This window comes from Aulonocara sp. 'chitande type north' Nkhata Bay, linkage group LG15 (genome assembly GCF_057382095.1).
Source record: "Aulonocara sp. 'chitande type north' Nkhata Bay isolate Kocher_YH1m ecotype deep benthic linkage group LG15, A_spYH_male_GT1.1, whole genome shotgun sequence".
In the NCBI taxonomy this organism is placed as follows: Eukaryota; Metazoa; Chordata; class Actinopteri; order Cichliformes; family Cichlidae; genus Aulonocara; species Aulonocara sp. 'chitande type north' Nkhata Bay.
In genome coordinates, this window is record NC_141358.1 from 3,882,891 (window position 1) to 3,954,979 (window position 72,089).

A 72,089-nucleotide genomic window follows, 5' to 3' on the forward strand; every position below is an offset into this window, starting at 1 on the left:
AAGCACTGTAGGTTAGCTCCTCCTACCGTGCTGAAACAAAATCACTCTTTTCAGATGTGTGCAGCACCTTGTGTACAAAGTATAAAATCTACAATCACGAGGGAAACTTTTACCATCTGTTAATGAAGGCGGATGGAGCTCGCCTTTAAATTAGTGCAACTTTTATGTCTGCCTTTAATGAGTCATACGCCATGTGTGCCAATGTCATATGTAAGCTTGGGTCTTTCCCGTGGTGCATGCCTTCCCTTCTTCCAGTGCTAATGTGCTAATCTGCTGTTTAGTCCAACCAGATGGATTTCTCCCCCCTACGTTGGGGGGAGATGGTGGAGACAGAGGGGAGGAAGGAGGGTGCAGAGGAAGTTACCTGCAGAGATCTCCACTCATTAAAAATCCCTCCGCCTAAATTACACACCCCACATTTAAGCCCCTACCTTGCCTGTCTCCCTGTCTTCCAGTCCTTTTCCCAGGATCACCAAGAAAAGAAAACAGTTACTAGGCAATGACAGCTGTAGGCAACCAAACTCTGCATCTCTATCTGCCCTCCACATTCTTTTCCTTCACAGCTCAACTTCCTCACAATTATTCGTTCACATCCATCTAGAGCTAATGTCTGACAGCTAGCTCGAATAGAGTCGTCATACTTTGGCATCCACATCACAGGCCTGTTGGCATATGCACTGACTTCACATAAAACTAACACATTCCTTGCTGTTGATGAAAATAAAATAAGAGCTGGAGATGAAAGTTAGCAAGATCTGAGCGTTCGATTGATTTACGTTTAGAAACATAGTATGTAAAGAAATGGAAAACACGCATGGAGGCCAATCAGAGAGACCACACATGCTCTATTTACCAGAGGTGTGGACTCGAGTCACATGACTTGGACTCGAGTCAGACTCGAGTCATTAATTTTATGACTTTAGACTTGACTTGAAAAAATGTTCTAAGACTTGTGACTTGACTTGGACTTTTACACCAATGACCTGGGACTTGAATTGGACTTGAACCGGTTTACTTGAAAAGACTTGATATTTTACCCCAAATATAAAATTTAACATGCATATTATATAGAGATTGAAAATGTGACGTCATTCACGGGTAGAACCGCAAAGGATTCTGGGAATTCGTGGCAAGCGGTACTAGCGCACGCAGGCTTTCAATTGAAATCTGTTACACAGCGATAAAAAGAAACACAAAAATGTCAAGAAGCTGTTGTATTATTAACTGCAATAGCCGGTCGCATGACAGCCACGGGAAGCCGACGGGTAAAGAGATCGGTTGTTATCGGATTACGTCGTTGAAGAGAAATTGTTCGAGCCATGTTTCCGAAGTAACAAAGAGGCGACGGATGGCCTGGATTGCAGCCATTCAAAGACCAAATATAACGTCCCAGAACACTCCAGCTCACAGGTTAGTCTGCTCCAAGCATTTACACGAAGGTCAGTGTTTTTTAGTAGTTAATACGTCATTTTCATAACATAATTGGTGATATAGGTTACAAGCAAGTCTGGCGCTGAACAGAAATTGTCGCGCTATGCTCCTTTGTTTATTGTGCATAAATAGTGAATTGTCCTGACACAATATTGCGTTTCGCTTCTGTTATTATGGTACACTGACAAAAACATATACTTTTATTCACAGGATAAAACAGGTTTTTTGTATCACTAATTGCCCAGTACGATTACAGCATACAATATTATTGTCACTGCTACATTTCTGTGATGGGTACCAGAAATTATTTCCACTACTAATTAATTACCGTTGAGCTCAAAGGTCCTATTAATAAACGGTTAACGAATGTGTATTTATGACGACGATTTGTGAGACTGGTAAACTTATGATACGTACGATGGTCTTTCGTTCTACACGGTGCATTTCAAGGTCCTGTACCCATCCGTCGGTAAACTGTACCTGGGCTTGTTGCAGTGACCTGAAGTTACTAAACTTCATGAGTGTATGCACTCACTCCAAGAACCGTATAATTATAAATATGCATATAAATATGCTACAATGAGATAGCTGACTTCATCTAACTAGCAAATGTTGTCCAGGCTACGTTGGTGATACAGTTTTTTTTAATGTGTATGATATTTTTGTCATGCGATTTTAAAGCCGGTCCTACAACCGCATCCAAGAATAACATGCAGCGTATCTCAGAACTGTCGGTGAAAATTATTCTTGGAGCTAGGTTTAATTGAGCTGCATTTTAAAGAGGTGCAATTTCACAATTTGTGTATATTTTCTAAGTTCACTATTTTGTCATGTGTTGAGAAAAACACAGATTTTAAAATTACATGGTCTAATATTTACATTTAGCATAACTGCAACATTATTTTTTCGTTTGTTTTTTTTAAAGACACGAAAGGACTTGAAATTCAAAGTTTCAGACTTGTGACTTGACTCGGACTTTTACACCAGTGACTTGAGACTCGACTCTGACTTGCCTGACATTACTTGAGACTTGACTTGAGACTTGAGGATAAAGACTTGAGACTTACTTGAGACTTGCAAAACAATGACTTGGTCCCACCTCTGCTATTTACCACATGCATGCATGCACATGCTAACAGCTCTATTTCCTATGCCCTCTGAATGTCTATCAAGTTCAGACCATCATGCATGAGTGCATTCAACAAGAACGGGGAGGTGTAGGGGCACGGGCATGATGAGAGATGATGGAGGGATAGGTGGAGGAAGGGTTAAAATCTTCCTGGTGGCGACAAATAAATGAAGTCTGTTTAAAACCCGATTAAAATCCTTGTGCTTTATTGTTCTCCTTTTAAGTGGTCTGTTGACAAAAGTCAAGTAAAAAAAAGAGAAGAGGCATAAGACGAGAGCAGCCCAACTCTGTGAGTCAGCGCTGATACCGACGAGACAGTTTAACAACGGAAAAAGGGAAGTCCGCAACGCTTGCTGAGAATTCCTGCATATTATGAGAGAAAGGGACAGTGAGAGATGTGAAGTCGCTGAAAGCCTTCATATCAAATGTTGAACTCGTTGAACATGTGACCAGAGTCAGACACACACACACACACACACACACACACACACACACACACACACAGGGGCTTCATCTTTCATCGCAAGACAATGATCTCTTTTCCTGGACTGTCTACACACTCACACACTCAAAACCAAAACCGCAGGACTAAAAATGGGTCCTTGTCATAGTCCATTAGGAGTAAATTTGCTGTGTCCACAGAGTTGTTTCTCTCTTTCCCATTTCAGCCCCTTTCTCTGTGTTTTGATTGCTCGCTGGATTTGGTCCTCTCACCACCTCGTCGTATTTAGAAGGATTTAGCTGCCACCATCAGCCACACGGCGGTCTGATCGACAGATAACATCAGCCGATGGTTTCCAAATGAGCAAGTGAGCGCACCCCGATCCATTTTCCTCCGGTTTGTCTTGATACGTAGAGAGGTGCATTTATTGGTTTTCATTCCAACGTGTCGTCTTCTCTTTCCTTGGCTTTCTGCTGCTCTCTTTAAGGCTCGAAACCTACACTAGAAGCTAAAATTGAGCAAAAAGGTCCAGTCACAATAACACCAGCTACAGAGCAGAGTCCTGAGTAAGTTTTCAAAAGAAAAAGAGAAATAAAGCTATACTCAATCACTTGTACAGTGTTCTGAGTTTTCTTTGGATCCTTCAGATATCCTTCAGATGTGTACTAAATGTTATTTCACCAATTTAGTTTTCAATATTTTCCAGTTTTAGTGATGGGTATAAGTCGAGCTCCAACCAAGGCTGAAAAATAAAGCCAGCACAACATTTTCTCTGTCTACTACTAGACTATGTTGAAAATGCCCAAATTTACTTAAGCCGGGCAGAAATAATGGATTTGATCTCTGCAGAGAATTCCCACTTTCATTATGGGCTGTTTGGGGGAATCTTTTTTAAACTCACCTGATTAAGTGTTATCAATTAAGGCATTTTCAGGGGTGTGGGCTGCTCTGATTCTGACAGCTGGATCCCAAAACAGGCGGTTTACCTGCTAGATTTCTGTTAAGGCTTCATCTCTCGCCTCTCTCTGGTTGTGGACTTTTTAATGCAATAATCTAGGATTTGTTGCACTAGCAGCGTGCTCCTGTTTTAGTCATTGAAGCTCTGCTGTTTCTCTGCTTGCTAAAGTTAGCTGATAACTTAGCATTTGGCTATCTTGTCCAAAACAAGATGGCGACAGGCCATAATAGCAAATCCACAGCTTCAGCAGGGATTCACAAAGAAAACTTCATCATGCTATATTTACTGGCATAAGACATTTACCCACAAGATGTCTTTTGGTGTCTGGGGGATGATATTAGTGATGTGTCACTCCTGACTCCTGACAGTGTTACTGTTTGAAGTGCCATATTTGAACCCAAACCACAATCTCTTCCTGAACTTAACCAAGTAGTTTTTAGTGTCTAAACCTAAACAGCCAGTGAAAAAAGCAAATTAAAGAGTGCATGAAAAAGTGCAAAACACAAAGGTCTCAACAGGACACAAACCACAGTTTCCTGGCTGACAAACCTGCGACTTATGCCACCACCGCCACCCCCTGTAACATCATAATGCTGGCCGTAGATTACGGGACCATTATGTCTTGGCACTCAGCATAGCCAAGCATCGAGGCAACAATGCCAAATGAGAACTTGTGTGTAACAAGGCGACGCACTTGACAAAACAGCACTGTGTAACAATCTGAAGGAATTGGTCACAAGCAAATCTGCAGATTTAATATTGTTATTGGATCTTTTTGGTTTACTCTGGATTGCAGCATTTTTTATGTCATATCCGGCTATTTCTAAGTAACCGTTTCACATCTGGAGAAATCTGCTTCTTTGTTTTCTTGCTGAATCACATGAGAATATCATGCCTCTATCAATATGAAACTACTGGAGTAGAAAGCAGCAGCCCTGGCCCTCACTTCAAAGGTTAAAGTAATCTTGTACTAATGAGTGTTTACTCCTAAGTGTCATGTAAAGCTAAGCTAACATCGCTTACAGGTAAAAGAAACTTTGTACACCAAGGCAGACTGCTACATTATCATCGCTGACATGTGACAAACGTATTGTGGGTTTTTCTCTGAAGCAGTGTGTGAGGAGAGCATAGGCCATGCACACTCCTGCACCAAGGTCAGAGATAGTTGCTCTTAACATTTCACTTAACAATACACTTATTTGTTTTATCGTTGCAGTGGTGCATATTATTTTTCTCTCATTGTTAACTGTTACCAAACAACATCTCCACTCTTCCAGTATATTTAGCACAAAGTGCAGCTATTCAGACAAAGCTGAAAACACTGTTATTCTCACTCATCACCATCTCATACAACAGTGGAGTTGCCGAGCAACTCACAGGGGAAAACATCACGACTGGTCTCCGTTGCTAAGTTTTAAGTCGACTGCTTCATAGAGTTAAGGTTTCCAAACATTTTCAAATCAGGCCCACATTTTAAAAATGTGTTTCTTGCCTGCTTGGCCAAGGCTGATGAAATCACATTAAAACTCAGCACTAAAAAGGCATTTAAGGCTGTAAACTACAGTTAAGAGTCCAAGCTGTAAGTCACAGGTCAGACCATGGCCCCAGCTTCAAAAGAGAAGTCAATGTGATGCGCTACGTTGACAGAAAAAAAGCCCAGACCAGCCTTCAGTCTGTCTATTTGTGCGTTGGTCTCTTCAAATTATCTTTGGGTGCAAAGGATTGTGGGTAGCTGCTGACAGCATGGCCACTAGTGTCCTACAGAATATTCATTTTCAGTTCAGTTAAATTCATTTTTATTTATATGGTGCCAAATCACAATAACAGTCGCCTCAAGGCGCCTTACATTGTAAGGACCCCGCTCTGAGCAAGCAGTTGGTGACGGTGGGAAAGAAAAACTCCCTTTTAACAGGATGAAACCTCCAGCAGAACCAGGCTGCCACGACCAGTTGGGGGTGAGAGGAGGAAGAAAGGATAAAAAAATGTTTATATTGAAAAACAATAAAATTGCAGAGAAGAGCACAAAGATAAATAGGTGAAACTGAACACTGGCGAAAAAGATGGGAAAATTTAGTGTATTACAGACATGGGGGTAGAAGGGGATATAAATGAAAAGGCAGGGGGAAGACAGTATAAAGAGCAGGGATAAAATATCATTATGTTGTTAAAGGCTGCGCTTGCCAGTAATAAGATGCCCAGATACTCCGAGGCTCCAACATTTGTGTTGTACTTTGTCCCAGGACTGTAAACATTCATTCATCAATGTGCAGCCCAAGAGGCCGCCTGTCATAATTACCTGCCCCACTCGGAGCCCATTATGAAAGGGAAACAAACTGTCACATACACCAGTAACTGTTCCTGTGACCTCTAGTAATACAGGGTGTTGTTAATAAACCTATAAATGCTGTTTACATAGCCAAGTTAGAAGACATGGACAGTGATACTCCCTGACAGTAATGCCTGCTGTTCGTCTGTCTAACCAAAACACTTTTTCTTGGCTCGCTGATGGAAGGAACTTTCTGAATCTGAGCCTTCATAGTACCACACGGTCAGGACACATTTAGGCTACGAATCTGTGATGTAGATTCTTTTTGAGCAGCAGCTTTGGGATTCTTTGGTAGAAGATGTGCGTATGCATGTGTGTTTGTACTTGTCACACAGGCGCTGCTGGCCTTTCCATCAAATATACAAGCAAAATAGATTCGGTCTCTTTATAGGTCTTAAGATCTCTCCATCATGAAAACAGTGTTCCCTCATTTATCGAGGGAGTTGCGTTCTAAAAATAACCAGCGATAGGTGAAATCCGCAAAGTAACCAACTTTATTTTTTACAATTTTATAGATGTTTTAAGGCTGTAAAACCCCCCACTACACACTGTAAACACTTTTCTCAGACAGGCATGAACATTTTCACACTTTTCTCTCTTGTTTAAAAGCTCTCAAATGTCAAACCTTCGTAGAAAAATAAGTCCAGTATTATAGAATGAAACCAAAGACACCCGCAGGAGCCGGTGCAAAACGTTTCGTCGAAAGTGTTGAGCTTGTTGGGGAGAAAACTTACAAACATACAGTACAGCACTTCAGAGTCACACTGCTAATGATTGAAGATTTATGTAAATATGACAAGCTGAACGCATTCTGTACTGTACAGGAGACACGGCACAAGATTGATTGACAATGGTCTACAACCAATCAGGACACAGAACACAATGCGCTAAAAAAAACATGCAAAATTGCACAAAAAAAATCGGTGAAACAGCGCGGCTGCGAAAGGTGAACCGCGTTATAGCGAGGGACCACTGCATAGCATTATATATTTCATAGACACTTGAAGTTTACTTACAAATTTAAATGTCAGTGCTTACTCTTTTGTTGTTTTTATGTTTTGAAACAGAAAATTCTGAGAGTGGAGATTTCCAGTATTAGAAATGTGGCACCTTGTATTTAGAGTATGAAGTATACACTCACCTTTACTGGGCAGTAACTGCCCAGTTTGCTATTATCAAACAGCAGAAACAAAATATATTTTGGCATGCAGACATGGTTAAAATGACCTGCTGAAGTTCAAAATAAGCATCAGAATGGAGAAGAATGGTTGTTGGTGCCAGATGGACACCAACTGCTCAACTACTGATATTTTCTTGAGTTTATTTCTAGAGTTTCTTTTCAGTGAGCGGCAGTTGTCGCCTTGCTAATGTCAGAGTACAGAGTAGAATAACCAGGCTACTTCAAACTGTTAGGAAGGCAGCAGTAACTCAATCAATCATGACAATCAACATATACAGAAGAGCATCTCAAAATGTACAAGAAGATGAACACCGGTGCTGCTCCTGTCGGCTAAGAACAGGAAACCGAGGCTACAATTCACACGGGCTCACCAAAAACGGACAACAAAAGATTGAAAAGATGTTGCATGGTCTGATGAGTCTCAATAGTGGAGTCAGAATTTGGTGCTGACCACATTAAAGCATGGATTCATCCTGTCTTCTGCCAATGATTCAAGCTGCTAGTGGTGTGACTGTGTGGGGAATATTTTCTTGGCAATTTGGAGCCGTTAGTTTCAGTTGAGCACAGTTTAAACACCACAGCTTGACTGAGTATCGTTGCTGGCCATGCCTGTTCCTTTATGATCACAGTGTACTCAAACTTTTACGGCTCCTTCTACCAGGATAATGCATCATGTCAAAAACCTCAAATCATCTTGAACCTGACAACCAACTGCCCTCAAATGGCCTCCACAGTCACTGAATCTCAATCCAACAGACCACCTTTGGCATTTAGTGGAAACGGGAAATGTGCATTGCAGACATGCAGCTGACAAATCTCAACTTTGTTGTTATTTATCACTGCAAAAAAAAAAAGTTCAGATTTTATTCACCCCACATGGAGGTTAAAAGCCAATATCGAGTACAGGGTACAGGTAAGTGAACACTCTCACTTAACTACCCAGGTTTGCCAGATCACATAAAAATAACCCGTCCAATGATCCATTATCTCATCTCTGTCAAATTAAACAACACACAAACAAACATCATGGTAGCGTGATGTCAGCAGGTGTGGTCAGTGCCATCCAGCTGCATCCTACTTGGCGGGTCATGAGCAACATCCTCACTGCCTCATTAACAAATCATAAAATCCTCACGTGGGCATGTGTGGCTTATGTGTTTGTGTTTGTTGTGTAAGTGTGTGGGTGCGAGACAATGTTCAGAGGGTTAGTTCATGTGAAAGATGAAAGACGAAGCTCAAACTGAGTCAAAATGTCGAGCTTTCTGGGGTAATTAAAGGGCTTCGGGCTGTTGGAGTCTCAGATGGTGTGTGAGAAGAATTATATCCACCACTCACAACCTTCTGTGCTGTATAAATGATAAATGGGTCACAGATTCACAGATGGGCTACTAAACAGCTGACTGATAAAGCAGAACATTGAGTAATGACGAAGGGCCGAATGGATGAACGCCAAAACAAAGCTCAGTCCTGTTCTCTGCTCTGTTTCATAAAACTACACAAGTAGGAATGTAATAATAATATTCCAGTCTATAAACATCAGTCTAAACCATATTCCTTGTAAATTCTTCAGCTTTAATATCATTTTTCTGTCGGTATATGTGAGCCATTTATTTGCCGCCTTCCCCATCCACAGTCTGTTAGCAGCAGTCAACATCTTTGGAGTTTATTTGGAGCCACAACGACACGTGGCAGTTTTGTAGGGATGAAAAATATCCCCCAGCACTTAATATACGTTGCAACCCTATAGATGTGAATTCAGAAACTTTATGTGACACACACTCTTACATGTGTGTGTGTTTGCACGACTAGGCTATAATATGTTTGGTGGGAGCAGGATGCCAGGCAGTGCCCTTTAAAGGCTCTAATGTGGCGGTGGTTTCATGGTGGTTGGCACAGATCAGCAGGAAGAGGGCAAAGAGAGGGGTATTTAAAAAAAGAGGTAGAGAGGGGAGAAGAGGGATCTGGTTTAAAGAAAAAGAGCTATAGTTACACAGGCACACCGCAGGCATCAAACTGTTGTGAAGATATGAATTCCCACTCTTTCTCCGCGTACTCGCTGCATCCCTCTATTTTCTCCATCCATCCCTCACTCTGGGTCAGCGGCCCATTCACAGTGCGGTCCTGGGGTGATCAGAGTGGACCCTGCCCTCTCTCACTCTGCTTTCATTCTCTCTCCATCTTTCATCCCATCTTTTCTTTTTGCAGCGGGGTGGGTGGGGGGGGGGGGGGGGGGGTGCAAACAAAACAGTCATACTTCCCCTAAACTCATCTTTTATTAATCAGACCTCAGCAGTGTGTCAGGGGGAAGAGTGACGCACATGGGTTTGTGAGTTTAAAACGTGCTCCGTGAACACACACTCAAACACACACACACATACACACAAGAACATGCAACTGACCACTGACAAATGCCTCGGGGTGTTTCATATTTCCTCTGCTGCAAAACAGACCATCACAAAAAAACACCAGAGCTCTTTTTGTGTCTGAGTATGTGTCAAAGAGAGAGACGGAGAGAGAAGGAAAAAGAAATTAGTGAGACAGATGACTTGAAAGCACCGCACGACCACCTCCCTTCTGTCATTCATAAAGCCTCCTTCACTCTCTTCCCTTTTTTCGATCTCCCTTAAACACACAAGCGCGCACACACAAGCACACACACACAAGCTCACGGGCAGAGCGGATATTCTGGGTGGTGTTATTCCAGGTGTGGAGTCGTTGAGGTCTCCATGCTGTGACCCTGTTATCCTGGGAAGAGGGAGCGTATTAGACGCATGCAGGGAGAGGAAGAGACTCTATATCAAAAACACATTTCTCCCCGAGGCTGTGTCACTGCAGACACACGGCTACGAACCCAGCACATACTGTATATAAAAGCATACGTTTCTATGTACTCATGCGTGAAGGTGAATGCTTTGCATGGCCAAAATCTACTGTCGGATATTATTGGTCACTATCAGTAAAAGGTCCTGCGGTACATGAAGTGACAGGTACAGTCACAAACTAAAGCCCTCTGTCAACAAGCCAAATAAACAAACAAACAAAGGGCTTTAACTTGTGACATTTGATAAAGTTTGCATATTTTAAAAATGCTCTTCAGTTCAGTTTGTAGTGGAGATGTACATCTTCTGAGAAGTGTTCAAAAGGAAAAAATTAACAATAAAATATCTGCCCCTCTTTTTTAGAATTCAATCCAGTTTTTACTGTTTTTCTTTTATCGTGCATTTACTGGGATGCAAACAAGGATAAAGCTGATACTATTTTTGTTTGCATCACTTTTCACTCTATGCATTATGGGTAGCGTATACACACAGCCTCAACTGACTGAGACTCACTCTGCGCCTGGAAAAAACAGAAAACAGATTTTTCTTACACCAAACAAAAGTAAGCAGCGAAATGTATTAACCTGCAGCTGACAACCAAGAAATTGCTTCTGTTGTTTCATATTGAGCAAAAATGGATGTTAGAGACATTTATGTGTGTGTGTGTGTGTGTGTGTGTGGGGGGGGGGGGGGGGGGGGTGTTATTAAACTGATGTGGATAAAAGTTCCTTAGACCTTTTGATGTCTTGAATTTCCTTTAGAAATTGTTCTTTCTCTCTCCAGCTAAAATTGTGTAATTCAAAGCCTCAGAAATGCTTAAAAATAGTAAGCACCAGGCACCAGGCGAAAAACACCGAAAACACTGAAACACTTATTCATAACAAGGTAATAAAATCCCGTATATACATATATATGCTTTCTGTGCGCTATAATGGAGACATTCCTTAAATACAGTAATAAAACAGCGTTCCTTACATTTGCGCTAAATGCTAGTTAGTGCTGGCCTGAGCGCCGAGCGCAGGCGGGGAGGAGAGGCAGGCTTAACGGACGCCTTCGCTGCCAATCCTCAATTTTAACGACTTTGCTCTTTGATTAAAAAAAATGCTTAAATGGTTCCAGTTGAGCCAGAGAAAGAGAAAAGAAATAAAACTCCAACATCTAAGAGATGAAAATAACCGTTGTTCTCCAGTTTTAAGAGGCACGTGTGCTGGGTTTGGCCTGAGACGCTAGTTACGAGCTGCAGATGTTTGTATGGTTTTTTATGATTGTTGTTATTTTCAAATTGCGGTGTTTCTATGATGAGCTTTGCATTCGTTAGCAGAGTGTGTGTTGATGTGTGTGAGTGCGTGAGTGAGAAAGGAGCTTCCAAAAAAGAAAACCCGAGTATTTTGAGTTTAATTAACCATAGTTCTAATCTGTGTGCTTTTTAGCAGCTTATTATGCAATCTGATCGCAGGAAGCTGTAGTGGTGATTGCACACGATGATAGACTATCTATATATGCACACACACATACATAAAGTTATATATTTCAAAATTATGTAACAGGAAACAAGTAGGGTAATCAAACCACTACATACAATCATTCCTTCTTATGATCTCATGCACACCCATACAAACACACACACGCACACACACACCGCTCAGATGTTCACGTGGTTTTGCGGGTTACAAGAGGAGAAAAGTTTTCACCTCTTCTTCGCTGGATGAAGAAAAACCATAAAAACAGCACCTGCTCGCTTGTTCTCTCTCCATCCCAACTGCGCCTCCCACCCTCCCCCTCCTCCGTCTGTCTGTCTTTGAAGGGAGCAAAAAAAAAGAAGCCAGTGAGGTAATGAGACGAGCTGTTTGGCCGCTTTCTAACGGCATTAAAAACATTACATTTGCATCTTAAAATTGATTGGACAGGTAAGGGTTTGGCGTCTTCCTCGAGGCCGCAAGATGGGGTCAACAAAACCTGCCAAGTTCAAATATCTTCAAGCGGTAGGGCATTAATCACTGCACATGAAGGCTATGAGGTGATGAAACGCAGATCACTGGTGCATCGCTGTGGAATCGGACCAGGTTGTCTTTTGGATACGAGAGATCTGCTTGTTTAACAGTGTGTTCAGTGCCAGAAAATGAACTGTTTACTTCCACAAATTATGACTATGCTTTGTAATTAACAGACCTTAGATCAGCCCGAGAAACATGTATAACTGCGTCTCCTGCTGACTTGGATAAATACGACTGGAGCCAATCCTGTGGAGCTGTTGACCTCTGTTGACCTCCCTTGAGCTCAGAGACAATTACTTACAGCACCGCTACATAAAGCGCTCAACAGACAATCAGGAAGGACCGTTTTTATTGTTAAACTCCTTCGTTTAGCTTCCACAGTTTAAAGTATAAACCCAAGATGCAAAAGGCTAACATCCCTAAAGTAAAAAAACAAAACAAAAACAAAACCCTGTCCCTAATCTTGAGAAGTAATGACACATCAAATGTGCTCTCATTGGATAAATCACTCACTGACGCTCTTTTATAAAGCGGTGATCCCTGGTATGACATTCCTCAAACAAACTTAGCTGATAATAAGATCAAAATATCCCTCTTATCTGTCTCTCTGAAATGCATGTTCACAACGTGGTTTAAACGCCACAACACCATCAATTTGTCTAACGGCATCATAATGGCACCAACAGAATAGTTTTAAGGCTTTGTCCTCTGCCCGTTCCAGCCTATCATGAGGCTGCAGTCTTCTGTTCTCAATCCATCGAGACAGTATTTACCATCATCAGCTAGAAATGATGACAAAAGCTAGCAATGAGTCGTAATTCATCTAAAGAAGGGCAAACCAGGTCAGCAAACCACCTGTGAGTGTCAGCTTGTGTCTAAAAAATACGCATGAAGAGGTTTAAACGGGTAGATGTCCTTCAGGATTTGATGTAAATTACTTTAAATTTGTTCATCATGGACAGACTTCAGACTAGTTGCAAGTTTAGTTACAATTTTTTATCGTTGTTCCAGTTTTGCTTCCTCTCACCTCCCTACTCTAAACACTCCTTTTTTTCTTAATTACAATAGTAAATTCTTATGTTGAACCCTCTTCTTTTGTTTTATCTGTAGACAGTGAGATAATTATACCAAATAAGTTTCAGTTTGATAGCATGAAAACAATAATGTGATGTGTGTAGCAGCAGCCTAGTAAGCTGAGCAAAGCATTTTTTATCTCTGAATAAGAGGATGACTCCCGCTGCTTCGGGCTGTAACTCAGAGGTGCACAGAGCCATCTGTCTCTCTCTCTTTCTGTCTTTGTGTGTCTGTTGCGCTTGTGCAAATGAGACAAGCTATTGCAGCCAGAGCAGGAGTTCAACTATAATAGCATCCGAGGCGCACAGAGGCCTGAATAAACGGCGTCGAGACCAGAACCGGCTCGTAAAAAGAAAATCAATAAATGTCATAGATCCGTCAACTTCTATCAAGTGTGTCAGTAAATACCACATTTTGAATGGAAGGTTAACTTTATGAAAGAACGCGGGGGTCACTTCACTTGGATGACGAGTGATTCTGGGCCAGCATAAGCAGGATACGCTCGGAGGGGCCCCGGTCGTTTACTTTGCAGTGTTGCTTCAACTGCAGATAGGCACGGAGTTCAAGTCATGGCTGTTCTTAGTGGAGCCATGCAGAGGATCCAGCAGTTCTCGGACTAGGGTCTGCCTCCCCAGGACATGCCGGATGTGTAGCAGGGACCCTCGATTCTGGAGGGAAACAGATGGCTGAAGATGAATGTTGCACTTCTCCCCGTATAACTACATCCATCTTTGTGTACACCACTGCATCTGTGTGATGTCTGTCGTTTTGCTCAGATCAGCTGTAGCACTAAAACCCATGTCCTCTGGAAAGATCAGTGTGACACATTACAAAACTGTGGAAAGCTATCACTCCCGAAGCTTATAAAACGCACTGCGTTACCGCTGCCTTGTACGGAGGTCTCTCCCCACACGCACACAGAAAGAAACTCACACACCTTCCCTGCTCTCATGCCACTTCCGCCATAAAATGCCTGGCAGTGTTCCACGTGCCCATTAGCAGGCGCTAAATAACTGTTAACAATGTATTACCCAGACTCCCCTGTTCAGGCACTTCTACCCTTCCACGGGTCCCTTCAAAGCTCACAGGTAATTATGTCAAAGGTTTTTAATAAACAGCTGAGGCTACTTGGTGCAGCGGGTTACGCCCACCTTCAAAGTGGCAAAATCTGTCCTTTAGATAAAGTTACAAATGCGCAGGGCTCTGATTGGCTGAAGTCTTCTCAAAGTCGTTAAAAGCCATCAGGTAACCCCGCACCTGCATGTGACCGGGTAATTAAGGATAATGCTTTAAACTTGACTAAAGGATATAGTCAATCACAAGTGGACTGAATATTAAGTCCATTAAACCGAAATGCTGTTAAGTATTAGTATTTTTGTTTATTTCCCAAATTAATTACCTTCGTCCAATATCTCACAAACTGGAGACTAAAGGGAAGGATAATAAATCAAAGCAACAGCTTGAGCCTATTATAGCGGCACCGACAGCGTTTCACGTATGGAGGCGAAGCCTGCCGCTATAACCTGTGATTTATATTAAAAAAAAAAAAATATATATATATATATATATATATATATTTTTTTTTTTTTTTTTTTTTTTTAAAGCTACATTAGAAAATGGCCACACGTTAATATGTGCTGATGCTTAAAGCTTACACCCTGTTTAAAAAATGTTTTTATTTTATTCATTTTATTTTATTTCATTTTGAACAGTTTATCCTATCAGCCTCGGGAAATGAAAAACTGAAACACTTAACAAAACTAGCAGGGCAACCTGCCAAACTTAGTTAAAACAGCGTAAATAATACATTGTTTATTTATTTAATCTTGTAGCCTGACTTATATGCAAAACGCAGTAATGTTAAATGAAGTGTGGAGCTGCCGGATAGAAAGGGGAAAATAAAAATGAATAAATACATTAAAAAAAATGTTTTTAAAAAAACCGTCGAATAAAAACAAAAAGGTCACTAAAATGTGCAGAAAAATTTCTGTGGGAAGATATTATTATGAAGAATATCACACAAGCATCAGATAATATAAAAAAAATAATTTCATAAATAAATATCGCATGACTTACCAATGTTTTTGTATTACAGTGTAAATACACTGTTGCGACGAAACACAGTATGATAACAAAGTTACGATAATGTGATAATAATAGTTACAGTGCTCTGGAAGCAACGACATCAGTTTCACGAAACAGCTGTTTCAAAAATCAACAATACCAATCGAAATATTCTTATTATTCTTATTCTTATTATTGTTGTTATTGTTATTATTATTAAATAGTATGTATTTCATGAAAACGATGGGAAAATAATGTGCACTCTGTTAACGATCAGCCAGCCAATTAGAATGTTAGTTTCTTCTAAAAAAAACAAAAAAACATTTAACTTACAAATAAAATCTCAAATACATAAATAAGGCAGTCTTTATGAAAAAAAATCCAATTCATACAGAACCTTTGTTCACGAGTGAAGATTTTCAAAACAAACTTAAACCGGTTTAAATTACTACTTAAACAATGTTGAGATTACGATTGTGAACACATTCCTGTTAAACTGGAAAAAAAGAGGGAAATCCGTTTGGTGTTGTTACTAAATTCTGCCCCTTTTTTCTTCTTTTTTTCCTGTCTTTTTTTGTTTTGTTTTTGTTTTAAGTACATCTGTTTACATGCGTTTTTATTGGTTCCGAGGCTGGTAAGGGAGCAAAAATATTCGCTTTAAAGTTTTTTTTTGACAGTGTCAGGTTAAGTCGGGAGGCCTGGCATCGACTACAATCTAAATTTTGTTTTAAACAAATGTTAGCCTCTGTAAATGTGACGGAATTATAAATAACCTACCACATTTAAATAAAAAAAACACCAAGAGGAAGAGAAAGAGGCAGATTTTGATCTGATATAGCAAAAGTATATAGACAAGGAATTTCTCCTAATGTCCAGATATTTACATTAAATTTGCGCCAACAAACGGCGGATACGTGACCAACAAGCCAGCAGAGGCCCGATGTTCACGCTGATTTTGGTGAAGGAGCCGAGGAGGTAAGCTGGAGGCTTAAATACTGTTGTGAATAATGGCATTTTGTACTTTCTAACTCCGACAACAGCTCAATAAATACACCAACAAATGAACAGGTTCATTAGTTTGGCACATTTTATGCAAACGGCAGCACGCGCGGTGCATATTACTCTTGGAATAAATGGCGTGTTTAGGTCTGAAAAAGAACATCAAGAACTAAAGAAACCTGTACACACACACACACACACACACACACACACACACACGTAGGCTCAGTGCTTTGTTTATTTATAGCCAGCTTCTCCCCTCCATATCTCACCGCCACACCAACGCGCATTCCCGGCGTGACCGCGCTCGTTAACACGGCCTTGAAAATGCGCACGATTATTTCCACGCCTGCAGTAAGAGCGAGTCAAACTCATCCATGTATTTTATCCAGCTGGTTGCATTCACTCATTTCCCCCTGTATTTCAAACATATTCCCAAATATTTCATTTAGCTACTGTTAGACTCGGGTTCAGTTTGAGACGGAAATATTACCTCGTGATTTACGTTTTTCATAAGAAAACAGCAAAAGCGCCGATTAGATCATGATCGTTATAATGACATTATCATATCTGTTATTACGTTATCGACTAAGAGACTAATACTTATTGTATTAGCCTTTAAATAGTCTATAGATTCAGGGTTAAGTGTGCAGCTATCATACGGTTGTTTTTAGTGCAGCAGTTGCCTAGTTTCTCTTTTTACAGTTGCATATTTGAGTAGAAAAGAAAAAATCGAAATGTAACTAAAGTTAATGGCACTGTTGCCATGACATTTATGCCAAAATACACGTGAAATGGTACACAACAAAGCTCTTGTGTTCAGTAGACATAGTTGGGATTTTTTAAAAGACTTGTTAAATACATAAAAATAGTATTTTACACAACAAAATTTAATTCCATACTCGTATTATGATCATGGATATTTTGAGGTAAATAATCAGTATAAGATTCAGTCTGTATGATAGTTCTGTCAGGACTTTTTTATTTGGGGGAGGGGGGTCCAGTCGTGCAGGAGCTACTAATGGCCAGATATGCAAAGCATGTTGGGCCGGTGTGTCAAAATGCGCGCAATGCCCCGGAGAGACGCTCCTAGCTCTCCTTGGCCTGAAGACATGATTCATTCACCAGCTCTACTTTTACCACATAAGGCGGCACGAGCGGCCCCCACAGCGGGCGGGACCAAAGGAAAAGTTCCGGGGGGTTGTGATTACTCATGATTGGTTGCTCTGCTCTGTGACTGACAGGTCCCTCTCCCCGACTCTCCTCTAAGCTCGGTTGTTGACACTCTCCAAAACTCCGCAAGGCACCTACGGATAACGGAGACACAATTACAGCTCGCCCCAGGCCCTTCTGTCTCGTCAGCTGCTCCGTGCAAGCACGGAGAAACTACCCTGCCCTTGGCGCGGGATTGCCAGCGTGGATCACCTTTTTTTTGCGACTTCCTCGGTTTTGAACTTTTCTTGCTCCCGGCCTGCAAGCTCGTGAGCGATCTCCTTCGTCTTCTTCCTCTGTCCCGAGACGCGGAGAAATGGCAGAGAAGCGCAGGTCCCCGTGCGCGCTGAGCGTCAAGGCGCATGCATTCTCAGTAGAAGCGTTGATCGGCGCGGAAAAACGCCGCAGGACGAGCGGGGAGGAGGTCGTGTCCCCCGGCTTCGAGGACGAAACAGATGTGTCTGATGTAACCGGGAGTCCGGGACTACGGGCGGACAGAGGGTGTACCGGCGACCGGGGCAGTGAAGTTGAATGTGGAAGTGGCGGATCCCGTAAGTTATAATAATAATAATAATAATAATAATAATAATAATAATAATAATAATAGGTGTCTGACATGTCAGCATTATAAAATTATGACTTGACGCTCATACTCCATCATTATAGGATGCATTTGTTTAAGCTGGTTAATTACTGTGCAGCTGCTGCCCGCGCACATTTGTTATTCTGTTATTATATCAGAAGACCAAAATCCTGATCCTTGTTTATGTATTCATGAGCATTTTCCCCTTGCCTGCATAATAATTCATGTTCTCTTCTTCTCGTCACCGACTAGAATTCGGTCATAAGCATAAAAAAGATGACGTTTATAAAGTAAAACAATAATAGGCTTCCTTCGGGGCCGCACGGTGAGACTGTGATACATCACTGCTCTGGTCTAGTAAATATGAGCGGTGTGAGTGTGACTAATGTGAGAGGCTTTATGAGTTGTGTTGCAATCATAAACACGCCAATTAGCAGCGTATAAAGGCCGGGAAACTGCCACGGAAAGGATACTAAGAGGTCTGCAGACGAAATAAACCGACTGGCCCGGACAAATTAGGATTTAAACCCGCTGTAAGTTCACAATGCATTTGGCTGAGGAGTCTCTGTGTTAGTTTGCCTCGTTAGGCCCATGTCTAATGTCCATAAATTTCTACCACTTGGGGAGGCCTGTGCTGAATAGCACAAATAACAACAGCGGCGAGACGCATAAACACCGCTGTTAGTGCTTCCTCTGAACATATCCTCAGTATTAAAACAAGTTTCAACTCAAGCACTGGCGTGAAAATCGTTGAACATTTTTAAGGTCAGTACTGAGTGCGAGACGGTGTTTAAGCATGCAGATATTTCTACTTTCTCATAGTTTTCATTTTTTAAAGGCTATCTATCAATAGCGTGACATTAAATCGTAGAGACAGAAATAACTGCCAGAGGTTTAAAAATATTTACTTCGCTCTTGCTCTTCTGAAATAATTGTGTTGTAAATTAAAGTAAGGCTTTCAACGTATTTCCTTTGTTCTGCTGAGACGTTACCGTGTGACGTTACCGCGCTTTAACCCCGTTCAGATTTATTTTTCTTTTGTTTTAATGAGTCACACAACAAGAGTGAAATGCAACACCTCGTGAACAACGCTTGGCTTGTGATGGAATGTTACAATTAACACGTGCCAATCTCAATTCATCTCGGTGTAGCAGAGAGCGACGACGCGCTGCTGGAGAGCCCGCACCCAGCAGCTCTGTGCACGGCGCCGGTAACCGGGACCGGAGAGGAGACCCGCGTGGACCTGCAGGGATCAGACCTGTGGAAAAGGTTCCACGAGATTGGCACGGAGATGATCATCACCAAGGCCGGACGGTGAGACAGGGATTCGCGTGAATGCGTAACTTTATGGGTGACTGAAGAAAAGAAGAAATGAGAAACTCGAGGAGAGAAAAAAAATGTTAAAGATGAAAACAATATCAAACATATAAGAAGAAATACGACGCACGATTCGTAGAAATTAGATGAGCAAGGCAGTGAACCAGATGATAATTTGAAAAGTGAGCAAAATTGCTATTAAAATAATTATTTAGAGAGTTAATTTGTCTAACCAAGCCAAACAAAACTCTATTGCATTGATTCTTTAATTAAGCTATTATTAATGCATTTTTTGTGATGGTGAATAATATATTATTCACCAGTTAAAAAATGACAGTGTTGCAAAAGAATGATTTTGGTTTTCCTGGCAGCCGGATGTTCCCCGCTATGCGTGTGAAGATTACGGGTTTGGATCCACATCAGCAGTATTACATCGCCATGGATATAATCCCCGTGGACAATAAACGATATAGGTAAGACCCACAAAAAGCTCCACCACAGGCCCGTGCACACTTACTCCAAAGCTCGTAAATCGTAAAGATGCTGCTTCTTAAACTTTGAGATCCTGCTGTCAGAATTTTTAAAAGCTATTTTTCAAATCTCGTAATGAAGGAAAAAGTAAAAACAGAATAGAGTGCCAGCGAATCTGAGTACACTGGGATATTTGAAACACCATTTTATTTTTGACTTGTCAAAGCAATCCCTGTCGAAATATAAAACAAAGTCACATGACACAAGTCCTGCGACATCACGTGAGGGACTGTGGTCGGCGCCAAAAAAACAAATTAAATGTGAACTAAAAGAACATATTCAGCTTTATTTTAACAAAAATGTGGACTTTTTGAGTTAATAATATGTAATAATGTCAATTATGGCATGTACACCATCTCATTAAATTTATAATTCTGTACAAAATATTTTAAAAAGTAATTTTTAAATAATGTTTACTTTTTGAAAAAATGAGGGCATAATCTTGGTGTTCATTTGCTGACTGAACTTTTCAGATAAAGAATGCGCTAAAAGGTAGATTAAGTGTGGCAGTGATGTAATTCGCTAATCCCACGTAAGTTTTAACCACAGACTTTTTATTGATTTGTGATGGGATGTCGAATTGAATTGTTTTAATCCTTAAAACGTTATATTCAAGTGTTTTGATGAATCACTGGGCACGATAATGAACTGGTTGGATATATTCAGTGCCAAAAGTTAAAGGATGAATTTATGCACTGATAAAAAACAAAACTCTAGAAAATACTTGTAAAAAATACATATTGTTTAAACATGTTGGATCAACGTAACACCTTTATCAATAGCAGGACTATGGAGCCCAAGGCAATTTGTTGACGTAATAATCTGTTAAACTATAATAACACATCAAAATAGGCTAATGCATAATGTTAAGCAAACATGCTGGATGTTAACAAAAACAATTGTTAACATGATTATTTTAAATGTGCTGTTAGGATTTAAAGGTCTCGCTAATACTAAGCAATAAAACACGTCATTCGTAAAATAGTTCAATAGTTTTGTGTCATCCAGCCCTGAAAAAACAAATTCATTTCCATTTTGTCCGGAAAAAAGCACAATATAAGGAATTTGGGCAAATCACACGACGCATTCCCAATGACAGAAAAGCGATTTCGAGGCGAAAAAAACGAATCGCGAAAAATGTCCCCAAAAGAATGAAAGCTGTACCCCACAGCGCTGTAGCTTAAAGATACACTCTCACACGCGTGTACTGTATAAATGGCAACAGCACAGCAATTTTCTTTAGCATGTAGTCCTGATTTAGACTCCATACACTGTGTTCTTGGTACAACCCAGGATTTTTCAATTGTGCAACCTCAGCTTTGCCTCCACAAATGGTGCTTGGCACCGGTGTTTTGTCACGGCGGTTTTGTCGTCCCTTTTGGAGAGGACCGTTTGGATACCTAACCTCTCCACCCTGGAAGGTCAAACCAGCAAAAGTCGTTACAAAGCAGAAGAAAACGGCGTGTTATTGCAGCGGTATCCGTGCAGCCAAGTCTTTGCGTGATATAAACCGCGTGGGTGTCATTTCAAAGGTTCAAAATTCAGTTTATAGGATACCACGTTTTAAAGTGAATGACATGCCGGATAGCACGTTACTGGTCCATCTGCCTATAGAACATATAACAAATGCATTATGTAAACTTTGGTGCGCATTGGCGCACTTCAGAACGTCCGGTGTCAAAGCGCCGTGGATCAAACAGAAGGAAAATACTGTTTGTTTAAAAAGAGCATTAATCCTGTAGTGGAGTCCAACCTGTGGCCTGGAGGGGAGAGTCCAGTCCGGCCCTAAAGTCATAAAGAGTAAAATATGAACTTAGTTTTTAGTGTTAAAGTTTTATGCTTTTATAAATTCACTCCCTTGTAAGAAAACATTTTATTCTTTATTACTGTATATTTATTCATCAGTTACTGAAGTATCGAGTCTACCTTTTGATTTGTAAATGATACCTTCATTCAGACAGAAACCGTGCTCACTCACTGTCTTGTGTGTGAATTGTGTAGGTACGTGTATCACAGCTCCAAGTGGATGGTAGCGGGGAATGCCGACTCCCCTGTGCCTCCCAGAGTATACATCCATCCGGACTCCCCGGCCTCAGGAGAGACGTGGATGCGTCAGGTGATCAGCTTCGACAAACTCAAACTGACCAACAACGAGCTGGATGACCAAGGACATGTATGTAGCAGCACATCACACTTGTGTGACACATTTGTAATGTGGCTCTGTTGTATGAAACGATTTACTACTATTGTAGCAAATAATATGACTGCATATTATTTACAATCAAAACATTCAATTTCACAATGAGCTATTATATAAAATGTAAATTTCTAATCTAATATTAAAAAGTCTCATCTCATATGAAATAGTAAAAGTCTCATAGTTTCCTAGTCTGAGTTGAACATGACTTAATGTTCTGTGCATTTTCATGTTTTATTTAATTTTCTTTCTTTATTTTTACAGTGTAGGTCTGTAGAGCTTGTGCACCCACAAGCGTACATGTACATTTTCCCCAGCCATGCTTTATGAAACACATAAAATAGCAGTTACATAATCCAAGCCTCAATCAATGTGTTTCCCTCCCCCGGTTCAGATCATTCTGCACTCCATGCACAAATACCAGCCGCGGGTCCATGTAATCCGTAAGGAGTGTGGAGAAGAGTTATCCCCAGTGAGGACCATCCCCGCAGGGGAAGGCACGCGCACCTTTTCGTTCCCGGAGACCGTGTTTACCACTGTCACGGCGTATCAGAACCAACAGGTAGCTCAGCTGAACTCCTAGAGACCCATAAACTAAATATAACAAAATACTCACAGTCGCCAAGAAAGTCACATTTCCAGTGTGTGCTGCTACAATGTGCTGTGAATTTGAAAACACATGATGTAATTTTGGATGTTGTGGTTGTTAAGTAGATGTTAGAAGTTTAATATACGTTCGTGCAGCTCATCATGCAGTGTAAAGATAAGCTATTTTAATTCCTAGTAAGTAAGTAAGTAAAATGTATTTATATGGCACTTTTTAAGCCGATAGTCTATTTAAAGTGCTTTACAGAGATATTAAAAAAACATCACACATGTTCTATGTTTTGCATTTAAAGGCAGATTCATCTCTGTCAGCAGGCGTGTATGTCTATGCATGTACATGCTCTACAAAATAAACAGAATAAAGTCCTCTGGAAACTCCTCTGCAGGCTGTTAAAGCAGTTTACCAAATAAAGGCTTATGTGACGGGCTGTTAAGAAATAATAGTGATATTCGCTTACGTTGTCACACATAGCTTAAGATTGTTATATTTTCTGTTTTCAGTGAGGAAAGCTGCAGCTTTTCTGTGTTTTTGCACATGTTTGCTCCATGTGAGCTTTGAAGTAGGACGTTAGCTGAGGTTTGCTGGCCTGCAGTGCATGATGGCTGAAGTCAGAACATGGTGGTGATGTCTATAAAAGTCCTTTTGGATGAGGGTCACAGAGCTGGGCCTTAAACACCACCCACAGTCTGAACAGGCTCAGACATTAACTCCATGCATGTATGCATGCATGAACCCACACAAAGTCACATAAATGTGCAAAGAAACATACAAGTACGCATGCTCACAAATGAATTTATTTATAGACCTGATTGAAAGATTTCCGAGAAAGAAAACATTTTGGCTGGAACTGGTATTATATAGCGTAGTGCGTTATCTTTGATTTCATAATAACAACGTTTCAGGAAATAATTAGAGTCTTATTTTGCTTTTTCAGATTACAAGGCTGAAAATTGACAGAAACCCATTTGCCAAAGGCTTCAGAGACTCTGGCAGAAACCGGTGAGTTCATTTTAACCGCAGAGATTTGCACATTATCTGGTGCATTAGGGGTAGTGAGCGATGCATGACTGCTTCATATTTTGGCTTGCATGTGGTTTTTGTCACTGCTATTTTAGTCTGATTTTATGGGGAGTAAAGCTATGTATTTATTTATTTTTATTTTTTCCTAATGGAAAATGTGCTACAGCCTCCCATTAAATTTTGTCCTGAAGGGCAAAAAAAAAAGGAAAAAGAAATGGACTAAGCTGAAAAAAGACGTGGCACGTAGCTATGGTTAGAGTGGTGATTCGTTTTCGTTCAAATGTGCTAACTTTAAAGGCAAATTAATTCCTGCAATTGCACTGTTACAGGCACATGCTGTAACTTTGTCTGCGAGCCTAAATGGAGCGTCAGATTCCAGCCAGCCTCGGGAACATAAACATCAACAGCAAAATAATAAAAGTCAAGAGTGTCCCGAAGAAAATCTGTATAAACACATTTCTAAACATATATAAACACAGCATTAAAACAACACAGCAGTAAAACTCTAGCAAACTCTAGAGTAACAGCCACTCCCCTGAGGCCTCGTAGAAATCATTAGAGAGGAGAGCCGGAGGAAGGGAAGCAGAGGGAATGTGCGAGAGGGAGGAAGGTAGAGAACGGCAAACTGGATAACCCAGGCACCTTGACAGCTGACCCTATAAAAGTTAAACTCAGGAAGGCTGAAAAAAAAACCCTCCTCTTAAATATTACAGGAAGAGTTAAGCAGTTTGCTAAATAAACTTCTGCTCTGATAGGCTGCTTTGGAGCACACAGAACCGCTCCGGGCAGCTTGTCTAAATTATCACCGTGGCTACAACCCCGCGGGGGGGAAGACTTTTATCCTCACGCTAACGAGGGGTAACAGAGCACTCGCATTACCCACCCGCCACAGCAACCCTCCGCCCCACCTAGAGGAGCATGGAGGCTCAGATTTGGGGTGGGGGCGGAGGAGGAAGAAGGAGAGTCCCACCTCATAAATCGTTGCTGCGGCTTCCTGCTCCTTCGTCCTGATTCGCCCGTAAAAGCCGTGTGAAAGCAATTACACACAAGCACCCAACCAGCAGCAGCCAATCGAAGCCTGGCGTTTATGCCCCTCATTACCTGCGGTCTCCATGGAGATGGCAAGGAGGGCCCCACAGGCGACTAAGATGGCCGCCAGGTGGTTGGGCGAAATGCACGATTTAGTGAGGCGTGCTGAGTTAGAGCGAGAAAGAGAGGTTCCCACTGCATCAGACATTAGAAGGTTGGGAGAGCTCACGGTGAAGTGTTAATGTGTGCATTTGTGTGTGTTTGCAGGATGGGTTTGGAGGCTTTGGTTGAGTCTTATGCATTCTGGCGTCCATCCCTGCGAACACTCACATTTGAGGACATCCCTGGCATGACCAAGCAAGGTAAAGTTCAACAACAGGAAGCTTCTGGATGGTGAACATAAGATATCCAACCTAAAGACAAAATCTTTGTTTGTGATGGGCGTCCTTATTCACACCATGAAAGTGTTTATCAGTCACTCACAGAGTACTGGTTGGTCATAACTACAGGTTGCCATGGCTGTAAACATTTATCCTGCTCTTATTTTGTAGGAGTCCCAGGAACTCATGCAGCGGTTGGAGCATCGCCTCACCTGCTCTCCACATCCCCGTGCTCATCTCCTTTCCAAGTTTGCCCTCTCAGCCCACCGGACTACACCTGTAGCCGGCCGGCACACCCCCTCCACCGTTACAGTAACGCCCCAGAGCCATTCCCCCCACCCAGAGGTCCATCTGCGTATGAAGCCGAAGGATTCTGCTCCCTGCCTCTCCCTGCCTCTCAGCTCGGCTATCTCTCCAACCCCACCTCACAGGGCTATGCCGGCCTTCGCCTCCACACGCCGCCCTACAGCCTGTATGGTTACACATTTCCCTCTTCGCCGCGCCTCGCTGCCAGTCCTGATAAAATGGCCGCCACAGCCAATCATCAGAGTGCCTTCCTTGGCTCGTCGCCCAGTGGGACTTTAACGGACAGTCTGGGTGTGCTCGGCGGAGGACAGCAAGGCTTCTTGTTCGATTCTCGGACTTTGGGACTGGCAGGGAGCCAGTCGGGAGGCGGGGCCTCGCAGGTCACTGCTCACATGGGCTGACTTTGACTCTGGGTTGTCACAAACACACAGTGACACCCTGGATTGGGTGTGTGCTGCTTTTGTTCCCGAACACTCTCTGAGTTAACGATCAAGCATCACGCTGAAGACAGAAAGAAGTGACAGAGCAGGCTTTTTTTGCCTCTGTGAATATATGAGCTTGTTAAAGCTTTACCTGAAGGAAATAATTTTTACTTTTGTTTTCACGCACGATTTCTATGACATGTCTGTGGACCTGCAGTGGTCACTAAAGAAGCAGCAGTGGTGGTTAAGGAGTCCAGACGAATGAACACACTGACTGAATTTGGACTGGGCTCAGACTGTTGTGGCCCAGAGAATCAAAGCAAGCACTTCATCCTCTGCCCTGAAACAGTAACTATGATACTCATACAGTGCTGCCTTTGTCTCTATCATTGCCTACAGTGGGTGGGACTACTAAACACCATCAAAGTTTTTCTCATTACATGCACGATTGTTCCTTCGATCACTATGCACTAATGGCAGGGCCTGTTCACCACTCAAAAACACTTTTTACACACAACACTCGGGGTCGGACGTATAATTACTTAATGACGTCATAGCCACAACAGACCATAGGAGTTCTCCTGGTGGCAGTCGTGGTCTAATGGTAAAACTGTAGAGAGGAGTGGATAATGAAAAGATTTAAGGCTTAAATGTATTTTTTCATGTCTGACAGAGAAGCAACAGTACATGACTCTGTATATATAAGGGGGGAGGTGGGCGGGAGGAGATTTCTGTATATAAAGGGCCGTGCAACCCTTCGCACTTAAAAACCCCGATGCACCTGCTTCTGCTCTTAAGACTGGGTCAGGTATGGGACACCCTACCCTGAACTTGACTGAAAAGCTTTTCTTTGCAAATGCGCTATAACAACAAGCCCTTTGGCCTGAGGACATTAACATGTTCTGTGACCTTTTTGAGCCAAATAAAATATATGTATACGTGTCACGATGTTTGAATGTAATCAATAACTTACTAATTTAACTGATTTCACGTGGTTTTGTAATGAAATTCAATGCATGTTCGTGTGGGCACGACAATTTCTTTACACTTTTTTTTAAATCAAAGCAATCACAATACAATATTTCCTCAAGAAAATACGCCTAGTTGTATTTGAGTATAACTGCAGGTGTGTGTGTGTGTGTGTGTGTGTGTGTGTGTGTGTGTGTGTGTGTGAGACAAAGTAGCCGTTTTTTTCACAGAAAAATGAAAAACATCCCAGAACAAAAGAGAGAAAGCGCAACTCTCAAACACCATCGTCACGATCACCACTCATTTCAACTCCAAGTCTGCAGAAGTGACGAGTCTTACGACAGAGGGTGTGCTATGAATGTGGATGTGGGTGTAAGGATGTGGATATGTGTGTCCCTGTGCACACTTGCGTGTGCGTGCATGTGCGTGTGGTGGTGGTGGTGGTGGTGGGGGGGCAACAGGTGGTTGAGTTGTCAGCGAGTGTGTGACCTCACAGTCTCAAAGTTCATGTGGATCCCAGAGAATTGACGCCCCCATCCTCTCCCCCCCACACACACACACACATATATGCACACACAAAGTTATGTGTGTATGAAAGCACAAGCCAAAATTTTGAGTCTTTATGTACTCTAACACCCGGAAAAGTAGAGTTCCCAAGAAAGCCAGATAAAGCAGGGTTTCTTGTGAGAAGACAACTACATCTACAGCTATCTTAAGCTCATCTTAATACTGAGAGGCTCTGTCCACACTAAAGCTACACAAACATCAGAAACTGTAGCAGCTGCCCCAAAATGGGAAACTTGCATCGTAAGACATAACTACACAATGAAATTATTTGCACTGGCTCCTAGAATAGAGAGCAAACACACAGACAGGAAACACTGATCAATGGAGGAGGGAGAAACATTCAGAATGCAGTCAAGGTACAATATAAATTTGGTGGTATTTGTAACTACAAAGTCCAATAATGTATTACATACTGTCTGAGCTCGCAGCAAATCACAGTAACAATCATGTGGCCAACAACTACAACAGCCTCTTTAGTAGCTAGCTGTGATAGATAGAAGGTAATCTGCCCATTTAAAACTGATTTACTCGGCCCCATTTCTCCCCTTTCAAAGTTTGCTGACTCCCTCTTGATGTTGCCCATTTCCTCCTCAGCTCCTCATCAGTTGTCTCCTGTCACTCTGAAGGTGAGAGGTGCTGACGAGAGGAGCACATGTGAAGGGAGAGCAAGAGGATGGCGGGGGGGGAGCTTATTTTAGAACTCAGGAATGATTGGCTTGTTGTGTCTGAGCGGCAGGAGCTGGAACTCTGCCTGTTATATTCGCACCGCACACAGATATTTAAACACAATGCTGCCTAAACCTCCTTCTTTCTGAAAACAGCTTTAGTAGACTTCTGATCTCAGGTGCAATGGTAAAATACATTTAAAGCTAAAATACACCGAATCACAGAGGCACACTTCAGCCTGGCGTCAGTGCTCCAGTGATTCTCAGCTGAGGTGGGGACATTAACACTTGTGTAAGACCAGGTGCCGACGTGACAGATCTTTGATGCTATCTGCCTGAGGGAAGAGAACAGGAGGGGAGGACAGAGGAGGATGAAGGGAACAGTGTGTTTGTGTGTTTAAGACCTGTATGTGTCTCTTTAGCATGAGACTTTCAGGGAATCCTGATATAAATCTATTCAAAGTCTAATCAGAAATTAAACATGCACAAAAAAACAAATATGCTCCATGAGATTCACTGTTATTACAAAGTAGCATTTCCCAAATGGTAGTCAGGTGCTCTGAGTAACATGTCAGTGGATCTCATGGCAATGGTAGAAAGGCCAGTAGGTCACATCTGGTGACGAAGAACACTGTCAGCACAGTGTAGGAGTATCCACACATCAAACAGACTGATGCTGAGACAAGAGGACCAAGACAGGATCTAAAGAAGATTACATCTGTAACACCATCACAGGAGGAAATATTTTACTCCGATCTCATCGTCCCAGATCCTGCATTCTTAGCATATTTCATGCTATGACCATGACTTACAATGTCCTGAACACAGAGGTGCCAATATAAAAAAAAAAAAAACAAACAAACACAACGAAATAGGCCAAAGGAAAAATGCAGGATTGGTCCCTTGACGACCATGAATACCTGTACACCTTGTCAGCTAAAACCAAAAGTTTGTTTAAACTAAAGCGCAATGAAATCTATAACCACAGCTTATCTTTCCTCACATGTTTATTCGGCACACGTCGTAACCAAATGTGCTGGAAATCACTCGAAAACTTCTCACAGTCAGTGTCACCAATCAAAATTCAGAAAAATCTAAAAAACTAAAAATATAATATTTGCCACATTTTTATTATTTAAATGTTTTTAAAAGGGTAAATGTAACAAAAATTTGTAAAGAATTACAACTTGATAAGTGGATTTCAATTTCAATTACTGACTTAAAAAAAAAATTAAGAGTTACACAAACGGTGTTCATGAGAAAAACAAAAATTTGCCTCATTTGTAATTTACAAATAGATCAGATAACTTCCAGCTGAGTCTCAAATGCATGATTATATCTACAATATGAGGTAGATGAGGACTGAGTCACATTTAACTCTATGTACATGAGACTTATTGGGCTGGGATTTTGATGCATTTTACAATTAAAATGCATCAGTTTACAATGAACAATTATGACCTTTAATTTGTAACCATTTTTTACTACATCCATCATTTTCATTCAGTTTTTGCTTAAAATGTTATTGTGCTGACAATGTAGCGTTCTCAAAGTATCACAAAAAGTATCAAGTAAGTATCAAGTAAGTATTCAACTATCAAGTGTGACACACTTGGCATCGCAGGGTTAATAAAAATCACTATTTATCTTCTTTACTTGCAATATCTGTTATTATTTGAGTACACTACTTTGTCTTCCTGTTAACATTAACTACACATGAATATACACTAGCACTGCTGCCAAAGCAGCTCACCATGACAATGAGTAATGAGAGACATCAGGCTTCTTTCTAAAGGCTGTGCGTTCATGCCAGCTCAGGCAAATGCAACTTGGATGAGAGAGTAGAAAAAGAGCTGATGCTGGATGGAAAGATTAGTGCTGTATGTTGTTGTGATGATACTAAACAGGTAAACTGGCTGTCAACCATTTCATTTGATGCACTACTGCAAATCAAAATATATTTACATACACTTTCTGTGACTGCACTAAAGCAACTATTTGCTGTGATGAACCCAACACAGATTTAATACTCCCTTCAAATAGTCTCTTTGCAACCCACTGCACTGAGGTACAATTGGCTCACTCCTTACATGACTCATTCTGACCCCACTGGAAATCCTGACTTGTGATTGAAGCTTGACACAACTTTCATGTGAAGCATTGTTACTGGTTATAAGAGCTGGGTCCCACACAGTCCAGAGACCAAACAAAGTGTTTATGGTCATCGACATATTTGACTTTGTCCTCTGTATGATTAATAATGAGTTCTGACACCTCAGTATATATCAATGGCTTGATGACCATTAGAACAGGTTTTTGTAAGGGTAGCTGCAGAGGCAGAGACCACCCTCACTAACTTCTGATGCAAACACAGATATTTTTTTCTATAAGCAGACCTGAAATATGTTGGAAACCACTCAGGTCAGAAAAAAGCATCACAGGTTACTCCTAGTAGGCTTTCAAGGAGAAAGGGTTAAAGTTCCAGTAACATTCTACATTTGGGGCATCTGAGGGAAGATTTCCAGAAACTCTGGAAGCTAATATAACACTAACATTATTGTCATCTGCGACCTGCTTTAACAGATTTAGCTCCCAGTGCTTTTGTTCTGCTCCCTAAACGCCCTTAGGTTGTTGTTTCTATCATGTAGAAGAACAAAACCTACAGACGTCTGCATTTGAAGGGTCGAGTCCTGCATGGGACCACGTTTTTGCACTCTCCTTTTACTATTATTTTTGTCCTCACCTCCTCTGTTAGTGTTAGATACATGCAAAAGTATTTGCTTAGGTTTAAGGGGGAAAGAAAAACTCATGGTTTGGGTTCAAACAGACTATTTCACGATGTTAAACACAAGTTTAAAGGCAAACTTCTTCCATCTGCAGCAAGTTTCTCCTGTGTTACCCAGTTATGTGTCCTTAGTTACCATGGATATACGTCCCACAGTAGTGATGACAGTTCACTTCTGTCTGCAGTGCAATTAAAATGCATTTTACATGTCACAGATCACCAGTACCCTTCAAAATCAAACACGTACTTTGGTGCAAGGACAAGTTCACTTGGGATCTTGAACCAGCTGAGAAAGAGTAAAAGGTGTTTTTATTTTATGTATCTTTTAACATGTTGGATAAAGTAAGTGGCTTCTATTAAATATGAACAATAGCATTTAAGAAAACGAGAATAATTCTATTAAGTAGGGAAAACTGCAATGCCTTAAAAATGTTTTCCATGTACGGTTTAATGTTTGTGGTATCAGTGAGCAAACCCGTTTACCATATTTCTCCTCTATACTCGTTTCATTGCTTCCCTCAGGGAATTGGCTGCCCGGTGCATTCAACACAGAAGTCAGTATTTGCATAGAGGGCAGTTATGTGGTTTTAGCATTCTGTGTGATTGAAGTGCGCATTAGCATATGGGCCGACAACGTGACCACGTGGTCGAGCGTGCTCAGAGGGGAGTTGCGGCCTGCTGTACGTGACCAAGCATATAAACCGTGGAGTCCACAGGTGAGGTCATTTTAGGCAGTGACAGCAAAGTTCCCCTTGAGCACAGAACAAGGTTTGGCAAATATGCTTGCAACGGTCCGAGGCAAAAAGGAGGTCTGTTTGTATCTGATGAACAGCATATTAGAATTACAAATGGCGGTTTGTGTAGGAAAAAAGAAAAAGCCTTGAGTGTCTTGAATGCAAAAGGAACCTTATAGGTTTCCCAGGAGGAAATGTTCTAATGAGATTAAAACATCTGTCAACACTTGAGAGCTGGATTTTAGCTAAAGATGCCAGCTGACAATTCACGATCTCACATCTTATATGCATCGTGTGCTACGGTGTCTCAAATTAAAGCGCCAAAGATTCACCAGGATGAAGGAAGAGGACAAATACTTGGACAAAGAGGTTCTTCCACCGCTGCCGCTGTTCCAGGAAGTGCACCTGTGCTCCGGGCGCTTCAGGGGAGGGGGGGTAACTGTGCTGATGATGTTGCAGGCTCAGCTTAGCTACGCCTGTGTGACCTGTTAATGGCCCCGTGGGTATTTGATGACAGTTGACTTTTAGACGTTTGGGCTCAGGGTGTCCTTTACAGCTATTAATTCTTTGTCATCAAATCTGCTCAAGCTAAGCTGATTTATAGCAAGCTCCACCGGGAAGTTTCTCAGTGCACCCCTATAGACACCCCATGAACTCTGATCTATGAGAGAGGTGTTGAGAAATAATTATGACACCATATTTTCCTGTAATCTTTCCATGTTAATAAAGAAGGCACAAACAACTCTCACTCCCCCCTCTAGTTCTACAGTGATAGAAACATGCAAAACACATTCATGGGAATACACATGTAGACTTCATAGTGCGTAACGCTTCGTGCTTGTGTGAGACATTGAGAAGGTCTGACAGACTGAGTGTCCAGCCAAAAGGAAAGGAGAGTCACTGCAATGCCTTGTAAATGTCTATCAGTTATTTAAGCATGTGATCTGTAGCTCGGTCCCTCCTGAGTCCTCTAGCCAACACATAACCGAACGCAGGACAGTTATTCACAGCTGCCTTAGCGGACAGTTTTAAAGGCTAAGGACTTTTTGGGAACTTAAATTAGCACTGGATGTAAGCACTTGTTAAACAGAGTATCACAGAAACATATCTATCTATCCATCCATCCACTGTGACAAAATCCAAAACCAACAATTAAACAGGAACTGTAACTTCTGAACCTTAAAATAGATCACAATGGCATTTCTAATCTAATAGCTAAGATGCAAATCCCAGAACATAACCTTCCCTTTAATCATGCTATGAAGTTTCTTGTGGATGTGTGATCTGCGGTGTAAGAAACAAAGGTATTGTATTGATAAAAATCATAACCAACATACGCAGAAGAGCATCTCTGAATGCAAAACACATCCAACCTTGCAGAATTTGGGCTACAGCCGCAGAACACCACACCAAGTGCCACTCATGTCAATTCACAACATAAAACGGAGGCTACGATTTACAGACTCACCAAAAATGGACAACACAAAAATTGAAAATGTTGCCGGGTCAGATGAGTTTCAGTTTCTGCTGTACAATTCAGATGGGAGGGTCAGAATTCGGTGTAAACAACATCACAGCATAGATCTATCCTGCCTTAAATCAACAGCTCAGGGTGCTGGTGGAGCTGTAAATCACGTGGGGGATATTTTCTTGGCACGCTTTAGTTCCCTTAATACCAAGTAAGCATAATTTAAACCCACAGCTTACCAGAATATTGTTGCTGGTAATTTCCATCCCTTTATGAAAACAGTGTACCCATCTTCTGGAGTAGAACACACCATCTCAAACTTGTTTCTTGAACCTGACAAGGAGTTCACTGTACTCAAGTGGCCTCCACAGTCACCAGATCTCAATCCAACAGAGCACCTCTGGGATGTGGTGGAATGTGAGATTGGTATCATGGATGTGCAGCCAACAAATCTGGTCCAACTGTGTGACACCATGATGTAAATGTGGACCAAAATCTCGGAGGAAAGTTTCCATCACCTTGTTGAATCTGTGCCATAAAGAATTAAATCATTTCTGAAAGCAAAGGAGGAATGTCTGTCTGAAAATACTTTTGACTCGTGCACTTGTGCAGCATCGTCAGTTTGAGAAAATCAGTTGGCTACAGCTTGTCGAGATACGGCTTTAACGGTGACAAAGCAGGGCGAGCAATGAAACAAAGCATTTCTGCACACCACAGATAACAAATGATGATAATGATAAGAAAAAAAAGCCTTTCATGCCTAATCTTCCCCTTTTGGCATTCTAGACATTATACTGAAATACTGTTTTTAATTTGATTATAAAGTATTGGACTTCAGGACCACCAGTTTACAGCAGATATCTTTGGAGGTGATAGACATATATGTGTGTGTGTGTGTGTGTGTGTGTGTGTGTGTGTGTGTGTGTGTGTGTGTGTGTGTGTGTGTGTGTGTGTGTGTGTGTTTGCATACTGTCACGTCCTTCCTGGGCCCCAGTTCAGACATTCTGCTGCTAATAAAGAGGGTGCATGTGAGAGTCTGAGTGTGGGTGTGTGTGCGGGTTTGTAGATGTAGCCCTTGCCTGACCGTGGCCCTGTCCAAGTCTTAGCATGCTCATTTATAGCCAAGCAGTCCATCAATCTTAATAGAGGAGAGAAGTGCAAAGAGCCGATGAAACGCCAGACATGATCACTATTCTCTCAATGGGGGCAAGGAGAGAAGGAGGAACACGGGGAGGGAGCCATGCGAAGAGATGACAGGGGAGATGGAGGTGGCAGGGCGAAAGAGCACTGAGGGAGTGAAACTGAGGAGGGAGGGAGTAAGTAAGAGGGATGGGGTGAGAAATAGAGAGGTCACAACTTGTTTATTCCTGTTGGTGATAATAATGATCTGATCTGGTGTCTTCCATCCGTGTCTCTCGTGCTCCTGCCACTGCAGACACACACAAAGTGCTGAAGAGTCAAGGTTTCAGTTGCATTACAACACACTGATACTTTCTGTTTATATTTCTTGTTCATATTTCTTATTTTGGTAATCAATTTTCATGTAAAGGTGGACTAACACATGCTGCTTTGCCAGCATAGTTGGAGAGGTCACATGCTGGGCATCAGATCACACTGTGCTCTGAGTCCTGGTCCTGGAATGGGGCGGTGTGTGTGTGTGTGTGTGTGTGTGTGTGTGTGTGTGTGTGTGTGTGTGTGTGTGTGTCAGTGGGGGCAGGAGCACTGCTGAGGGGTGGGGAATGGCAAGAGGATATTTGGCAATGTGCTGCGAGCCTGTGCTGACACAGTACACTGCATCTTCATGCAACAACGGAGCGATCACTGCTAGTTTCAAGACAGATTCAGAAAGGCATAATTTACAGTTCATAACGTGCCCCTAGTTGAAGAGAATTTTGCTTTTCCTTTAATAATCACCTGAAAACAGATATGGGTACGTCACAGCAAAATGGTGAGTTTTTAAATGGACTGACAATGAGGTGGAGTTGTTGCTGCAATTAACACAAAAGTACAGACTGATATTAATCTTTAATAGGGCTGTCAAATTAAGAGCAAACAAAACAACTGCTGTATAATGCCCTAATTAATTGGTCACATGACTAAAATGTGTCATTGCTTCCGAAAGTCTACACTGTGACGCAAAAACGACGTTTTCAAATGTATCCGCTTTGGAGAACGTTTTCAAAAAGCTCTGTTTTCCTTGACCATAAACGCGGTCTCAGTGTGGACAGAGAGAAAAAGATCAGTGTGGACATGGCCTAAATGTGGCAATTAGCCATAAAATGGGTGTCAAAAACATTAATAAATCAGCCTTCATGCCCGATTTAAATATTCTCCTCCCTATAGTTTGCACCTTCAGAAAAGAACTAGAAAAATCTTGGCGTCTCACCTCCTACATGCAAAACTGTCACTGTCTCACTGTAATTATTACCAGCACTTTTATTACCCCAAACCCAGTTACCGTTAGTAAATCTGGCCCTATATGTAACAGAATGCCTTAAACCTGATTCACAAATGTGATTCTAAAAAGAAATTTGATCATATAAAAGTTTATAAGAAAATGACTTCACTGCTCCTCTGATTTATGACATTTTCCTGATGAGTTTTTAGTCTGAGTTGCTAGGTTTAGACCGTCTTTACAGTCCAGTGTCTCAGTTTGATAAATGTTAAACTCCAGGGTGTAAAACAGTAGTCCACATACCAATGGGCGACATCATGGTGTCTCTAGTTTCCTCTTTTATACAGTTTATGTAGTTACTGAGCTTTAGATGAGCCAGTAAATACATTTTATTACTTTTGGACACATTTTAAGTTTTATATTTAACTAGTTTACACATATTTTTGCAATCCACAAACCCAATAGACCCAAATAAAGCCATTGTTTGGCACAAGTTTAAAAAATAGTGCCTGATTTGTCTTATTGTTGGATGAGATGTGTTAACTCTCTGGACTACTTGGCAAGATAAGTCAAGCTCACATCAAAGCAGTTCAAATATTTAAAACCCTATTCATGTCTTGTATATTTTGCCTTCAGGTCTGAAAGCCAGGACCACAGAGGGCAGTGCAGTGAGGTAAACCTGGGAACGCCTGTAACAGCTGTGAGAAACCATCAGATCTGCCATTCCTCACACTTCAACAGCCAACAAGAGAGCGATTTATGGCGGCTTGAGAGTGAGAAAAAGAGCCGGGGAGGGAAAAATAGGACAGACAGGAGAGAAGGAGACATAAACAGAGAGAAAAACTGAGAAAGAAAGAAATAAACACAGAAGGAATATGAGGGGTTGAAAGGAAATGTGATAAAGCAAAACAAAATGACAGAGAAATAGATAAATAGGCGGAAAACAAGGAGCAGGAGGGACAGAACGAGACAGAGAGCAAGACGGTTGACGAGGAAAGCAAAAAAGAGACATGGTCTCCCCTAGATCCACTAAAGACACAAAAATGTCAGGTTGTTACATAGACGAAGTGTGCACACAGACATCGAATCTCTGAAACACACACCGGCCTTTTACAGTAAGTAATCAGACAAGCAGGACAGCTGAGCAGATAGCCGCACAGTTCTGCAGCTGACAGACACGACAGCCCCCCTAATGACAGGCTTAGATGCTCCGGTACATCTGTTTCTTCAGTGTGCTTTGAGGACACTGATTAAAAGTGACTTACTGTCTTTTACAGCAAGGCCAAAGTTCAGGTAAACTACAGAATCATGTTGAAATGGCACTAAACAGTGCACGTGTAGATGACTTTGCACCGTCCAGGTGAGAAACACCCCCAAAGCGATCCAAACTGCTGCCCCAAGACATGAAAGATCTCCCTCAGCTGCTCCCCTCCAACATCTAACATCCACCTATTTCCTGCTGTCACTTTCTCGAGTTCTTTGTGCTCGTCTGCGGTGGGTTGGCGGCGCGAACACTTCGTTTATTTGGTCTTTTAATACAAGCTGACCCCTGTCCCCTGATGTGTGTGCATGTGTACGGGAGCGCATGTGGGTCCAGAGAGCACTCTCCCATGACAGCTACGTCAACGACCCAGAGACGGTGTCGAAAGAAGACCACACCACACGGGGAGAAAGAACACATCAACTCAACTTTAGCACATATACGCTCATATATCCGACGCAGCAGCGCGGCACATAGAAGAATATGTGTGTGTTTATGTGTGTTTTAGTCTTGAGGAAATCTTCGGCATGTGTTAGACGAATCCCCGGGGTTCACGGTCGACTCTGATTGGCCGGTAGGTTTGCTGTGTTTGTTTCCACAGCGACAGAGCTGTCACTGCCTCCTGCCACCCAGGTAGAGCTGTCGATCAGCCTGGCTCTCAGCCAACCACAGGCAGGCCTCACCGCAACCAATAAAAACTCCCAACCTTTATTTAACAATTATTATGAAGCAATTTTGTTAGTACTGAGTTAAATAAGAATACAAACCTGTATACTTTTATTCTAAATTATTGAAATGTCAACAGAACTTCTGCTTTATGGGTAAACAACACAGGATCTAGAAGGTAAGTACAAAAAAAAGAAATGCTTAACATTATGGGGAATGAAAAGAATTGTATAATGTGACATTTATGTGCCACAGGAAGCTTTTTTATATACTGGGACAACATTTTGGGTTATTTTGCTTCAGTCACGTCTTCTTTCAGACCCAAGGAAAGAAAATGTCCAAAATAAACATTTAAGTGTTAATTTTCTTTCTTATTTTGTCTATCAGAAAAATGTTACATTATTTAAATATAGAAAATATTTAAAATAGTACAAGGCATGTTCAAAAAAAGTCCCACTTTAAGTCGTTAATGGTGAAGTTTCATGATGGTATCAAAAATTAACATTTAATTTTTTTTTAATTAAAAAAATGACTGAATTTTTGTATAAATTAGCTTTCTAGTTTTAGTCCATCAGTATGCTGAAGGTTTGCTTACACATCCTTTGGAGTTATAGAACATTTTCTTTGTTAATAAAACTGCATTTTGGGGGTCATTACACACATTTAATGTTAGCCATACATCCTAAAATAAATCACCCTAATCCAACCATAACACAACAACCCCCAATGACAACAATATTCTTCAAATATTAAAAGCGATCTGTAAAAATCTTCACTCATGAGGCAATAAATGAAACGTGGCTTCACGATGTAGTTTGGGGCCTATTTTTACATTAACATCATTTGCAAATTTAACGCCAACACAATGTCTTTCTTTAAAATATTGTGTGATGACTGGATATGGAATATAAAAACTATGATGCTACTGTGTGCGGCCCAACAGCCGATCAATCCTCTTTTCAATTTTTCAAGTTTTATCAGACAGTTATGTTTTAAGAAAACCATTCATGGCTTCATCTAAACAATTTCCAGTTTTATATATTCACAAAACTAGATGATGAAAGCTGTTTTTCATTAAATTCAAATCAATTTTATTTATACATCGTCAAATCCCTGCAGCATCTGCACTTTTTGTATTATTGTAAGGTAAAGACCCTACAATGATACATGTGCGGGTGAGCAGCGTGGCATTACTTTAAAAATCTCATATCATTTAATTTAATATGAAGCTTGATTTCTGTTAAGTTTTAAGTCCAAACCATCTAAAAGATCTCATCCTCCCACACACGGCTGACAGCTACATGCAACGTGTTGGCCTGATGCAGACAACTGTAAGCCTGTCAACATAGGATAAAGTCTCTGTAAATGAATTAAACTGAACTAGTGACCTAAGGATGTCGTCTATGATGGCGCTACAGTCCTTCGCTCTACCAGCTGCGCAATCAAAGGGTCTGAAATGCTACATTTGTAAAACAAAATGATCTAATCATGACTTCAGCTGTATAAAAGTGCATCGCTAATCACAAGCAGCAGCGAGGTTTAACCAGATGGGCGGACTGTTCGACATATGAAGGGATCTGACTGTCTGTCTTGGGCCTGCAGGAAAGTCAATAAAAAACAATTAGGTATTTTCTCACTCTTAAGCGTTTTATGTACTTCTACAAAGCAACATTGTGCAACACACAACAGCTGAAAATTAAATGTGACTGTATAACATGTTCTGTCTGGGTTTTATCTGTAATTCTTTGTGTTTCACTGGGAATGTTTGTGCTGGTGTGTGTGTGTGTGTGTGTGTGTGTGTGTGTGTGTGTGTGTGTGTGTGTGTGTGTGTGTGTGTGTGTTTCATGTTAATCTCTGTCCTTGCTCCGCAGTCACACACTCTGGTGTAAGCACGTAGAGCAGTTTGTCCCAAGCGGGCTACAGTATCTCCTTCAGTGTGTTTGTGTGCATGCTGGACTGAATACAGTAAAGCCTTTTCACTGTAACCACTGATCAATAATACTGATCAGAGGGCAAGTCATCAATACGCTTCCATCTGCTGCCGTTTGACCCGAGCAAATAAACACCACACACTGAGGCCTGACTCCACACACCTACAGCTGCTTTGTGCACTACAGTGTGAACACTTGACCTGTGACCACACCCACCTTTACTTCACACCAGATACAGGGCTTCATACGAGGAGTTACAAGTTAAAGACAACGTGGGACGTGGATGCAAGTCGGGGGCTCATTGTTCCTTTACCAGCCTTTACTCAAAACCCTACCCTTTGCTCATGGGCAGGACTACTCCAGGCTTCAAACTCATATGCCTGCAAAGTTCCATGACTGCATGATTGAGTGGAAACCAAACCAGTCATGGTGCCAAGGCTGGTAATTAAAGAGAACCATTGAAAAACACTGAAAAGATACCCACACCCACTGGTCTACAGTATAAACCCCTCATTAATGCATTGAGCCGGATGTTGCTGTGACCTCTCCCTTTTTAGGCATGACCCCAGCAGACGACCCTAGAGAGGGATTAGTCTCTGATGATCCCTGGAAGTGTACACTACTCTCCATTCGACAACACCCTGCCGCTGCTAAACGCATCCTTTCCTTCTTCTTTTTTCCATCTGGTTTAGGTTCTGTGAGGGACAATTTTCATTCATCTTCTTGAATATTTTCTGCGCTAAACAGTCCCAAACCTGCAAAATAAATCCCCACAGCCAAAACAACCTCACTTTCAACCTAAGATCTGCCTTGCTTACCGCTTACACAAAGTTTTCCAGACGCCCCAGCCTCCTCGAGCCATCTACTAACACTCTATAGCCTTAGCTAGCCCCTGTGTAATCCCTCTGAAACCTAAACAAGTATATTTTGACTGTGGGGTTTGCAGAAAGGAAGCAGAGGTTGGATTTCCAGTTTAAAACCGACAAAAACATTCATGGGCGAAATCTGCGGAAATGAGCCTGTTAACATAACACACGTGCACATGCACACTTACACAGGTTAAGAAAAAAAGATTACTGATCACTTTTTATTATATATCTACAAATATGTAGGATATTTATTATTTTTTCGCACAAATAGGTGGATTCATCTAGATTAGAAGCTGGAACATTTGTTTAATATTTTTGTTTAATAATTCTGTGAATAAATAGAGACTATGCATTTAAAAAAGCATAGATGCTCTGGCATAGCGGATATATTAGATGCAGGATATTGAATGCGGAGCTGGCAGTAAGAAGGAAAAGAGGATGGCCTCAGAGAAGCATGAATCTATACATTTGTGGAGAAAAAAACACACAGTAGTTATTCTCATTTAAAACAATGAGACATCACAGAATGAGGCCGCTCAAACAACCAGCTTTTGAAGCCATAACATTTGGCAGTCGGTGTTTACTGGCACACAATTTAAATGTTGTCTTTCAACTGAAAGAACCTGCTAACACCTTTCCGATGTCCTCATTATTTGGTAAATGTCCTTGTTAGTTGTTCTCACTTCACACACACACACACACACATAAAGTACAGTATGTAAAGTATCTTGGGTTAGGCTTACACGATGCAATTTGACACCAAGCTACAAAACAGTTGCACAGCCTTAGCATTTAAATATCAGCAAATGCACGTGTACGTATTTAAGATTTATTCAGCCTCTAAAGTACTTCTGGGTTTTTGGTGTGAAGCATTTTCAGAACAGGCACAGACACTCGTGTGAGAAAGCATCTTTTCCACTAACTTTAACAGATTATAACCGTAATCAACTGTATTCAACAAAAGACGGTGGTAGCCTTAAAAGTGTCGATGCCCAACAAAACTGAGACAGCATTGCATTTGTTGAGGTTTTTGAACACGACAAAAAAATTTCTGTATTTCAGATGGAAGCTGACAGATTCATCCCTCTTCTTCCACTTTTCTTATTAGCATATTGATAAGCTAACAGGTTAGCAGAACAAAAATCTTTTACCTTTCATCAAAAGTCTCTCACATAGATCATTCCTTTAATTCCTTCATACATTTATGTAGCTCTACAATTTGGCTACATTAGTTACAGATAGTTCTATAAATTATGAAATATGCAACTAACTCCTCCTGCCTCACTCCTCACCAGCTTGCTAACAGCCTCATTGGACTATTGTGTTTATATGGTGCAAGTTCTACATTGTGCCCACAGATATTATTACAATAGTACCATTTCTGGGAAGATGCATGATGTAGACATGGAGCATAGAGCTGAGCTGTAGCTACTGTGTAGACTGAACACAATATTATAAATCAAGCTTTACAAAAATGGGTTGTTTTCAAATTGAGAAATGCTATCGTCGCCTAGCCTGTCTACTCTCTGTGTGTCAGTTCCACTGTGATGGGAGAGAAGGAAACACAAAGTAAGGTGAAATATGAGTCCATGTAAACAGTGTAAGCCTTTAACATGGGTACTTTATCAAAGAGGAAATATTGTGTTGCTAGCTTCCCTTCGCGTTGCAGTACTAAGGCAGAAAAAAGAAGCCACAGCTTTGAGTTCCTACTTTCTCTTCCAGCACACACACACACACACACACACACACACACACACACACACACACACACACACACACACATATATATATATCTATATATATATAGATATATATATAGATATATAGATGTAGATACACATTTGAAAGATATTGTGCTTGATTGGAAACTGCTTTTACAAGGGCAGATACAATACACAGGAACTACCTTTGTCCATTGTATGTCAGCTTCACTGTACGTGTGTGTGTGTGTGTGTGTGTGTGTGTGTGTGTGTGTGTGTGCCCTTTTATCTTTTCACAGAGACTTATGGGTACCTCCCCACGGCCGCAACTTTTCCCAGCTGTATCATTTTGATAACTGAGTGGTTGTGAATGCATTCCTTTGTTTCTATTTCCCTATAGAAAGCACATGTGTGTCAATTGTATGCGTGTTAGCATAACCCATCTATTGAGGCCAATATCAGCCACGCAGGTGTGAAGGTGTGAAGGAAATGAAATAAACCACCTGTGAATGCTTCACTTTGCGCACCTGTGAATGAGAAACTGTGCATATTAAATGTGTGAGCAAGTGTCTGGTATCAAACTGCCACTTCTATGACGTCTGTGACGCCTGTGCTAAAACGCCATAGCGTTTCACACTTTATCAAAAGAGAAAATCACATTAAAACATATTAAAATTGTTGCTTTTCATTGACTTTCTTTGAGGTGGGGTGGGGATGGAGTGTGATGACAGGAGAGTGTCCCAGATTGGGGGGAGGGCAGCAAGGACAGAGAGGGGTAACTGGTTATTACAGGCATCCAGAGAGCAGGACAGATGGTTAGACAGTGGTCAGGGTTACACAGCAAAATGCTGTAAAACAGATATGTGAAAACCATGTGTGCGTCACCTAGGAATGCACACACACACGCACTCTCGAGCAGACACAAATATATGTACACCCCTCACACTTGTGAATTCCTGTTCACATTTGCACACAGGCATGACGAGGCGAGAGGCTTGGAAGTAAGAAGATAGACTTGTAGTTTTGTTTTTTTCCCCAATCAGAAAGAAAGACTAATATTTTCAATCATTTTTAACTCTATAAGCAGCGTCCGCCACCCACATCCAAAGTTTGAAATCCTACTTAAATACGTGAAGACTAGAGTGCTTTTGTTTCCTTCCTGAATCCACTCGCATGAGGACAAAACATAGACAATCAGCCCAGATCTTAAAAGGAGCAAAATGACTCCAAGTAGCATCAACAACCTTTTTTTCCCGGCTCTGCTGTCAACACCCTCAGGATCCGGGTGACACATCAGTTCACTAGAACCACAGACAGGCGCCAAGGACGAGCCTAATCTGCTCGCTCATCTGTCTCTCTTTCTCTGCCTTCATCTCTTTAACTCTCCGCGTCTCTGGATTCTCTTCACTCACACCCAAGCTTACACTTACACCTGCAGCGAGGCGAGACTATCCGAGGTGGCATCTTTACGGAGGCAGGAGAGTAGATGAAACTGGCTGAGAGAAGAAGCTCCATCTGTTTCATCTGTAACCTGTTGCTGTGTTGTGGTCACTGTTGGTTTCTGGCTGTTTTGTTTAGACACGTACGCTGCCTGTGTTTGTGCATATTGTTTGTTTACAGTTGTGGTTCTGTGTGTCATGAGTATGTGTGCGGGTAATATCTGGGAAGCAGAGGTTACTCTCAGGTCAGGTTAACACCTTTTTTTTTAAATTACATTGTGACACTAAAAAATTGCCAGAATTAAAATATTTGCTATCATCATAAACACTATATAAAGTTTAGTCGACGCACAGGTGCCCCAAACCTGCTTTCATTCCATTCAAATCAACCCAGATCACAACAACAGTTGCCTCAAAGTGTTTTAGATTGTAAGGCAAACCCTACAATAGTACATACAGAGAATCATATGACCCCCTGTGAGCAAGCACTTTGGAGACAGTGGGAAGGAAGAACTCCCTTTTAACAGGAAGAAGCCTCCTGATACAATGCTAATGGAAGGCTAATCCTCTGGTTCAACAGTTTATTTATATAGCACTATTTAAACAACACTCACCTCCAGGTGTTTTTATATTGAAAGGTTGTCAGATACAGAAAAAACCTCCATGTAGCAACAGTGGGAAGGAAAAACTGCCTTTTAACAAGAAGAAGCCTTCAGCAGAACCAGGCTCAGGGAGGTGAAGCCATCTGCTGTGACCGACTGCAAGTGAGGCGAGAAACAGTCAGACTGGGATCTTTGTGTATAAGAATCATGGCAGTGGCTTGGGAAATTTATATTTACAGCTTGGCCGAAATAAGGAAATGTAGGTTTGGATTTAATGTTAACTAAAAGTTCAGAGCTTTAACCCGTATAAAACAGTTTTTGGTTTGGTAATACAGTATTTTACAGCTGTTTTCTGAAGTTATGTACACAAATCTGTGAAATGTACATAACTTTTCAAATTATAATGTACTTTATGTGTGCAATGAATCCATTTATGTTTTTTTTCTACTGGCCAATAAAAGCCAATAAGAGAGGGCAAAAAAATAAAGCAAAGGAAATGAAGAATCAGGTCAATAAAAAGCTCCCATCAGGAATGACTTACTGAGTCTCCTGTCACCGCCTCATGTTAGTGCTCTTCATTCCCACGACCAAGACGCTGCAGGACATGCTGCTGGGAAGGATACGGCGTTCGGATACCAATGTAGCATGAGCCCTTCTTGCAATAAGAACCATACAGACAATCAGACAAGCGTATACGTACGCAGTGAGTGTGTATGCGCGTGCATATTCATGATATCATCTCCCACTGCTGCTGTTTCCCACACCTCTCCATCCGGTTTAGACCCACGACCAAATAAACAGCATTCACACTCCATCCGAGTCCACACACACACACACACACACACACACACACACACACACACACACACACACACACACACACACACACACACACACACTCACCTATATGCACAAATACAAAACCTTGTGTGAGTAATTGAAATAAAACAGAGTGTGGGCAGAGGTTATGATGGTTCCGGCAATATGCCATAAAATCTGTTCACCCAAAGAAATATGGTCTCTCTCACTCTCCCTCCATCTTTTCATACATGGATTCACTTGTCATCAATATATGTTTAACATCTAACAAAAATACCTCTGTGTGTGGATTCTTGTTGGACTTTTAATGAACCCTAACAGTTCACCTTTTCTTACTTTTCAGCGTTTGTGTGTTGAATTGTGATGGTCTAGTATGACAACATCATTGGGGCTTTAAAATAATAAATATGCCAAGAGAAGGGCTGCTGAACTGAGTTAATGTCATGTAAGGTTTATAGCTGACTGTACAATGTAAACACATGCCATGCCAGTCCTCTGAGATATGGACATGTGGCTACACAGTGATATGGCTGAGAGCTAATATCTACGTTTTGGAAGAAGATAAAGATTTCCAGATTTTTTCCTTTAGTTTTATTTTTAGTGACCCGGTGCAATTAAACCCTGCGGCTTACATGTAAAGAATAAATGCAAAAGTCATGGAAAAGCATAATTGAGATGTAAACCTAATATAAAGGGAGCTAACTTAACTGTAGTTAAAACTTTAGATGATCTGATCTGCTTCAGAAAAAGGGTAACCCCCCAACACCACCAACACCACCCAGCAGTCTCCCTCTTCCTCTCATTTGCTTTCTCTCAGTGCTAATCTAAATTCCTCATGAACACCTTCCATCAGGCGGCTGATGATCCGTGCAGAGCGCCCTCCCTGACGAGTTTCATCACGGCTCCAATACACATAGACACTTACATGCAACACACACTGCATTGAGCCGCGAGCCTTGACCTTTGACTTCATCACCCATAATTCCACCGTGTTTGGATCCCACACACACTGGCCTCTGAGCGCTAACAGATAAATCCAGAGGACTTTCACCAACATAAATAGGAGAGGCACACACAGACACCACAAGGCAATGGTGTGTGCGCATGTGGCCAGGACGGTTCTCCCCTTTGAGACTCAGATTTAATTTAGGAGCACAGCTATGACTCTCTTGACTGCTATAGGCGCCATGCCCTGTAACGACACGGGGGCCAACGGAAGAGAGCACGGGAGAGCGTGCAGACATTTGTGAAAGTTTGAGGCTAACAAGTCTAAGGTAACTTTTTTCAGCCGGTAAAAACAACGGCGCAGGCACCAGGCCTCTCATTTTTTCAGACTAATATGCCGCAAGCTTGTATTTAGCTCAGTAATATTGAACTTTTATAAAACATAAAAAAAATTACAGAGTTAAAAAAAAGATCAAAACTAAAAATATCTCTTCTAAAAATTGGATTTGTGATTAATATAAATGTTACCAATGAGCAAGTTCAGATTGCTGCTATAAAACCCTAGATTTCTGTTTCTTCACTTATTTTTGAACCTTTATTTATTTTTTTACTGTTTCTTAGAATGAAAAGTGTGGAGAGGAACAAATCCAGTTATGCTCTTTTGATTGCATCGGCGCACGTTATCCAGATCTGCAGAGAGTGATGGTTTTTGAGTTACACGGTCAAAAATATAAAATTAGTAGCTGGACGCAAAATGTCTGCATCAACCTCCTCACGTTGTCGTCTCTGTACATGTACCGTCTCACCTCAAATCCAATTAGAACAACAGAGTGTGTGTTGGCTGCGGGCTGCATGGATGGATACATATAGCATGCCTCCAAAAAAGCATGTACATCCGCGTGTGTGTATGTGCGCTTGCATCTGTTGTTTCTCTGCCTATATGAGTCTAAATGGGGCCGTGTTTAAGCCTTGTAAACACTAAACATAGTGGGGCTGTGACCAGCACTCTGCCACGCTGCTTTTGATTAGCAGGTTACAACAGAGTGATCAGAGACAGCCAGGCGAACGGAAACCAGAGAATGTGTTTTATGTGGACCTTATTTTAGCATATATTTCCCAGAATTAGCTCCAAACATGGCGGGGGTAATTTCAGACACGGGGATGTAAATGCTAAATATAACACGGCAAACATCTAACAGATGCAAAGACAGAAACTAATAAAATGCGAAGGTTTCCTTGCCAAGTCTGTACATAAATGTGCATTGATGTGGAGCGCATCCGCACCCACCCAGAAAAGGCGCACACATGTAGCAGATGATGTGGGGGCAGCATAGATGTTGCTATAAGCGTTTCCTGTAAAACAATTTTCCCTGAAAACAAACTTCTAAAAGATGATCATAGACATAAACAAGATGCCTGAAATACAAGCATGTGTGCCCATTTCTATTTGTGTCTGTGCAACAGCTCCGGCTAAAAAACCCACTCTGACCGAAGCTCTGAGGTGTCTCATTATCAAGTTCAGAGAGTTCCTACCATACAGAGGTGCTAACCAAGATGCCGTGGAAGGATCAAAAGGGGTCTAGACTGAGCAGCCTATTACCACTATAAACAACCACGCACACACACACACACACACTCAAATCTTCAAGTACCTCTTACCCCCCGGATCAGCCCTCTTTGTGCTTCTGTTGCCCTGTTGTTTATGTCTGTCAGCAACTTCCCCTACACACACACTCCAGCACCACTGGCACAAGAGCATATAAGGAGTCAAAATAAAGTTATCTGAACGTAAACATGGACATATCGCAAAGACTGGGAACGAAGGGAGGAGGAGGATGAAAGAAAGGGGGGGAAGCCAGGGAGAATTGTTATCTGTTGCCATCAGCGAGAGAAAGAAGGTGTTGAAAGGAGAAAACCCCAAATCCTACACATCTGTATCTGAAAGAGCAGGAAATGCACATTGACACAAAAGGAAATTAACACCCCGTAACCACAAAGCACATTAGGGCAAAAAAAAAAACCCCAAGAAACCGCTACAGGTAATCGCAAGTTGGGGCAGATGCCATGGGTGTGTTTCAGCAGCAGCCAGTGAGGCGTAGAGGTGACACCATACAGTCGGGATTACTGATATAATTACACTAACACAGGCAACACAACACTGTGCAGCAGCAAAAATCACAGAGTCAGGGAACGTTGTGTGTGAGAAAGCTAACGGCCAGGCTGCGACAGCTTTGTATAAAACCATCAGAGTGTGGGGCAGGAAAGGCCAAATCACTTACATATTTTAAAGACTTCAAGGGGGGAAAGAGAGGAAATGAGTGGAGGGGACTAACAAGGGCTCTACGTGAGTGTGTTGTGAGGGTGACAGCATGCTGGCAACACCTCCAGAATTAACACCTTATTATTCACACATACATCATTATGTGTGTGTGTGTGTGTGTGTGTGTGTGTGTGTGTGTGTGTGTGTGTGTGTGTGTGTGTGTGTGTGTGTGTGTGTGTGTTTTTGCGTGTAAGGAAGCAAAAGAAGGGCCGTTATTCGTCCTTTAAAAGTTTTGAAATCTTTCTTTTCACAGACTTTAAAGAGAACTCAAGTCCGAGCACTAAACTGTATTTTAGTGAAAGTGATGCGGACACTTGCATGAGGTGAAATTAGGTTTAAACGAACGATATGCTGATGCCGTTCACAGGAAGTGAGATTAGATTTGACTGACTCATCAAAGCAAGTCCCCATTAGTGCTTAAAAAACCTACTGCAAGAAAAAAGATGATCTTTCACAACAAACACAGCGTTTCCTCAGATGATTCCCAGACTGACGTGTTTCAGTTTTCAAATAATACGAGCAAGGTTCGGTTGCGTTCGGCGCTCTGTTCACATCGTCCATTTGAAACATGCAGCGTTTTCAACATTTACCCTCAGCTTTATGGTGCATGATAACAAAAACACAGGAATCATACGTAATTTAATAAAACTTTTCCTTCACTGCTTTCTTTATGAGGCACGGCAGCTCTGCGTGTTTACTGAGTAGACCAGGAAACTGGAGATGGACCATGATCTCCCCTTCCTCTATGCAACTCCCTGTGTGAGTACAGACCTAATCATCACCCGACCTAAATCTGTACCCCCCACAGCCACGTCACGCATGCAATTTCAATGTTGCATGCAGGGCTAACCAGTTAGCAAACCTGTAAAAATGTGCCTCAGTCGTGTGTTAAATGTGTCTTCGCTTAATTGATGATTGTATTAATGATCAAACTGATACATATCAGTGGATTCAGCAAGCTGGGATCATAGGTTATAATGGTCGCTGCCACTTCCTCTAAACCCTGAGTCATTTATAACAGCAACTCAACAGTTCCCTCTCACAAACTCCACTCCTCCTCCTCTTCTCACCGCTCCCTCCCTTCCCTAACCTCTCTCCTTCTATCTCTTCCCCTGCACCTCCCTATCGCCCGTCTCTCCTCCCCAGTCCTGCAAAAACTGTGTGAATAACTTCAACCTTCATACACAGAGGAGATAAGTGATAAGTGTGTGTCCGTGTGTGTGTGTGTGTTTATGAGTGTAATTAATGAGCTTGTGGGGGTGAGAACATCGTGTCAGACGGCTGTCTCCATGTGCAATCAGTTGTTACCTTAGAAACACAGAGAAGAACCAGATTTTCATTACAACACAACGCAAATCTTTGGCGGAGGCAGACAAGCAGCCGCTCTACTTTTTCCAACATTTATCCTGTTGCTGACCTTTTAATTGCACACAATCAGGGAGACGGATACACTCGTTTATCTTCTTCGTGGCTTTCCTCTCTGTGATATCACAAAGTCTATCCTGAGTCCTTGATATCCACAGCTATTAGCCCCAACTTTGGGGATTGCTCACTGTAGCTGGCTCTGTCCGGCTGCTGTCTGTTCGGTGAGGCCGCCGTTATTTATCACCCAAAGTTAAAATGGAGGGGGGCTCGCCCGGCGCCCGAGCCTTATTAGTGAGATTTACAGTGTGCAGGAAAAGCTCTCATGGGGGGAAACTCTGCTCTAAGCACCATCAGCTGTTCATCAGATAACACCCAGAGCAGTACATGGTCCATGCATGGGAGCTCAAACACATACACAGAAAGGTACAGCGGAAACGTGCCAATAATTTCCCACTGGGTTCAAAACATGGACCGCAGTGACCTTTCCACTTGTGTAGCGGCTGTTGTTGATGGAGTTCAGTATGATTTTTCTTTTCTTTTCATCCCATAAACGCACTCATAACATTTTAATTCATGATTGTTTTATAATCTTAATCTTTAAAGTAATAAAGTTAATTATAGTTTACCAGTATGTTGCTTTCTTTCTGTTTTACTATGAATGTCAAAAACATATGTGGTGACTGCCAGCAACATGCGTTGTCCATGTTCACTGTAGATTTTTAAGCGGTATCATCATTTTAATTGCATCCCTTCTAAAATTAGCAAAGCACAAAAAAGGTTTTAATACCCAGCACTGGTGCGATGAGAAGACTCGTGCTGACACAACTAATGGCAGAAAGCCAGTGAGGGATCAGGTTATTCACAGTTTTCTGTCATGTGACTTACGCGGCGACCTGAAGGCCAAACACTGTTAGAACACATCCCACAGAATAAAATATATATGTGAGCAAAGTGCACATTTTGGGTTCACATACACTAACTTATTGCAGTATTTCGGTTCTCTTGTAGACAATGTGATGATAAAAGGATGTAAAATTTTAGACAGTGATATATATGAATTTTAATGTGAAAGGGTCAATACACTGATTTGATATCAGTTTGATTGATGGAAAACTGTCAGTTTTTACGATTACATCATAGAAGCTATGTTAGCAACATTAGCCTGAAAACAGAAGTGACATGTAAACAAACTAGACTAAAGATAGTTTATCCCCCCCCCCCTCCCCCAATAAGGTAATTACCTTATAAGCAAGCACACATCAGTAAAATGAAATGTGATGAAAGTAGAGGCCTCACAGGAGAGGTATCTTAGATCCAGGAAGTCAAGATGATATTTCATTATTGCTCATTTACATAGTTTGACTTGTTTATCAAAGAACACACCTTGTAAAGCTGCAATTAATTCTTTACTTCTTGCTTGGCATTAAATCAATCAGTTAAAATAAAATCAACAAAACTTGGAAAATATCCTGGATGTGACTGAAAAAATGCTAAATTAAAGGTGTGAAGAAGTTTGGCATGTTTACTTTTGTTTTTTCTTTGTAGATGAACTTTAAGTGTGTGTCAATAGGGATCTGCAGAAACAGGTCATTGGTATTTGTTTGGTGAACATTAAAAAGAGCTATAACACTGAGATTTGAGAGGTAAATAGCAGGATATCCTTCATTTTGTAAGCAAAGGTTAGAGATGATTAGCAAACATTAATGTAAGGTTTCCTCCCACAGATCTATAAGGAGTTCCTGTAGTCAGTGTCAAATACAGTAATATCTTGATTAGATTAACAAAATCTTGTCCCATAAATCTAACCGAAGCATTTTGTTTCTAACGTCTGGTAAAATATTCCTAAACTTTAAATGACCCACCAATGACAACCCGAGGAAGAAGGAGGAACTCGTTGATCTGTTTAGTCACAAGTTGCCACTTTGAGAGAGATTTGCTGGAAGCTCAGCCACATTGACCTTTACGCTGTGTTCATACAAATCAATCAAATTAAAAGTAGATTAATTTGATCATCAATAAAACAGACAGCAGCCTGATAGCAAACATAAAAAGCAAGCAAATCTGTCACACAGCCAACTTGTTCAGCTGAACAACCATCCTGCGATCGTGGCTCAAGAGTTCGCCTTGTAATCGGAAGGTTGCTGGTTCGAGCCCCGGCTTGGACAGTCTCGGTCGTTGTGTCCTTGGGCAAGACACTTCACCCGTTGCCTAATGGTGGTGGTCAGAGGGCCCGGTGGCGCCAGTGTCCGGCAGCCTCGCCTCTGTCAGTGCGCCCCAGGGTGGCTGTGGCTACATGTAGCTGCCATCACCAGTGTGTGAATGCGTGTGTGGATCACTGGTTGTGTAAAGCGCTTTGGGGTCCTTAGGGACTAGAAAAGCTCTATACAAATACAGACCATTTACCATTTTAACTGAACAAATATGGTAAAACTAACAAAGAGGAAGAAGTTTTTATTTTACCCTCCAGGTGGGCATTACTATCATGACATGATGAAAAAAACTATGAAATGCATTCGTGAGTCAGACGACCTGCAGAGAGGGGAACATCATCTGTGTGACCCACAGTGTACCTGAACAGCGCTGGGCTGTGGAGGATTTTTGGTGTCACAGTCAGAAGTACAGCTCAGCTGACCACATTTTGTACAACTGTAACTGAAACGGCTTCTTTTAAATTTTAGAAATTACAAAGTATCAAAATGAAAATGCATCTCAAGTATAGTCCCCACAACATCAGTAACACCACTGGTAGGAAATAAAAAGCACCGAGCACAAATATAAGAGTTTAGTGTTTATATGTTTCTGAGTGCAGGCTTTGGCTAAACAAGATATGAATTGCTCCGACAATATGAACAACAATTAGCTGCATGCCAGAACATTAATTGGTAAGTCATTTTTGTATTTTTCCATCTAAGGTTATCAAAATTGTCCTAATTTATTTATTTATTTATTTATTTTGTTTGCTTTTCTTAATATTGTTTCAATTAGATCAGGTTTGGGCCTTTTGATTGGCCAGACCAGGCTTTGTAAAGTTGCCACTTGTAAATGTAAACTGTAAATGTTACAGAAACCTACTAAAAACTGAACAATCAAAAATTACAATCATCAGCATTTAGGTAAAATAAAGATTTTTAGTTGTTTAGTATATCTTGTAATTAATTTGAGGATCTAAATCTTCTTCCACCACTAAATAATACACAATCAACACAATAGCTTAATTTTTTTTTTTTGAATGAATGAATGAATTCTGATAAAACTTTGTAGGGGTGTAGAGTGGGCTCATGTTAACAATCTGGAAAAACAACCATCAAGGACTTCAAGGTCACCTTAATGATTTATTGGTCAAAAACTGATTAAAAAAATAACCGTATAACCGTATAAACATTTAAAATATCATGTCATGTTTGACCTCTGAAGTTATCTGGAGGTCAAAGTGATAAAAATGCCATATAGAGCTATTTTAAAATATGTTTCTTACTCCCATTGTGTGTATTGACAACATAGAGGCATATAGGAAAAGATATATTATTATGACTTATATAGATTACAGTAACAGCTTCTAACATAATAATTTAAATAAATGTTACTGAAGAAGAATAATCTATTTGGAAAACAAAGTCAACTTTTAATGAAATGAATCAAAAAAGATAATATAAAATAACTGTATTCAAAATTATGTCAAGTGTATTCAAATGGATTTCAACAGAGCAAATAACAAAGACCTGAATTATGTGCTTTTTTCAACTACATACAAACGTCTGACTTTAAAGTAAATACTCCCCAGAGAGTGAGCCGGTGGAGGTTTGCGCTCTCAGGGTGTTTATTTTCCCTGCTTTGGGTATTTCTTGTCAGGAGTGGGTCTAACAGTGCATCTCAACTTATTTCCAGATACAGACACAAATAGCTTGCGGTAATGTGCTGGCCACTGTCACGGCCCAAAAAGCCCGTCTCACCCACCTCAGTCAGTCCAAGTGTTAAATAAGTGCTTGCTATATCTCGTGTTGCTAAACGGTAGGCTTGCACACTCTTATCGGGACTCTTAAGTGCTGTAGTGGGTGAGAAAAGACAAACAGGGTCTCTGTCATGTGTCTCTGTCACAGTCTCTGTGCTCAGGATCTGGCCCGATAGCCATCGAGAGCATCATTTGTCACTTACTACATGCGTAAGTGTCGCGTGACAAACAGACACCCCTGCTGCAGTCGCATATTTAACCTACGCGTACACACGTAAACATTTAGTGCTTTTATAGAGTCACTAAAGCAGTTTGTGCAACACGTGCCCACCTCACACTACCCACAAGTATAGGTAGAAAAAATGATTCAACAATAAGTGCCACTGATTGCACTATAATGTTATAAAAACTGCCTGGCAACAGATTTTCTCTGCAAAATGTGTTTATTGAAATATTTCAAAATACTGGAGCAGGCGTTGCAGTTTTACTGAAAGATCAAACAGGCACAAAGCGCTGGACCAAGGCCGCAAATTCTGATATCAATTCAAGTTTTCAGCTGTGATGTTATATGTATGAGGCCACTAAACAGATCCTGTGGAGCACTTTCGCTATCATCCATATGCAGTAGCTTTTTTCCTTCCTTCCAGGCAGCGGCGATTGTGTGCTGGATGTTCCTGTCGAGCCGTCTCCACCAGAATCCAAAGGAGCCGGAGTGATTTCTTAAGCTGTTTTCTTGGCCTTGGCTATGGCTACGACAGAAAAAGTGTCTTTATGTAAGTTAGTGTGCGTGCTCGTGTGTGTTGGGACTTCTTTGCAGTGTGCGTCTGTGTGTGCGTGGATATGATAAGTATGATGGGGTTATGTTAGAATCAGTTCCTCTGCTCCACTGAGGCTGAGACAGAAGGGCAGGATGCGGCAGAGAAACAAAACCAAGCGTGACTTTGTGTGTCTGTGCGCGCGCGTCTGTGTGTGCATGTGTGGGAATACAAGCTGCCTGTATTTACATGGCAAAAGTTCATTTCTATCCTTTGAAGTGGGGAGTATCAGTGTCTTAAGAAAACACACAGAGGAAAGGCCAGTTGGCTGGGTGTGCGTTTGTGTGTGAGAGGGAGAGGAAAGAGAAAAACAGAAAGAGAAAAAGGAGAAACCATTAATAACTTCTTTATCACAGAGGTCTCTCTTTGCCTTCATCTTCTCCTCATCCTCCCGTCATCCCTCTTCTGCTCCCTAATCTCACCGTCAGCATTTCTTTCACTACTTGTCTCATAGCAGCAGAATGATGGGGCTTGGTGACTCCAGCCATCATAAATATGACAGTGGGCATCTTCATTAATGTGAAACTAGCACCTCCCATCTTCCAGTGCATGTCTATGTGTATTTGAGTAAGCCTCGGTAGGGATGTATGCGTTTCCCCTGTCCTCACCCTTATCTTCGCTATATACAAAAAGGTCTCGTCTCTTCAGAGAGGGGAAAAGATTATGCACACAGAAAACTGTCGGAGAGACAACATCAGACTATGATAGATGTTAGCTGGGGTGAGAAAGAGAGGTCACCATATCAGAGGCATGAAAATAATATCTCATTCACCCTCAGCTGTTGCTTGTGTTTTGTGTTGGGAAATGTTAGTATGAAAAATTAAGATGGTAAACATAATTTCTGATGACAATCAACCTTGACTTTGAGCATGTTAGCATGCTATTCAATGTATGAAAGATGGATGTGGCCGCCGTGATACTGAGTGTTGGTTAGTGAAGTCCCGTCTAAGAAACCTTGACTTGAGCATTTTGATCAGCTCATCAGGAAAGTGTTTACTGGCCTCATAGATCAACTGTACGGTGGCCCCTAGAGACAAAGCATGTATAAACTCCAAAACACTTACAAATTCCAAAGAGCACGCACAAACTCCTCAACACATACAAAATCCAAAACACATGCAAACTCCAAAACACATGCAAAATCCAAAACACGTACAAAATCCAAGACACGTACAAGCTCCAAAACACATACAAAATCCAAAACACGTACAAAATCCAAAACACGTGCAAAATCCAAAACACGTGCAAAATCCAAAACACGCGCAAACTCCAAAACACGTGCAAACTCCAAAACACGTACAAAATTCAAAACACGTACAAAATTCAAAACACGTACAAAATCCAAAACACATGCAAAATCCAAAACACGTACAAAATCCAAAACACGTGCAAAATCCAAAACACGTACAAAATTCAAAACACGTGCAAACTCCAAAACACGTGCAAAATCCAAAACACGTACAAAATTCAAAACACATGCAAACTCCAAATCACAACGGAAGTGCTCCAGGACGCTAGGGGCAGTGTTGAGCTCGATTTGTAAAATAAACGGCAAGTTTGTTGCAAACACATGGGCTCTAGTCTCCGTTGCGCTTCCCAGGTTGCCTAGCAACTATGATACTAACAGCTGGAAACGTGTCATACAACTTTTTTTGACAGAAATGAAGGAGAACATATTTTTTTTCATTTGTTTGTTTGTTTCTACAAGAGCTTTGTGTGATTTGATAAGTATCTGAGGCTGAGACCACAGGACAGTAAAACATGATTTTTGGGCTTCATTTCTGTACTGAACAGTCATTTAAGATTAGCTAGTAAATAACAATTAGCTAATGTTGTTCATGAGACTAAAGTCATATCACTTTGGTAATGTAAATATAATATGGCCAATATTATGGTTATTATATTAGTCATTATTAGGTATTACAGCAGTGAACATGAACTCTTTGTCAAATACTGAGCTTCAGTACAGATTCAAGTTGCAGTTATTTACATGTCTTACCACCTTAAATCTTCACTCAAAGACAAGTATATAGGAATGACTGCCAAATTTATTTGCCACTGAAGCCGAAGGATGGCATCTGAATAAAACCTCTCTTGACATGCCTAGATGACATTAAAGCTTGGTTGGCTCTAAACTTTTTAAATTTGAATGAAAAGAAAACAGATTTGTTGGTGTTTGGACCCAGTGGCCCCTGTGAGTCCTCTTCTTTTCATTTGGAACCCCTGGAGGTTTATTTTAAACCTGTTGTTACTGCCCTTGGTTTTAAGTTGGACCAGTCCATTTTTATCATTTAAGGCGACTGGCAAGAGTGAAATCGTTTCTTTCTAGGCAGCACTTTGAAACCGTGATCCATGCTTTTATTTCTTCCCCTGTGGACTACTGTAACGCACTTTATGTGGGGGTCAGTCAGTTGTTACTCTGACATCTGCAGCTGGTTCAAAATGTATATTGACAGTGCATATATAGGTGTATCATATATAAGAGACAAATGTTGTTCCTTCAGTATGTTGGCATTACTAAATTTGGCTCAAATGCTTACATACATGTGTAAAAAGAAAATGTACAAGCTGTGAGCTGTTTCAAATCAAATCACTTTTATTGTCACATCACATGTGCAGGTACATTGGTACAGCACATGTGAGTGAAATTCTTGTGTGCGAGCTTCACAAGCAACAGAGTTGTGCAAAATACAATAATGTAAACAAGCAAAATACAAGAATGGCTACATCTGAAACTAATAAATATATGTACAATATATAATAGTATATATATGTTTCTGATAAAATGAAGAGTAGACTGATGTATTAAATATTCCTTTATTGGGTGAGAAAATCAGACCATGTCATAACTGCTTTAAGTCATACAGAATAGATATCAGAGCTTTAAACAGGCTGACGTCTGCTAAATGGGTCAAACTGGGCAGAAAGTATACAAACACATAACATCCTTATAGAATATGATGTAACACTATAGATCAACTTACCTCAGAATATATAAAGCATATAAACAATTACAGCAATATGATGCAACAAACACAGCAGTGCTACTGATCCAAAATACTCAAAGCTTCATAGAACTGAAACAAACATTTATTTTTAGTTCCATTCTGCTGCTGATACATACTTTAGGTTTCTGAACATTAAACTTGTTGCTGCCTTTCATAGTGTGTAACTTGAAGGCCCTGAGTACTTTCTCCCACACTGGAAACACTGGAATGATAAAATTATTTGAACATTACCTAATAAGACTGATTCAGGACAGACAATTAGTTATTTTAAACTTTTCTAGCAGTCCTTCACAAACAGGGAACAGTCTGTCTATTCTCTCCATCTGTCAGCTGCTGCTGGCTCTTCCTCCTCCTCTTCCTCACATACTGCTGAGATTGTCCTGGTGGATCATCAGGGGTGCAAAGCCTCACAGATGATGTAATGCAGTGGGTCCCTCAGTCTGTCCTCACTCTGGACACTTGCAGGTGTCACACATAGAAATCAAATGTGTGATAAGCTGCAGGATTCAAACACAAGTGTGACTTATAAATACATGTTCATACTTTTATTCCACAATCAGAGAGAAAGAAACAGAGAGAGAGTGCAGGACAGACAGACAGGTGACAGTCTCAGGTGTACACACTGCTACAAAACAGCACCAGAGAAGGAGGATTTAGTGTTTGTGTCATTACGAGTGTAAACAAGAAGAGTTCCCAGATGGTACAGTGGACACATGTGTGACTCCGGTGATTAAAGCATCTTTCTTTCAGCTTAAGGAGTGAACCGTCAGCTGACTGACATGACTGACTTTAATTACGCATAAAATCATCACATTCTCTGTAAGATTAAAGTCAGCTATTGAACGGCGAATATTTTGAAGTGAAGGCTTTAAAACCAAGTTAGTACAAACGTCACTAATGTCACATAACTTTCCCGACATGTTGCCAACAGTAATGTTTTAATGTTCTTCATTATAAAAACATTTGCGCATAAATAAGTGACATAATATTCAGTACTTACTTCTGGAAGTTTACTCTTCGTCCGCTCCGCTTCCGCCGTTTTTTTTTTCGGCAAAATTATCCAAACCACCGCCGCGCTATGAAGTCTGGGATATGTTGGGCCATGAAGGCTACACAGACCCATCCTTAAAATTCAGGGAAATTAAGGACGCATTTGAGGGCCGCATTTCGAGCAGCCTTTGAATTGGGACAGTCTTTGTCGTGTCGCTGTGACATAATCGGCCTTAAAATGCGGCCTTTAAGGCTGCAGACCCCAAATCCGGTCATTGGTACTTCCTGGCTTGTGTAGTTACTAGGTAACAAAAGCTCAACACTGCCCCTAGCGTCCTGGAGCACTTCCGTTGTGTTTTGGATTTTGCATGTGTTTTGGAGTTTGCGCGTGTTTTGGGGTTTGCACGTGTTTTGGATTTTGCACGTGTTTTGTATTTTGCACGTGTTTTGTATTTTGTACGTGTTTTGTATTTTGCATGTGTTTTGTATTTTGCACGTGTTTTGTATTTTGCATGTGTTTTGTATTTTGCATGTGTTTTGGAGTTTGCACGTGTTTTGGAGTTTGCACGTGTTTTGGAGTTTGCATGTGTTTTGGATTTTGCATGCGTTTTGTATTTTGTACGTGTTTTGTATTTTGCACGTGTTTTGTATTTTGTACGTGTTTTGTATTTTGCATGTGTTTTGTATTTTGTAAGTGTTTTGGAGTTTGCACGTGTTTTGTATATTGTACGTGTTTTGTATTTTGTACGTGTTTTGTATTTTGTATGTGTTTTGTATTTTGTACGTGTTTTGGAGTTTGCACGTGTTTTGGATTTTGTAAGTGCTTTGGAGTTTGCACGTGTTTTGTATTTTGCACGTGTTTTGTATATTGTACGTGTTTTGTATTTTGTACGTGTTTTGTATTTTGTATGTGTTTTGTATTTTGTACGTGTTTTGGAGTTTGCATGTGTTTTGTATTTTGTACGTGTTTTGGAGTTTGCACGTGTTTTGGATTTTGTAAGTGCTTTGGAGTTTGCACGTGTTTTGTATTTTGTACGTGTTTTGTCTTTTGCATGTGTTTTTTATTTTGTAAGTGTTTTGGAGTTTGCACGTGTTTTGGATTTTGTAAGTGCTTTGGAGTTTGCACGTGTTTTGTATTTTGTACGTGTTTTGGATTTTGCATGTTTTTTGTATTTTGTACGTGTTTTGTCTTTTGCATGTGTTTTTTATTTTGTAAGTGTTTTGGAGCTTGCATGTGTTTTGGATTTTGCACGTGTTTTGGATTTTGTAAGTGTTTTGGATTTTGTACGTGCTTTGTCTCTAGGGGCCACCGTACAACTGTGATGAGGGGTTGCTTTGTGCCAGACTTCTATCCGGCCTTTAAGTCTGACGTCATTAGCCGTGCCTGGGCCCAAACTCCGCTGCAGGTCCCTAAGTCACGCGATCACCGCGGCATCACTGAGAGTTAAAAACTGTCTAAATTCTTGAATCTGTAATAAAATGATCAGCGTTGCTCTACCAGGTGTAACAATTAAGTTTAACATCCAGGCATCCATGAAAACAGGATTTATTAAATTTAAAGTTAGAAGTTAGCGGGGAGTTAGCTCGCTAGTTTCCATCTAAATATAAATTACCATGTTCTGAATGAGAGATTCTGAAACAAATTAACACGTACAGCTCTGCTATCACTTCCAATATAAATGAAGACAGGGTTACTGAAGTTGGGCTAGCTGGTATATAATGATGTGCTGCGTGATCGCTAGCTACACAACTATGTTAGCATAACATAAACACAGTTAAGCTGGAGGATGAACGCTAACTTTTTCCACTCGATAAAAGTTAACGTGAGGGTTCCCGATGGTTAGAGACAAATGCAATCGCATGGCAGGATGCTGTAAACGGACCAAACTTCAGTCAGGAGAACAACTGAGATAATCCATCTACAATACGAGGTTAGTCATTCATACACTGCTGCATGGGCTGGGCTTTAGTTACATCGTAGGGGTTTAAAAACTGAGCTTTAAAAGGATTAGCGGTAATAAAAACCGAGAGAGGCCGACACTGATCACTGACTGTTTTTAGGGGCTTGTTGAGATTAAATAGAACAAGATACAAAGAATTAAAACATGTTAAATACACAAAAGCCTTTATTAAACGCAGAGTAGTTTGGGCCCAGAAGCAGGATTCATCACGGCATCACTTAAAGACTGGATACAGTCTGACTTCTTTTTCAGTCAGACGCGTTTCCCCCTGCTGGTCATTAGAAAAAACACATATAAAGTATCCCAAGGCTAAGTGTATCTTTCATATGCAGTCAATAACGCTGAAATGCATTTTTCTTTTTACATTTTCTCCCCACATGTTTAAACACATTTCCAGAAACTCTAAACCCAAACTGAAAAGATTTAACCGCTTTGTTAAAACTCCACAGAAGTCTTGTAAAAAGAAACATGGCACCAAAAACCATGTTCTGTCTTCTCAACACTCTCCTCCTTCCACCAAAACAATACTGAGAGTTATCTTACAGGCGTTGATTTGATCTGCGGTATCAGTGGAGCTGTGCTTAGACTTTAGCAGTTTTGAGTCATATTTCTGATGCATCGGCGTCACGTTTTCAGAATTGTGTTCGATTCTTTGCGTCTACAACTCTCAGAAGCACCACTGCCTGCACTACACAGCCATTAGCATTGTTTCACACTATCACTGGTGCGACCATCTGTGCTCCATCTCAGGTTTTGTGTCACACTACATTACTGCAGTTTCTACCTACAGTTTCTTGCTTTTCATCAAATACAGCCCATCCAAGCAAAGACCCCTCAGCCTTTACCCTGTGAGCTTCACGTCATCCAAAAAGATCGCCCGTAAAAAGTTTGACAGGCAGCATTAGAGAGACCTCGGACAATGACAGCGCAAGATCACTTTTACATACCATTTGTCCATTAATAGGAATAAAGGCACGCCTGTACAACAACACACTCTCAACACGTGTGCACAGGTTTCACTAACTTTATGACGTCTTGTAATATTTTTTATTGGAAGCGAGAGGGGAACGGAGAAAGATAGGAAGAGTGAGACAGACAGATGGAGACAGAGAAGTGGGGAGGTCGCTCCATGAGCCAGTATCTGCAGATAAAATAATCTGGTTATTCTCAGCAGCACCAGGAGGAGACATGCCTTGTACATGGCGTGGCCCTGTGAGTGCGCGATTAAATGTGTCTATGTGTTAATTACATCTACAGGGAACAGATACTTTACATGAACTCCAACTACTTGAAAGCTGAAGCGAAACGGTGGGTGTGTTCACTTTGGGGCAAAGACACAGAGAGTGTCCTTTAATAACTGGTTCTTTTTGATGTAATCATTAAGCCGTGATCGTAAGCATATAAATGTTATTTACTGCTTGTTTGTGTCCTGTACTTTACAACTTTTTAAACTTTTTAAATGCTATTACTTTTTATCACAGTTTCTTCACATACACGGGAAAATGTGATGTTGTGAACTTTTTCCTAAGATTTTTTGTCTAAACTCAGCAAAATAAGGAGCACCACATATTTTACGATTTTACCAAATACAATATGCTCGGTGCCTTCTAATTTTCTCTGTATGGCAAAAATCTAGAAACAGAAACTCTCCGATTCATATTCTTTTAGTGTTGAGGCCAGAAGTTGGTAAACCTCTTGCAGGCCTGGACGAAGATCACTGTACCTCAGATGTTTATGGAAAACAAGACTGAAGTATTGAGTGGATTACACTGATTGATGAAAGTAATGTCAACTCCATTTTTACTGTAAATGTTTTTTGGTTTTTATGATGGCCAAGTATTTTTGAACATTTTTGTGGAATCATAAAAAACACAAAGTCTGTGCTGTTTTTCCATCCCACGAAAGAATCACTATTTTTCTTGGTTTTCACTGATTATGTATGTAATTTATCTCAAAGAACGTTTCTACTTAAAATAGTACTACTGCACAGTGAGGAAGTATTTGGCTCCCTTCCTGATTTCTTAGTTTTTTTAATATTTTCTATTTAGGTCCTCAGTCATTCAAGTCATTGATATCTAGGGAGCTTGGAACGAAAATCAGCTAAGACCAATAAGAGATACATAATGGATGACAGCAGGTCCTCGATGGGACAAGAATCAGCTGTTCATCTGCATCTAAAGGATAAAGGTCGCTCTTTCGAGGATGCCAATGTTCACAGAGAGAAGACAGACGGTTTGAAAGAGGAGTGAAAGAAGCCATCTATGTCCGCTGTCAGTCACATGACAGGGTGAGGCAAGATCTCACAATAGTTTCACCCTTAAACTCTACTGATGATGACCAGTGATGGGAATAACAGCGTTACAAGTAACGTTACTAACGGCGTGTAGTTAATGTGTTGTCTTGTGTAGTTAGTGTGTAGTGTTGTGGATAGTTTTGTGTTGTGTGTCAGAACAATGAGGCGACTGCTGTCTCCAGGTAGAAACAGGAGTGATACACCTGCTGCTGTCAGACCTGCAGGTATCAGGCTGTGATGTTCTTCTTTATAGTGGACAGAAATATTTGGAGTAGCACAAATAATTTGTGCAGCATTTTATTGAAGAACAGCTGATTGTTTGAAATGTTTTATGTTTTCTGTCTGATTTTAGATCAATTATGTTAATACAGTCTGTCAAAATGAAAACCTGACTGTAAATTCAGACACGTGAGGTTGTGCTGAAAAGGATGATACCAAACAAGGCAAAGTAAATAGTTTTAAAGGTGAAATGTGGAGGAAACATCAAAAGTAGTGAAAAATGGCCAATTATACCCTGGACCCCAGAGGGTTAAACAATTGTTTTTTTTTTCTTGTTTTTTTTTTAAAGTAACGCAATAGTTTCAAGTAATTAATTACTTTTAGAATCTTGTAACACAGTTACTAACTCAGTTACTTTTTTGAAGTAGTAGCTATAATTAATTACTTTTTCAAAGTAACTTGCCCAACACTGGTGATGACCCACACCATTTCTCACACCTTGGCTCATGTGATGAGGCAAATGATCAATAGTGGGTCAACGACCCTCTTAACTCCCCACAGGGTTTAAAATCTGGGCCCACGTGGCAACGAGTCTCTCATATTGCTGTGCAGGAATTTTGGCCCACTCTTCTTTGCAGAATTGTTTTAATTCAGCCACACTGGACAGTTTTCCAGAATGACCAGCTTGTTTAAATTCATACCAAAGCATCACAGTTGGATTTAAGTGTGGACTTTGATTAGGTCGCTCCAAAACCTTTTTGTGAGCATTCAGAGTTGGACTTGATGGTGTGTTTTGGATCATTGTACTGCTGCATACACTATGTGTGCTCAAGCTTCAAGCCATCACCTTGTGATTTTCTAGAGAGCAGAATTCCTGGTTCCACGAATTACAGCAAGTCATCCAGATCCTGAACCATCACAAGTCATATTTGACTTTTAGCGTGATGTTCTTTCAATGAAATGCTCTCTTAGTTTTATGCGACATGTAATGAGACTCAAAGCTTCCAACAAGGTGAAGTTTTGTCTCTTTAGTCCACAGAATAGTTTCCCAAAAGTCTTGGAGACCGTCAACATGTTTTTTTACAAATGTTAGACAACCTTTGTTGGTCTTTCTGTGTTCAGCATTTACTTCCACCTTTTGAATTCTCCCATTTTGCCCAGTCTCTTTCATATTGAGGCACGCGAGGCCTGCAATTCTTTAGAACTTGTTCGGGGTTCTTTTGAGACCTCCTGGGTGAGTCATTAATGCGCTCTAGGAGTAATCTTGGTAGGCCAGACACTCATGTAAAGGTTCACCACTGTTCCAAGTATTTTCCATTTGTGAATAATGGCTCTCACTGTGGTTCACTGGAGTCCCAAAGCCTTAGAAATGACTTTGTAACCCTTTCCACGCTAACAGTTGGTTACTTTGTTCCTCAGCCGTTTCTTTAGATTGGTGATCTGAAACAGTGTAACAAATAAGTGTAACAAATAAGTGTAACAAATATACAAAAAAACCAAAACAACTAAGAATCACAAAGGAGCCAAATCTTCTTCACAACTCTTGAAAATGAACCAATTACACTACACTAGAGCTACTCACTAGAGTACCTCAGTTTTTCAGAGCTGTGATAAACAAACGGGACATTTTATTCCCGGGACATCAAATGCTGCCATTTTGGTATCTCACAGAGACACACGAGAAGTCCTTTGCCATGAAGCACTGGATCAGAGCAGAAGGGAGACAGATCTGTCACTCCCACCTCATCACACTTGTAAAGGATCGTACTGGGTAGGCGTCATTTTTCAACCTGCAGGATTAATGTTGTGAAGGGCAGTCTTTAAGCCAAACTGTCATCTTTTATTAAAGTTCATCGAGTAGTTTTTAGTGACAAATGTAAACAGACAGTGAAAGGAAAACTCACACTGATCAACATATAAAAACTAAAACTCAGCCAAACAGAAAGTGAACCTCCTGGCTGACAAGTGTGCAGCTACTTTGTAGTTCATTAATAAAGGGACGTTATGTATTCAGCTCTACCACAGATGGTGAGTCAAGGCCCTATCAGCAAAGAACACCTTTTGTGTATTTTTATGTTTGTGGGAATGGGATGAGAAACTTTGAACCAGAATAATAAGAAGGCTTTTTTTGTTGTTGTTTTTCTGTTGGAGGATCATTGCATGAAAAACCAGTGAGAGCCACCCATCTGCTAATCTCAAAATCAGCTGTTTTCAGCCAGTAATGTTGATGCTCTTATGTTCACGCAGTGTTCTGAACCCCTGACAGTCCCAGAAAGTTGCAGTCATCACAGCTTTGGTTCAGTCGATCAAACTAACCTGTAAACCAGCAGGTTGTCTGGCAAAGAAAATACAACTTTGTCCAGTTAACACTCAGTAGGTCAGCGTGCTTTACATGCTGCGAGAAATCTGGTTATCTCTGATGCTACTGCAGTAACTGTCAGCTCTGCTTTTATAGGCCTTATGTTTTTAAGCCTGAGACCAAAAAAGATACATAAATAATCTATTGCATCTCTGATCAATCACATAACACCACTATATTTATTTGGTACTCCTGAATATTGATAATCTCCTTACAGCCCTTTTAAAGAGAAGAAAAAAAGCTAAAGACATCATTAACATTACATTAAGCTCACTCGTCTCTTCTGCATGTCCAGGGTTATAAAGCCTCTCATGATGTGACATTCCTTTCAGTCATACTTAAATATCCTACCACTACTACTTACTGGCTGCATTTAATGACATTCAGATGATATAAATACTTCATTTCAAGGTTTCTGCTCAGGAATTAAATGAGACCTTGGCTGCAATCGTCACATGGAGACCTACCAGCAAAGAGGGCCTGTGACTTATTTCGGGTGCTGAGCCATAGCTTAAGTAACCACTGTCATTGACAGCATTCAATAAGTCTATTTCCAACTGTTTTAGTGGCTCAATTTTCACTGCCCCATTGCAAACAGATTGTGGGGTTAAGGCCAGGAAAATAGTCATAGGTTGAAGTTGCATCCAAGCGTTTTAGAGTGCAGAACTTCTGATGCGGGGTCAAACTCTTTAATAAGCTACTTCTGTTGACATAAATTATAAATTGAAAGGATTTTGTTACAGTTTCAGTCAAAAGAATTGCAGGAGCAAAAAGCAAAAATGGACAAGTGTTATGAATCACATAAACTTTTCCATGCTAGTATATAACCTTCCTGTTCGTCTGTCCTCTACCTTTGTCTATCTGTGTCATTTCAGTTCAAAAGCAGATAAAAAACTGACAGCACTGCACTAAATCTCTATCACTGGCTTCATTCCTTTTTGTTATCTTGCACTTTTTATGTCCAAAGCAGTATTGCAAGAACATAAAGAAAAGAAAAAAAGACAAAGGAAGAAATGTAAAATACCGATATGCACATCCCTTGCTCTGAAAATCCAAGAAATTAGCTCCAAAAGGCCAGGACCACATGAGACTGTGGGAGGTAGGTGGGGTGTTGCCATTTGTCTGTGTGTCTTCAGCAAATTTGAGGTGCCTACAAATGTGTGTGTGGGTGAACGCGTGACTGGTTTTATCATCAGAATTCTTAAAATGCTTCACTCTGTCTGCGCTGATATCATAGCCTAACCCTAAACAAGCTATCAACAGTCACAGTTCACCAACAGCTATCAGCATTATCATCATCATTTCATGTCATCAGTATCATCCTGGACCCCACATTCATCGTGGTGCTGCAGCTTTGCAGTAAACAAGGTTGCAGGTTGACGGGGGAAGCCTGAAGGATGAATTACAGAAGAATTTCCACAGTTTTATATCTGCAGACAGGAAAAAGCAAGTGAGTAAAGCTGCTTCCTCTGGTACAGAAATATGTACCAGGCAGATTGGAAATGCACCTGTGGGAGTAAAAGTGTTTTCAAACCCCAGTGATGCGAAGGTCAAGAGTGTCAGTCAGTTGAAAGACAGCAGAAGCATATTTTCAACAGGCAGGACTGTTAAGTAGCTAGATAACTGAGTGTTATCATTAAATACCTTTGAAGGCCACGTCACAGCCTGGGTAGGGTACGGCTGGTGTTCATGGAACTGATAAAAATAAAATCTGTGTTTAAGAAATTAATGTCACTTTGTCTTTTTTTTTTCTACCAAAGCCAGCAAAGTCCGCTAATTACGTCCTGTTTGCTGGTACAAAGACAGCAGCTGACGAGGACTGGTTAGTCAAGACACACAGCACAGAGTCAGAGACCACAGAAAAAGGCTGACTGATTTTAAATGAGAAATGTGAATGCCTTCATATTTAAACGTATCTTTACTTATCTTGTAGGCCAGATAAGTAAAATCTGCAAATCAAATCTAATGTTAAATGTTACAGTCTGGTTCTCTACATCAGCACTTTGATACTTTTACTCCTTTCTGAAGTAAAAGTATAATTTTGGAAGGAAAACTTTGTGTATTTCCAAATTTACCAGTTTTATACCTTTTTTAAAATTTGTTTACTTTTTGATTTTATTTATTGTTATATTTCTTCAACAGTGCAATTTAGTAGTTTTGAACACTTTGCAGTTCTTTAGCGTGTCATATCCAGCTGATAGATTTAATCTTCCAGTCACGGTTACCTATCAAATCGATCGTGGCTCAAGAGTTGGGAGTTCGCCTTGTAATCGGAAGGTTGCCGGTTCGAGCCCCGGCTTGGACAGTCTCGGTCGTTGTGTCCTTGGGCAAGACACTTCACCCGTTGCCTACTGGTGGTGGTCAGAGGGCCCGGTGGCGCCAGTGTCCGGCAGCCTCGCCTCTGTCAGTGCGCCCCAGGGTGGCTGTGGCTACAATGTAGCTGCCATCACCACTGTGTGAATGTGTGTGTGTGAATGGGTGGATGACTGGATGTGTAAAGCACTTTGGGGTCCTTAGGGACTAGTAAAGCGCTATATAAATACAGGCCATTTACCATTTACCATTTACCAAATATTCCACAAAGGCTTTTTTTATTTTTTTTTTATTTAACCACTTATGATACTTTATACAATTCACCTGGTCTGGTCTGAAAACACCAGTAATTGAGTCTCTTTGTCATGGGTTAGGTTTTCTAAAATGGAGCCAAAGCTAAAAATGTTTGTTCACTGGTTGCTTTTGTAGTCGTTTTGAACAGTGATGCATAAATGATGTTGCCTACCCGTTAAGTTGGATATGTTAAGTTTTTTAAGCATTAAATATTTTTTTAAGTTAAGAAAGAATACGAAAATGTTGATATTTTATATGTTGTTTGTTGTATCTACATCAGTACGCACTATTACGTACAGAAGTCTGTCACATTTTTTCCATTAGAGTCTGTTAAGAGATTTGAACTTTTAAACCAGGCAAGGCTTAAGTGTTCTCGCATGACTATAAAATACAAACAGCTACATGTGCTGGCTGTGTGTCATTGTGTGCGTCTGCATTTTAGTCAAAGTGCTATGAAGATACACAGGCATCTTCATAGCACTTTGACTGGAATCATGGCACACTGAACGCCATAAAACTGAAGGTGAAAATTCAATTTTCCTCCCGCCTAAGCTGGTGCTGGTTTTGTTATTATGAAGGTGATCAAAAATGCCACACACTTTCTCTCGTTTCCTCTCACACACACACACACACACAAACCACAAGTCCCTCACAGGCCTATACAGACCTGTCTTTAAGTATTAAAAGCACCTCCAGAACGGACGGTTGGGTTGGGAAAAAAAACCAACACCATGAAAGTTTAGCCAAGACTGTACTTGTCCCTAGAAACCTACAACCATTGTTAGCGTTACTATTATTATTATTGTTAATAATAATAATCATATCAAACGAAATCACCACAAATATGACAGCATTTCCTCAAGGCTTCATTCTCAAAGCTTTTTTCACTTTCTCCAAGACGCACATCTGAAAAATATTCTCAAGTTTCAAAGGAAATACAGTACAGCCCACCTAAAGCTTAAAACAGGTTATTGCTGAAGCAGCTGCATCTAAATGTTCCACTTTTGTTCTTAGAAATATTAGATAAACAGATGATTTTTGTGAGTTATTTGGTCATAGACTCACTCTGGGTCATTTTTTAGACAGAACATGCACTTTAGTTTGCCACATGGGTTCAGCAACAGAAAACAAAAACGACCGTGCATGTGTGCAAGTGTAGATATTACCCATCTACACTTGCACAGAGGACTGTCAAAGTAGAGTTCTTTTGTAATTTGGTAAGGGACAACATTTAGCATAAAACTAAAACTGTGGTGTATACCAATATAAAAAAACACACATTTTTCTATCAAATCAGGAAGTTTTGACACTCCAAGAGAGCTCCAGCTAAATCCCAAGGGCACAAGCGGGATGGTGCATCCCTAGCAGCTATGATGATGGTGGTCTGCAGGTTTTTTTAAGAAGATGATCCCATATTGGTCAAATTTAAAACATACGAGGGTTTCTGATGTTTCTGGGCCACTTACCTAAGCCTTTTCCTGCACTTACTTACAAAACGAGTTATTAACTGCAATCTACAAGCAGTTCAACATTAAAAATGGACTTGCTTTACTTTTTTTTTTTTTAAACCAAAAATCACATGAGAAGACTCATTTAGCACAGAGTGGGAGTCCTAGTTTAGCATAAAAGCTTAAACCAGGCAGAAATAGCATAAAAATCCAATATGGAATCAAAGCTTTTCAAACGCTCTCTAATTAGCACGTTATATCAGCTTGTTTAACAGATACAGAAAGAGAAATGGAAACACTTCCATTTGTGGTTTTAGGTGGAGTTGCATGCTGAAACTATTTCTTGACAAACAACAGGCAGATTGTTGGGCACTGTACCCAGCGTCACAGTCTTCTTGTCTCAGTCGCCATGTTCGGCCCCACCGCCCATCGTCTACAGAACAGAAAGCCAAAATCAAACTCTGCAACCCTGATGGAAGGCTGATTTTTACTTCAGTTAGAACTGTAGGCGGTTTAATCTTAACGCTGACCATATCTGAACTCCGGCACGACGTATTTATTGCACAGAGTTTAGCGGGATATCAATCTTCTTGTCCAACGTTAAGAAAAAACAGGAATAAGTATATTTGTCAAAATGCCGGCCGACTCCTTTCCCATTACTGACACAGAAGAATGTATTCAACTGTGTTCAAGGTGCTGATGCATGCCGAGGAATGCATGCAGACATTTTGTGCAATTCTTGGGAAACAAAGTCCACAAAATAAACAGATTCGAAGTTGACACAACTACAAAGTGGAAATCATCACATTGGCTGAACCACATGAAACAATAACTATTAAGTCATTCTCCTGCCCTCTTAAAATCCATAATATGTTGAGTCTGTTAATCGTTTCCTCACTTGCTGGGACATGATGAAATGTGCTGACAATCAAAATAGCATTTGGTTTATTTTCTCTCCTCATGGTTACCCTGTATACATGAACATAAAACATGAAATGCAACTCCTGGCACAGGCCTCAGAACCCTGCCAAGTAATGAGTGCATGTGTGTGCGCGCTTTTACCCCGTTGGGCTTCAGATTGATCGTGATTGTTTCCTTCTACGTCCCTTCAAAAAGTTTTCATGTTTCTCAAGGCTGAAACTTTATGTTGACTGTGGTCTCGGGGTTTGGTTATTTTTGAGAGCAAATGCAGAGAAAAATATCCCAAACATTTTAACGGCCTTTCTTCAAAGGAAGTCGAGTCGCTGTTGAATTTAATTAACAGACAGAATCGAGATTGCTCTTAAATAGCTTGGCTTTTTACTGTGCTTTTAAAAACTTCAACATAAAAACCACATTTAGCAGTCATTAAGTCCACGGATCGCCACACCACTTTACTTAAGTACAAAATTAGGCTAAAATGGGAGAAATCTTTATAAACGTAGCGGGACATTTTTGGGACTCGAATGCAGACATGTGCACCCAAGATACTCTGCACAGCTTTTAACAGCATCACAAAGGTAAATACGGACATTATAAAAGAACAGAAATGACCCTGGTCCAGTGTAGCGATTCTTAAAGGACAGAGTAGGCGTATGTACAGTGCCTTGGCAGTTCTAGTCCAATATTCTCAGTGATGGATTCGTTCTCCAACAGGTTTTGAATAGTTTGTTTAACCTAAAAAGTATCAGACAAATAATCACGTCTGAAGAAACCTGTATCAGTGCGCCACAGGATACATCAAAGATTTGTTTTTACGAATCTCATAACATCCTCGGTCCTCTCACTCTAGGCTACATGTTACACATAAATAAGGTCAAGCATGTGCAGCTGCTTCACGTCCCATCTGTTTAACATAAGAAAGAGCTCCCTCCTGAGGCCGTTCTCGGCGCTACCCGGCTTTTCCCTGGAGAGACCAGACAAGAAGCGATCCAGATGTGGAGGAGGAGAACAGAAAGGGTGCAAGGGCAGGTAAAGTGACAGGACTTGTACGTGTGTGATGTCTTCATTGGTGTGTGTGTGTGTGTGTGATGACTTAATGCAAGTCCCAGCGGGCTGAAGATTTTAACAGAGCATGGATCACAATTACTGTTCCTCAGAGAGAGAATGGCAAAAAAGGGACATAAATGTTCTCTCTCTCCAAGTCTCACTCTTTCTCATACATACACACACCACAGACAGGCGCACACACATACATCTGCTTTGTTCCTTAAGTCCGGCAGCTGAAATTCCCATCAGAACTTTTACATCGTAAAGCCCCATCATCATCACTGCAGCCTCTCTTTGGTTTCCTCCTTTGTTCTTCGGCCGCGCTCTCCATTCCTTCATCTGTAGGTCACACACACTATTCTCTTGCAATATTTATTAAACAGAAAAGAGCTGTGTTTACTTTCAGTTTTAGAAGGAAAACTGTTGAGAGAACTACTGCAAACGCAGGTTCGTGGCAACAGAAGGTTTTCAACAGATTAGTGGATGTCAGCAGGCCTCAGCAGCTAGTTCAGCCGCCAAGCACGCCATCCAAGAAGAAAGAGGGTAAAGGTTTTATTCGTGAGAATGCAAAGCTCACCAGAAGAAGATCATAACGCGTTATAATGTGTTGGCAGCAATATATGAAAATATACGCACTGAGACAATCTTTTTTTAAGGTGCCAGGGCTTCACTAGAAGTCTGTTCGGCACGCAACAGAGCGACACAGAGGTGACAGCGGTGATGACTAAAGCAGAAGTAACATCAGATGGTGAAGGACACACACGCGTGAAATAAAGCACCTCGGAGGCAACATATTGCCAGCTCATTACATTCACTTGCACAGTGGCCTTTAACACCGCACACCACCTAGAGAGCTGCGTGGCCCCCCACGCTGCAGCATCATCTCACACATACCGACCGAGAAAACAATCTTCTTTATGTGATATGTTTTTGTCACATTAGCTACACTGCA

The 72,089-nt window shown here is 40.9% G+C and overlaps 1 protein-coding gene across 2 annotated transcripts; it reads left to right on the top strand.

Moving 5' to 3' along the window:
• The first annotated feature begins 17,689 nt into the window (after positions 1-17,689).
• On the top strand, positions 17,690-26,725 carry tbx18 (T-box transcription factor 18). Of its 2 annotated transcripts, none has more exons than XM_086264490.1 (8): positions 17,690-18,179; positions 19,363-19,525; positions 19,900-20,001; positions 22,061-22,232; positions 22,651-22,818; positions 23,798-23,862; positions 25,180-25,274; positions 25,464-26,725. In XM_086264490.1, exons 1-8 carry the CDS (start codon positions 17,945-17,947, stop codon positions 25,997-25,999), a joined length of 1,536 nt encoding a protein of 511 aa, XP_086120616.1. In that variant the 5' UTR covers positions 17,690-17,944; the 3' UTR covers positions 26,000-26,725. The 2 variants fall into 2 exon arrangements, with proteins under 2 accessions (XP_086120616.1, XP_086120617.1); XM_086264491.1 differs by having other exon boundaries at positions 19,366-19,525.
• Positions 26,726-72,089: the final 45,364 nt, after the last annotated feature.

Coding starts and splice junctions, on each gene's coding strand:
- tbx18 (XM_086264490.1), top strand. CDS start 17,945: ATGGCAGAGAAGCGCAGGTCCCCGTGCGCGCTGAGCGTCAAGGCGCAT. Junction 20,002..22,060: donor GTGGACAATAAACGATATAG/GTAAGACCCACA, acceptor TGAATTGTGTAG/GTACGTGTATCACAGCTCCA. Junction 22,819..23,797: donor CGGCGTATCAGAACCAACAG/GTAGCTCAGCTG, acceptor TTGCTTTTTCAG/ATTACAAGGCTGAAAATTGA.